General features: G+C 36.3%; 3 protein-coding genes and 2 long non-coding RNA genes across 28 annotated transcripts; all 5 read left to right on the forward strand.

Annotated features, from left to right (window-relative positions):
• The first annotated feature begins 1,212 nt into the window (after positions 1-1,212).
• LOC142179438 (uncharacterized) lies at positions 1,213-9,367 on the forward strand. 17 transcript variants are annotated; one of them, XM_075249449.1, is made up of 10 exons: positions 1,231-1,470; positions 2,142-2,200; positions 2,338-2,469; positions 3,076-3,133; positions 3,428-4,282; positions 4,382-4,513; positions 8,008-8,165; positions 8,268-8,391; positions 8,486-8,763; positions 8,832-9,367. In XM_075249449.1, exons 6-10 carry the CDS (start codon positions 4,499-4,501, stop codon positions 8,845-8,847), a joined length of 591 nt encoding a protein of 196 aa, XP_075105550.1. In that variant the 5' UTR covers positions 1,231-1,470; positions 2,142-2,200; positions 2,338-2,469; positions 3,076-3,133; positions 3,428-4,282; positions 4,382-4,498; the 3' UTR covers positions 8,848-9,367. The 17 variants fall into 17 exon arrangements, 16 of the variants coding, with proteins under 16 accessions (XP_075105549.1, XP_075105546.1, XP_075105545.1 ...); XM_075249436.1 differs by lacking the exon at positions 8,832-9,367 and having other exon boundaries at positions 1,232-1,470; positions 3,428-4,127; positions 4,204-4,282; positions 8,486-8,823; XM_075249450.1 differs by lacking the exon at positions 8,832-9,367 and having other exon boundaries at positions 1,232-1,470; positions 3,428-4,127; positions 4,204-4,282; positions 8,075-8,165; positions 8,486-8,823.
• A 2,053-nt stretch (positions 9,368-11,420) lies between these two features.
• Positions 11,421-15,784, forward strand: LOC142161788 (uncharacterized). 5 transcript variants are annotated; one of them, XR_012707557.1, is made up of 5 exons: positions 11,429-11,848; positions 13,182-13,298; positions 14,620-14,777; positions 14,880-15,003; positions 15,098-15,784. XR_012707557.1 is itself a non-coding variant. In XM_075249452.1 (4 exons), exons 1-4 carry the CDS (start codon positions 11,672-11,674, stop codon positions 15,257-15,259), a joined length of 621 nt encoding a protein of 206 aa, XP_075105553.1. In that variant the 5' UTR covers positions 11,438-11,671; the 3' UTR covers positions 15,260-15,784. The 5 variants fall into 5 exon arrangements, 1 of the variants encoding a protein (XP_075105553.1); XR_012707554.1 differs by lacking the exon at positions 13,182-13,298 and having other exon boundaries at positions 11,438-11,848; positions 15,098-15,378; positions 15,447-15,784; XR_012707556.1 differs by having other exon boundaries at positions 11,421-11,848; positions 13,182-14,777.
• Positions 15,785-17,992: 2,208 nt separating this feature from the next.
• On the forward strand, positions 17,993-21,999 carry LOC142179439 (cullin-1-like). 4 transcript variants are annotated; one of them, XR_012707558.1, is made up of 7 exons: positions 17,993-18,420; positions 20,463-20,565; positions 20,854-21,039; positions 21,146-21,193; positions 21,281-21,456; positions 21,546-21,623; positions 21,774-21,999. XR_012707558.1 is itself a non-coding variant. In XM_075249453.1 (6 exons), the coding sequence occupies exons 1-6, from the start codon at positions 18,278-18,280 to the stop codon at positions 21,852-21,854; spliced, it is 639 nt and encodes a 212-aa protein (XP_075105554.1). In that variant the 5' UTR covers positions 17,997-18,277; the 3' UTR covers positions 21,855-21,999. The 4 variants fall into 4 exon arrangements, 2 of the variants coding, with proteins under 2 accessions (XP_075105555.1, XP_075105554.1); XR_012707559.1 differs by lacking the exon at positions 20,463-20,565 and having other exon boundaries at positions 17,993-18,454; XM_075249453.1 differs by lacking the exon at positions 21,281-21,456 and having other exon boundaries at positions 17,997-18,420.
• Positions 22,000-27,773: 5,774 nt separating this feature from the next.
• LOC142174796 (uncharacterized) lies at positions 27,774-30,021 on the forward strand. Its single transcript, XR_012703860.1, has 3 exons — positions 27,774-27,891; positions 28,222-28,289; positions 29,204-30,021. It is a non-coding gene; the product is annotated as an uncharacterized LOC142174796 (long non-coding RNA).
• Positions 30,022-34,096: 4,075 nt separating this feature from the next.
• LOC142174797 (uncharacterized) lies at positions 34,097-36,664 on the forward strand. The gene is made up of 3 exons (XR_012703861.1): positions 34,097-35,091; positions 35,422-35,489; positions 36,405-36,664. It is a non-coding gene; the product is annotated as an uncharacterized LOC142174797 (long non-coding RNA).
• The last annotated feature ends 35,425 nt before the right edge of the window (positions 36,665-72,089 follow it).

Consider the following 72,089-nt stretch of genomic DNA (forward strand, 5'->3'; position numbering starts at 1 on the left):
GCCAACACAAAGACACTGGAATGGTATTAAACATATATTCAGATACCTCCAAGGGATCATTGATATGAGTTTATTTTATTCAAATGAATCCAAGCCATCATTGATTGGTTATGCAGATATGGGATATTTGTCTGATCCACACAAAGGTCGATCTCAGACAGACTATTTATTTACAAGTGGAGGTACAACCATATCATGGCGTTCAACAAAGCAAACTATGGTTGCTATTTTTTCAAATCATGTAGAGATAATAGCCATTTACGAAGCAAGTCGAGAATGTGTTTGGTTAAGATCTATAACTCAACACATTCAACAAACATGTGGTCTTTCTTCGAAAGAGAATATTCCAACAATATTATATGAAGACAATGCTGCATGCATAGCTTAATTGAAAGGAGGATATATCAAAGGAGATAGAACAAAACACATTTCATCGAAATTCTTTTTCACTCATGATCTTCAGAAGAATGGTGAAATAGATGTACAACAAGTTCGTTCAAGTGATAATTTGGCTGATCTGTTCACTAAGGCGTTACCAACCTCAATATTTGAAAAGCTGATATATAAGATTGGAATGCGTCCTCTTCGAGACATTAAGTGATTTTTCATCAGGGGGAGTAACTACACGCTGCACTCTTTTCCTTAACTAAGGTTTTGTCCCACTGGATTTTTCTGGTAAGGTTTTTAATGAGGCAGCAAGCAATGCATATTATAAATAACTATGTACATCCCAATATTTTTTTTGTAAGTTTTTAATGAGGCACATTATCTTACATGGACATCCAAGGGGGAGTGTTATGAATAGTTTGTACATTGGATACTACTTTGGATACTACATTGGATGCTACATTGAATGCCCATATTGTGAATAACTTAAAGATTAAATTTCCTACTTTATGTCCATCATCTTTACTCTTTATGCCTATTAAAGGCTATGTAATTGCAATAGAAAAATACACCAAAATGAAAGAAGAAAATACTTATCCCTTCTTTCTATCTCTTCTTATTTACATTTTACTGCATTACTTTTATTTTATAACAATCTCGAATTATTTATCATTTTAGAAGTTCAAGACAAAATTGATTAATTTTTTCTTTTTTTTACCCTTAGTAATTCACTACAAAAAAAAAGGAAATATTGTGGCGGTTTTGAAGTGGCGGTTCATAATATACCAAGTATTGGGGCAACTTTCGGTCTGTCATACCAAAAATTTAAAAGCCCGGCGTTTACTGTTGAATTACAGCGTGTTGCTTGCACTTTATTTTTAACATATTTTATTTATTTATCTCGAAAATGCTAAAACATCTACCGTCACAAATTAGAACCTCTCTCTGTATCCCTCCCCCAATAAACCCTAGTCATACTGCCGATCTCCCCCATCATGCTACCAAATCGTGATCGGCGTTTCACCAGATCGGCGGGGACTACTTCTCCTCCTATTCGCTCCTAATCTCTCCAGTTATTACCAGGTCTTTTATGATTTTGCTAACCACACCAAGTCTCTTTATTACCTTCTCCTTTTTGCTTGTGTATGTATAGGTATTTGTGTATCTACGGTGTTGTTGTTGGTTTTGCTATGCCCTGTAACTGTAGTTGTCAGATCTGTTCTTATAAGCTTGCATTTTTTCTATTAGATTTTATATCTGGTGTTGCAAGGAACGAATCCTTTTGTGATTGAAATTTTTCTAGAAGTCCTTTTTGTTTGGTTGGAACTTGTCTGTCAGTGTAGGGATGCGAGAACCTTAGTTGACGTTCAAAGATATATTAGCAAGGACAGAGTATTGTGTAGCGGCCGTAACTAGTTTAGGATTGAGTAAATTGAGAGCTCTGTGTGTGGAGTGGTGTTTTATAGTCATTTGCTGCTATATATCCTTATGCGAGTATGAAATTCTGCTGGTTGCAGAATTGAATTAGTGTACTTGAATTAATTGTAGTTATCATTTGGAATGCTCCTGTAGACTTTCTTTGCTTTTAGCCAAACATTGCAAAGTTGGATGCATGAATTGAGTTTGGTGTTTTTTGAACTTTATGCTTAATTGTGAATACTTGGATAAAATTACTTTTGCATACGCTAACTTTGCTAGCCATTTAAGTGGACTTTTTCTACTTAGGATAACTTTACTAGAGTATTCCCTAACAGGTCAACACATGGACTCATGGAGTAGTACAGGTTTACAAATTAATCGTGTCCTCTATCAGGTATTTGCAGTATATAATGTGCATGGTTAATGAAATAGCATTTTGTTTTTCATTTAGGTGAACATTTATAAAAATGGTTCAAGGTTGATATTATTTTGATAAGTTAATGTTTCTCTGCCTCATTTGTTCTCTTTCAGGTCATGGCTATATGGAGTATGTTCACAAATTATTACACAATGTTTCTTTGCGTGGTTTCTTTTTCACGCCATGGCTGTATTGAGTATGTGCACAAATTAAAACATAATGGGCTCGCTTCCATGGATATCTTGGTATAATTTCATTCCTGTGGCTATACATGCCTTATTAAAAGATTAAATAGATTACCTTCATTTTTATTTTTCTCTCAACTATTTTCTGCATTTTCTCTCTTACTTCTTTCTTTCATTAGAGTCTATTGCCTGGCGACAGAAATTCCTTTTGAAGTTTACTAATATTTGATTTCTGTGCTGTGCCACTATTTTGGAGTAGATGATCTTGATAGTATTTTACCAGAAGCCTTTTTAGTTTGGAGAAGAGATTGTGGATGATCTATTATTTCTTGAAGAGGTTGTCGGGTCAGTAATGTAAAGTTTTTAATAAGGGTTGTGAATACATAACCAACATGTTGAATAGAGATGAACAGGAAAATCAGTCCATTCAATTTTTTCTGCCATTATTAACTTAGACATGTCTTTGCACTCACTGCCTTTTTTAAGGGTAGCAACTTGCCTTTTTTCTTTTGAACTTACTGGGATTGCTCCTGCGTTGCACTATCACTAGATTAATATACAGAATGTAGCATGATGAATGAGTAGAGTTCATCAAGAATTTGAAACTGATGGTTTCTTGGTTATTTTTGTGTGGCAACATTCATAAAGTGTTGTCTGTTGTTTCAGAATATTTCTTGAGCTTTTGCAGTGAGTTATTCTGGTCCTCCTACTTGATGGCATTCAGGTATATATTTTCTTATTTTATATTTCCATTTAACTTCTTCTATGAGATTTCTATCTCATTATTGCTGATAAGTTATTCAGCTTTGAATTCATTCTCATTTCAAAGCACTTGTTATGTGTCACAATGTTTTATTCTATCACTCAAATCTTTCAAATAAGTTAAAATGATCCAAGGTATATTGGCCATCATTAACTGTGTTCTGCACAAAAGAAAAATCAATATAACTAGTTACTAGTGATTACGAGTTACTTTATTGGTTATTAATTCTATACGAATCTTGTTTCTTTTCTATAGGCATCAGATATTGGAAGGCGCACTCCATCAGTTCATAGCCAAGGAAATGTTCAGATGGAAGCAACAATATGTTAAATATTTGTAACTCTTTGTGTTGATACATTTAATGATGTAATTTTTGAGTACTTGTGCTTCTTCGATAATGAATATTCTGTCTTTTTAATTCTTCATATATGTGCCGGAATTGTTATTATGAATTACTCAAGTCTTGGATACAAAGGATGATAAACAGAATGTAAATGTGAATAATTAAATTGTGGCATTAAAGAAGTAAAAATATTTTAAATAGATCATGGAGGCCAAAACATTACTATTACTAATATATAGAAGAGCGGGAGAAGCAGGTCGAGGTCGTCATTTGTGCTTGCCTATAAAAGGGTATTCTGGTCATTTCAGCTTTAGTCTTTAATTTCTCTTAAAACACCTGTAGACGCTCTAACAATGATAGCAACAAAGTAGTTATGATGGGCGCTTGGGTTTCTATGTTGCTGGCACAACGCGTGGACTTCCATGTAATATCTGATCACTTCATATTATCAGTCATAACACTATCTCAAAGTTCCCATCTCTCTGAACACCTCCATGAAATCTCTGCTTCCTCTCGCTGCTATTGTTTGTCTATGCTGGTCCTCATCGAGACAACTACAAGAATATCCTATTATTCTCGCGAAGCGGATAGGTACCACAAAATATTAGGGTGGTAAGTTCATGCAGCTCCTGTTCCTACATATGGATTATTGTTTCGCGTTGGTTATTAACAAAATTTTCATGCACAGTTACCCGTTTCGCAACAAGATACAACTCAACAATCTTAATCAATCCCCTATATGTGCAAGCAACTGAATTACGGAATTGGTACAATACAAATTGTGCTTAAAATGTACCACATTATTATTTAGCTGTTATTTCTTCTGTGGAAAAATAATTGTCTGACATTTCCTGTGCGAATTACAGGATAAATGAGAACAAACAAATGCTAATCGAATACACAATGAAGAGTCAGCAGAGTCAGCTTCATCGCTTAATCTTGTAGCTGTTGACGATGAAATATTATCTGTTTCAGCTATTGCTATGCAAACCTCCACTGTGAGTTCACTAAATTACAAAATAAAATGCCGAGAACTGCCACACAATGTATCTTTTATACAATATGGATAACAGTTCAATAAATTTTATTATGAGGCTTCGTATATAAAAATTATTTTTAGTGTTCTTTGCTCTTACGACTCTGTGTTTTGAAGATTTTTTGGTATTTGCATCAAAGCAATGTGCTTCAATTTCTTTTTTTTTGGGCACAATCTTTTCAACTTTAGTGGTAATGCACCTCATTCAACAAACCTCTAAATCTAAGTTTTATATAATGAAGCTCTAGAATGCAGTCATTTTCAAGAATGATTGGGAAAATTGGCTTATTGTGATGAACACTTTTGTTAGTTATTGCACATTCACACACGTTAACATAATAGCAAATCTAATAGGGTTAGGACAAGAGTTGGCTTTCATTAAAAGAAATACATTTTGTTGTTACTGGTATTCCACAGGTGCCTTATTATCTTCTGATCTTCTTATTGACCTATTTTTCCCAAATAGTTTACATCATCATCGATTACGTTTTTCCTGTCTTTCCTTTGATGGACTGCTTGGTCAGTAAAGTAACAAACATTTAGCTATATACATGACCAATTTAGTCATTAGTGAACCCAAAGTCAACGAAGGTACTACTATGGAGAAATTGAAACTTTTGCTTCACATGAACGAGAAAATTAACCAAAGAATGAGACTTGTACGAGGAAGAACAACTTGCTCTATTCCCTGCTAATTCGTGACAAATTCAGCATTATGCTACGAAGGGATTAAGCTAATCCACTTGAACTTACTTAGGAATCTTGAAATGACTTAATTCGATAAAGAGATAGCTTCAAGAAATACTTGTTGTCCTTTGTCCTAATTTCAGGAAGCTCTCCGTGCTTACAATGTAAAGAATCATAACTCCAATTGCTGCAACAATAAGATTCTCTGTGAAAATATGAATTATGTTATCTCTGATGTCTAGATATGGTAGTTGACCATATCCCATTGTTATCTATTTTTGGATTACTGGTAGCACATTTTTCTCATTTATGAGTTATATTCTTTTGATGTATTTCTCTTCTTTCACTACTTTTACTATGGCATTCGCACCATTGCTGATTTTTCCTATGTTTCAGCCTTCCTTTGCGTACCTCACAATGGCATCTTGACCACTATTGGATCTTGTTATGCCTTTGATTACTAATTTTTCCTTTCTAAGTTTCTTCTTGGTAAAACACCAAAAGTTTACCCTGTTATCTGTTTCCTTAGGCAATCCTTATTTCAGTATTACATTTTTATGTTTTCATTATATCTTCATATGTCATCTGAGGCTTAGTGGTAATGCACAACATTTGTAGGTTATGCACTGATAAGTTTTTCACAATAAAACTCTAGAATGCATGTTATTCCAAGACCAAAAGGGAAAATTGAGTTACTGTAATTATTTTGTTAAAGTTGTGTATTATTAATAAAGTCATTGATTTATAGTTTGTCAATTTTTAGTTTTGATGGTATGGTTACTACTCTTTGCTAGAGCGGACTTTCACTGAATAACAATAAGGTCGCGTCTTTTATTACTGGAGTACTAGAGTTGCTCAGTAACTGTCTTTACCGTTCTTATGTGAGGACAGTTGACACACGAAAGTTAATAAATGGTTAACACTGGAAGATAAAACTAAACGCCACTCGAAATGGTTGGCATGTCTTGTATGAACCTCCAGATTGTATTGCTGAATTTCTCAGTTTTCTTATTTTCCTGGTTTTTGAAATAGCTGTTGCATACAAATTGTTTAAATTGGGTTGTCGCTATTTTATTACAGCTTAAAATTTTCATTTTCTACCAGAAATAATCTCTGGAGATAAATTTGGTATTCGAATGTTGTGTTTACTACCCATAGTTTAGCTAATAAGCTTCTTCATTATTGCTAATGGTTCAACAGCAATTTCTGCAATGCAGAGGATTGGATGGTGTTTGTTTCCAAAAGTGTTTCAATATTTAATTTTTTTTTGAAATTCTTTACTTTATTCAAAAGTTTTTAAATTTTTACAATGTTGAAATAAGATGCCATCTACCCCTCCCAACTCAAAACACTAATTTTGTGAATTCCTTTTCAAATAGTTTGAGAGTTTTTTCCCGTTGACAAAGGTTTAGAAAAAATATGGTGTTAGATAGTACAGTGAAAAATATGCTATAACTTATTAGGTTAAACTTACGGAGCTCTTACTCCCAATTAATTTGCCTGACCAAAAATTGCTTGAAATTATTTCCTTACTCTTTATGCCTCTCTTATAGTTATAAGATAGGTTTTGGTTTCTTCTTTTCGTAATTTTCAGAATTTCTGCTGACTAGAAATTGTTCAAATTGGATAAGTGTTTGGTTACAAATATTTGTGAAATTATATATAATTTTATCTTCACTGGCCTTCCTACGTAAGCTCTGTGACCTTTTATCCAAAAACTTCAGCAGAGAGAGCATCAAAGGAACTGAATATAGACATCATCATCTTTGATATTTTATTACTTCTAACTTGGAAAACAAATGGAGTTAAAAAAGACAAGAAACTAAAAGTATTGCTTTGTTGGTTTGTTTTTTATGTAAGAAGTGTACTTATAACTAGTACTTTAAACTTGTATGTGAAGAAAAGAAGATACGAAGGAGAAGTATATATAGGGGTTGGATTAAAGAATAGGAAATCTTTTACCAAATGAATTTTAGGTTGGAGCAGATGGTTAACTGACTATTCATATTAGTATTTACCTTTAAGTTTTTCCTTAGTTGTTACTGTAGAAAAAAGTTAAAGAACATCTGAAAATTGTCCTACAACTGCCTATCAATAAGCACAATTATATGTGACAAAAAGGATATTCATTTCGTAGTGGCTTCTCAATCATTTTTGGCTAATACTGTATCCACTCTAGCTGTTTTCGTTATATGTTTTCATTTCTGTATTTTCTGTCCTGATTGAGGTGAAAATTCTTTCTGTTAAGTCGATTCTTGCTTAACCCCATACTTAATACTATTACTGATTCCGCTGCTACTTCCGACATTATAGATTATTGAAAGTCTTATCTAAAGTTTCTCTCAATTACATAACTAAAGTTAAAATGAGTCTTAAGTAGAAATGATTGCCTCCGCAAAGTTAAAATAGGCTCTGAGCAAATTTATTCAGAGGTGGAACAAACTTTTTTCCCTTTCATGTTATTTGCAATATTTATTGATCTAATATTCTTCTTTCTGTTTAATGTGCAATAGGTGTTATTTATAGTTAGACAAAGATGAAATTGCTTTCTCATCTATAATATGGTTATGTAGGATAAACTATACGTAAATATGTATCATTATCTGTCACTTAACTCATGCTACTTACAACTACGGGTGCACAATTTATTTCAACATGCACATTGTTTCACATGCTTTTACCTGGATAAAAATAACAAAAAATCAAGTCATTTTGTCTCTTACCCACTAAGTTTTCCTTCTATTATTACTCTGTGTTAACACTTTGCAGGCGGAAAGTTTTTACGTCGAAGGAGAAATTTCACTACCTGAGCATTTCCAACGATTTTACCTGCTAGGTTGTTCTAAATGTAACCATCTTGTTCGGAGCAAAATAAAAAGGGAGATTCAATGCATAAACTGCAGGCTGCCACGAATGTTAATTCCAAGGTAACAACTACTACTAATAAGGTTATATCATTGACAATATTTGATATTGTATGCCATCTATTGTACCTCAACTAAAATAATTTATAATATACCACATCATAGGTGCCACTTTGAGGTAGAAATTACAGACAAAACTGGCACAATAACAACAACAATGTCTAAAGGCTTGGGCGAAAGAATATTATCAATGACAGCTGAACAGATATATGATATCACCGCTGTTAATGTACATACACATACAACATTGCAGGTAACATAGGTCAACAAACTTAATATAATACTCTGATATGATATCTATTATTTTTACTATCTGTTTACAGAATGAGTTATTCCCTGTTGCCCATATCAACCAACTACTTGCTGATAAACTATTCAGAATTCAGCTACAAATGTCATCATCCAGAACACCAGACAAAAATGCAGGTTCTCTGGTTCTTTTGTCATACACTGAAAAACTAACCATGTTTCTACCAGAAGAGTCAACATCTGCGAGTGGTGCCGACAGAATTATGGAAGAAGAGCCAATACTTGTGACTGATGCAAAAGCAACTAAGAAACGGAAAAGGGAATCAAGTACTCTACCAAAGCTACAGTCAAGGTTAGAAACTCAAATGCCATATTTTACGATGTACTAATGTTCTTAAAATGAATATATTCTTTGAACAGATTGTCGAACCAGTGATGTTCGCTCAGACAGTATGCGATGTACAAGCACATTTTGATAACATTTTGCCAGATCATATTGATCTTTTAACAAAGTTTAGATATTTGACCGCCTTAACAAACTGTTCCACATTTTTTGCGTAGATAGTTGTCAGTAGTATGTGCCTGTGTTTTTGAAGGTAATTGGTATTATTTTTGGATATTGGAGCGGCCTCTAGATGTTGTACATATCAGTCTGTTTATTGACATGAAGAAACTGAATGTAGTGTTGCTATATATCTTGTCTGTTTCACATTAATGTTACAAACATGCTGTTCTATGCAAAGATTCAGTAATGCTATGAAGAATGTATCTTCAGTGGATTGATTGAGGCTAGAACTGTACATCGATGAACTTTGCGATGTATAGTGCGTTCATACAAGTCACTTGCTTATAAATGAACTCTTTCCCAATGGCACTCTTTAGCTATAAGAAGTATATGGTTGAGTTTGATGAATTTGTGACGCTATTATACATTGTCTTTGACAGATATAATCTGACTTTCTCAATTGCTCACACTCTAATCCAAAGTGTTGGCCCGGGCAAGCCCGGGCTGATCCCATCTAGTGTAATAATAAAGCTGGAAAGCTCCATAATAGCAGAAGATATACAACAGTATTATGCAAAATATATTGTGACCAAAAATAAATTTGAATGGCATTATCTTTTCATGTAATGGCGGTTTCCGACCGCCAGATAATGTAAAACAAAAAGCGCCGTAATAAACCTTCTACAATTACGGCGGTTAAGCCAAAACCGCCATTTTACGTTTGTGGCGCACGAGATTCTGGCGGTTTTAAAAAACGCTTTAGAGCATATTGTGGCGGTTTGGAACCGCCGCTAAACGTCAAATAAACCGCGGCAATAACATTTTTTTGTAATGTAATAACTATCCTTCCAGACTACAAACACCTAAATTATGAATAATTTTGTTCAAATACCAATAAGTCAACTTTGTTTTCTTAAACACTTAAGGTTTGTATACACATTACCCTCCTCAGACTCCACTTTATGGGATTTTACTGGTTAGTTGTTGTTGTTGTTGTTGTTGTTGTTGTTTATTATGTTTTACACAAATACAATTCATAAACACCAAACAACTTCTATCATCTGCCACATAAATTGAGAAAATATTCAATGAAAAAATATTAAACATTAAGACATGAATAAGGGTAAAGTAGTCAAAATTACATCCTAACTAATTTTTCTTAAGAGGCGCGTACAAGAAAGTCATGACAGATAATATAAGACTGGAGGGAGAGTATGCAGTGGCATATCTATATTGTCTCTTGTGGGTGCTCAAGCACCCATTATATTTGATAAGTTTTAGTAAATTTGTATAGATAATTATAAAATTATTTAGATAAATATTGAGAGAATACCCACGATTAAATTTTTTTTTCTTTTTCTTTCGGAATTTTTATCGGCAAACACTCATAACTTTAAAATTCTAAATCTGCCACTGAGTATATAAATTGTTGGAAGAACTGAGTTTAAAAGAATTTATTGAAACAGTACGATGTAATGTGAAGAATGAATAAGTTGTAGTAACTTTTAAGAGGCCGTAATGGCGACTGTTAAGGAAATTAAGAGGCGACTGTATTAACTTTTTGAAATAGATGACTGTTCAATATTTTTTTAAAAGATATCTAAGAAAAAATGTGCAAAATTTTAAGAAAATAGATAAATAGAAAACTTGGGATAGGAGAGTGCCACATCAGCACTTATTGTTCATGTTATACATAGTTATATAGATTAAGATCATTAAATAATTGATATGTAAATGGAAAACTTATATGGATTTATGGATCGTATAATTTTTCAATTAATGAAATACTTAGGGTGTGTTTGGTATGAATGAAAATAATTTTTAATTTTTTCATGTTTGGTTAACGTAAATATTTTTCTCACAAACTCAGAGGAAAATGACTTTCCTATCATAATATTTTTTCAAAACTCCTTTTTAACCTTCCTCGTCCTATTCCTCGCCTCCACCCCCTCCACTCAGCCCCAACCCCTACTGCCTATCTTGTCCCCTGGACTCCGACCTACCACCCCTCCCCATCCTTACCCATTTCGTCTTCTTGGATAATCTTAAATATATATATATATATATATATATATATATATATATATATATATATATATATATATATATATATATATATATCTACTACTTAACCAAACACCAAAAAATAAGTAAGAAAATCACTTATTTTCAAAAATATATTTTCCAAGAAAAATATTGTCTCATACCAAACACCAGGGGCAAAGGTACATAGCCTTAAGAGTGGTCAACTGACCATCCTTCGTCGAAAAATTACATTATATATATAGGTAAAATATTAGATTTTAATGGTATATAACATATATTGAACACCCTTTAACGGATATGTTTTTACCTATTTCAAGTTTGAACACTTTAGATGAAATTTCAGGCTTCGCCACTGCCAAACACACGCTTAAAGTTTCTCTTTTTTCTTTTCTATATTAAGGGGCGAAATCTTGCAAGTTGACTTAGAACGATGAGTTCATGACAAGTTGTTCAAATATCATCCACTCTTTTTGGGCACGGTGGCTCCACCATCATCAACCTCTAAGTTCCAAAAATTATAATCTTGTAACTATCAAGAAATTTCAAATTTAGAATCTTCTCCGAACATGCCCAATTATTAATGAGAAGAAGAAAATTCAAAGTTCCCAATTTCTGTATAAATAACTATATATGAAGTATCACTACCTCACACTAGCACCCATCATCATCTCTCTATCAGAATCTTGGGGATTAATATATTGTTGTAAGCATGACCACTGGCAGCGCGAAACCGTTGAGTTTTGTAGAAGGATGGCCTATATTGCAAGAGGAAGCTATCGACAAGCTTATCCACCTTGTAGAAGGCAATAGTTCCAACCAATTCAATTCTGAAGAATACATGCGTATATATACGTATCCTTTTGCATCAAATTCTGGTCTTGTTCGGGTCAGTTTGTAACGCACCTCAAACTATTTTATTGGATATTTTTGAGGTTGAAATTAATTTGATCAAAATATCAAAGTTTTTTTGTCAACAAAAACAACAACAACCCGGTGGGATGTGGGGTCTGGGGGAGGGTAGGATGGTCAACTATTTTTGTCAACAACACATTATAGTTGTATTCATTGTAAAATAATTCTTGATAGCTGCTCAAGATGGAAGACCAATCTCACGTCATAGAATGAGTCATAGTTTCCAATTTCAACCTGTAGAAGAAAACTTTTTCTTGATGATGAATTACAAAAAGGAACTTGTTAACTCTTAATGAAGCAGTATTTGAGGTTATGTAGTTTGTATTCATAGTGCTGAACTATTTTGTATTATGTTGTCTCTGAACTAAAATAGAAATAATTATGTGGAGAAGCTCACCCCAAAAACTAAAGCTTGCTTGAACAACAAGGACTAATGTCTATTTCTGGAGTTACTTTCTTTTTCTCTTTTGTAATTCTTTCTATTTGATTTTTGATTGTACTTGTTCTATCAGTCAAATCGTCCATTCCTACGCGAACTAATTTTCGGTATAGCTTTTGCCATATTTTATCATCTCGTAAATATGAGTCAGAGATATATGGATATATCCATTTCATGTCAAAACAGATTCTTTATTTGTACATCGGCTCTTCTGGCAAATCTGATTATCCCTGTCTTTGTTTATGTCTGGGGTTGACACGAGGTCTGAATATTAAGTATGAATCATAGTTCCAATATTTCTTAATCTATTTCGTGTTCCAAATATTAGAATAAATATCTGACGAAGTAGAACCATCTATATCAAGATGACATACCCATTCTCTGTACTATCAATAGGTTCCATAGCTTTTGGTTTGCTCTGGGTGCCTAGGTATCCACCGTAAGCCTTTCCTCGTTTGAACCTCGCCCTTCACTTTTAAGGCTATGCCATCCTAAGGTGCTGCTAAATGGATGGATCTTATCAACGTCCATGAATGATAAATCATAGATCGAAACTAAATGTAGTGTTGCTATATATCTTGTCTGTTTCACATTAATGTTACAAACATGCTGTTCTATGCAAAGATTCAGTAATTGCTATGAAGAATGTATCTTCAGTGGATTGATTGAGGCTAGAACTGTACATCGATGAACTTTGCGATGTAGAGTGCGTTCATACAAGTCACTTGCTTATAAATGAACTCTTTCCCAATGGCACTCTTTAGCTATAAGAAGTATATGGTTGAGTTTGATGAATTTGTGACGCTATTATACATTGTCTTTGATAGATATGATCTGACTTTCTCAATTGCCCATCCATATTGAATAGGAAGGTGCAGAGAACTTCAATTAATGGATGATCTCCAGAATAGCAGCAAAGTGGCTACCAAAGCAATAAAGAGCCTAAACGTTAGATAGTCGAAGGAAATCCCAATTTCTTTTCTAGGTATTTTTGAATTTCACAAAACTAACATAAAATTACAATTTAATTTCGAGCAACAAATCAGCAAGAACCCAAAAATAAAACAATCATAGTCACATGTAATGGAAAAAAATAGATAGGTTTTGGTTTCTTCTTTTCCTAATTTTCAAAATTTCTGCTGACTAGAAATTGTTCAAATTGGATAAGTATTTGGTTACAAATGTTTGTGAAATTATATATAATTTTATCTTCACTGGCCTTCCTACGTAAGCTCTGTGACCTTTTATCCAAAAACTTCAGTAGAGAGAGCATCAAAGGAACTGAATATAGACATCATCATCTTTGATATTTTATTGCTTCTAACTTGGAAAACAAATGGAGTTAAAAAAGACAAGAAACTAAAAGTATTGCTTTGTTGGTTTAATTTGTATGTAAGAAGTGTACTTATAACCAGTACTTTAAACTTGTATGTGAAGAAAAGAAGATACAAAGGAGAAATATATATAGGGGTTGGATTAAAGAATAGGAAATCCTTTACCAAATGAATTTTAGGTTGGAGCAGATGGTTAACAGACTATTCATATTAGTATTTACCTTTAAGTTTTTCCTTAGTTTTTACTGTAGAAAAAAGTTAAAGAACATCTGAAAATTGTCCTACAACTGCCTATCAATGAGCACAATTATATGTGACAAAAAGGATATTCATTTCGTAGTGGCTTCTCAATCATTTTTGGCTAATACTGTATCCACTCTAGCTGTTTTCGTTATATGTTTTCATTTCTGTATTTTCTGTCCTGATTAAGGTGAAAATTCTTTCTGTTAAGTCGATTCTTGCTTAACCCCATATTTAATACTATTAACGATTCCGCTGCTACTTCCGACATTATAGATTATTGGAAGTCTTATCTAAAGTTTCTCTCAATTACATAACTAAAGTTAAAATGAGTCTTAAGTAGAAATGATTGCCTCCGCAAAGTTAAAATAGGCTCTAAGCAAATTTGTTCAGAGGTGGAACAAACTTTTTTCCCTTTCATGTTATTTGCAGTATTTATTGATCTAATATTCTTCTTTCTGTTTAATGTGCAATAGGTGTTATTTATAGTTAGACAAAGATGAAATTGCTTTCTCATCTATAATTTGGTTATGTAGGATAAACTATACGTAAATATGTATCATTATCTGTCACTTAACTCATGCTACTTACAACTACGGGTGCACAATTTATTTCAACATGCACATTGTTTCACATGCTTTTACCTGGATAAAAATAACAAAAAATCAAGTCAATTTGTCTCTTACCCACTAAGTTTTCCTTCTATTATTACTCTGTGTTAACACTTTGCAGGCGGAAAGTTTTTACGTCGAAGGAGAAATTTCACTACCTGAGCATTTCCAACGATTTTACCTGCTAGGTTGTTCTGAATGTAACCATCTTGTTCGGAGCAAAATAAGAAGGGAGATTCAATGCATAAACTGCAGGCTGCCACGAATGTTAATTCCAAGGTAACAACTACTACTAATAAGGTTATATCATTGACAATATTTGATATTGTATGCCATCTATTGTACCTCAACTAAAATAATTTACAATATACCACATCATAGGTGCCACTTTGAGGTAGAAATTACAGACGAAACTGGCACAATAACAACAACAATGTCTAAAGGCTTGGGCGAAAGAATATTATCAATGACAGCTGAACAGATATATGATATCACCGCTGTTAAGGTACATACACATACAACATTGCAGGTAACATAGGTCAACAAACTTAATATAATACTCTGATATGATATCTATTATTTTTACTATCTGTTTACAGAATGAGTTATTCCCTGTTGCCCATATCAACCAACTACTTGCTGATAAACTATTCAGAATTCAGCTACAAAGGTCATCATCCAGAACACCAGACAAAAATGCAGGTTCTCTGGTTCTTTTGTCATACACTGAAAAACTAACCATGTTTCTACCAGAAGAGTAGTCAACATCTGCGAGTGGTGCCGACAGAATTATAGAAGAAGAGCCAATACTTGTGACTGATGCAAAAGCAACTAAGAAACGGAAAAGGGAATCAAGTACTCTACCAAAGCTACAGTCAAGGTTAGAAACTCAAATGCCATATTTTACGATGTACTAATGTTCTTAAAATGAATATATTCTTTGTACAGATTGTCGAACCAGTGATGTTCGCTCAGACAGTATGCGATGTACAAGCACATTTTGATAACATTTTGCCAGATCATACCGATCTTTTAACAAAGTTTAGATATTTGGCCGCCTTAACAAATTGTTCCACATTTTTTGCGTAGATAGTTGTCAGTAGTATGTGCTTGTGTTTTTTAAGGCAATTGGTATTATTTTTGGATATTGGAGCGGCCTCTAGACGTTGTACATATCAGTTTGTTTATTGACATAAAGAAACTGAATGTAGTGTTGCTATATATCTTGTCTGTTTCACATTAATGTTACAAACATGCTGTTCTATGCAAAGATTCAGTAATTGCTATGAAGAATGTATCTTCAGTGGATTGATTGAGGCTAGAACTGTACATCGATGAACTTTGCGATGTATAGTGCGTTCATACAAGTCACTTGCTTATAAATGAACTCTTTCCCAATGGCACTCTTCAGCTATAAGAAGTATATGGTTGAGTTTGATGAATTTGTGACGCTATTATACATTGTCTTTGATAGATATGATCTGACTTTCTCAATTGCTCACACTCTAATCCAAAGTGTTGGCCCGGGCAAGCCCGGGCTGATCCCATCTAGTGTAATAATAAAGCTGGAAAGCTCCATAATAGCAGAAGATATACAACAGTATTATGCAAAATATATTGTGACCAAAAATAAATTTGAATGGCATTATCTTTTCATGTAATGGCGGTTTCCGACCGCCAGATAATGCAAAACAAAAAGCGCCGTAATAAACCTTCAACAATTACGGCGGTTAAGCCAAAACCGCCATTTTACGTTTGTGGCGCACGAGATTCTGGCGGTTTTAAAAAACGCGTTAGAGCATATTGTGGCGGTTTGGAACCGCCGCTAAACGTCAAATAAACCGCGGCAATAACATTTTTTTGTAATGTAATAACTATCCTTGCAGACTACAAACACCTAAATTATGAATAATTTTGTTCAAATACCAATAAGTCAACTTTGTTTTCTTAAACACTTAAGGTTTGTATACACATTACCCTCCCCAGACCCCACTTTATGGGATTTTACTGGGTAGTTGTTGTTGTTGTTGTTGTTGTTTATTATGTTTTACACAAATACAATTCATAAACACCAAACAACTTCTACCATCTGCCACATAAATTGAGAAAATATTCAATGAAAAAATATTAAACATTAAGACATGAATAAGGGTAAAGTAGTCAAAATTACATCCTAACTAATTTTTCTTAAGAGGCGCGTACAAGAAAGTCATGACAGATAATATAAGACTGGAGGGAGTATATGCAGTGGCATATCTATATTGTCTCTTGTGGGTGCTCAAGCACCCATTATATTTGATAAGTTTTAGTAAATTTGTATAGATAATTATAAAATTATTTAGATAAATATTGAGAGAGTACCCACGATTAAATTTTTTTTTCCTTTTCTTTCGGAATTTTTATCGGCAAACACTCATAACTTTAAAATTCTAAATCTGCTACTGAGTATATGGATTGTTGGAAGAACTGAGTTTAAAAGAATTTATTGAAACAGTACGATGTAATGTGAGGAATGAATAAGTTGTAGTAACTTTTAAGAGGCCGTAATGGCGACTGTTAAGGAAATTAAGAGGCGACTGTATTAACTTTTTGAAATAGATGACTGTTCAATATTTTTTTAAAAGATATCTAAGAAAAAATGTGCAAAATTTTAAGAAAATAGATAAATAGAAAACTTGGGATAGGAGAGTGCCACATCAGCACTTATTGTTCATGTTATACATAGTTATATAGATTAAGATGATTAAATAATTGATATGTAAATGGAAAACTTATATGGATTTATGGATCGTATAATTTTTCAATTAATGAAATACTTAGGGTGTGTTTGGTATGAATGAAAATAATTTTTAATTTTTTCATGTTTGGTTAACGTAAATATTTTGGGAAATATTTTTCTCACAAACTCCGAGGAAAATGACTTTCCTATCATAATATTTTTTCAAAACTCCTTTTTAACCTTCCTCGTCCTATTCCTCGCCTCCACCCCCTCCACTCAGCCCCAACCCCTACTGCCTATCTTGTCCCCTGGACTCCGACCTACCACCCCTCCCCATCCTTACCCATTTCGTCTTCTATAGTGTTTGCTTAAATAATATATATATATATATATATTCTACTACTTAACCAAACATATATATATATTCTACTACTTAACCAAACACCAAAAAATAAGTAAGAAAATCACTTATTTTCAAAAATATATTTTCCAAGAAAAATATTGTCTCATACCAAACACCAGGGGCAAAGGTACATAGCCTTAAGGGTGGTCAACTGACCATCCTTCGTCGAAAAATTACATTGTATATATAGGTAAAATATTAGATTTTAATGGTATATAACATATATTGAACACCCTTTAATGGATATGTTTTTACTTATTTCAAGTTTGAACACTATAGATGAAATTTCAGGCTTCGCCACTGCCAAACACACACTTAAAGTTTCTCTTTTTTCTTTTCTATATTAAGGGGCGAAATCTTGCAAGTGGACTTAGAACGATGAGTTCATGACAAGTTGTTCAAATATCATCCACTCTTTTCGGGCACGGTGGCTCCACCATCATCAACCTCTAAGTTCCAAAAATTATAATCTTGTAACTATCAAGAAATTTCAAATTTAGAATCTTCTCCGAACATGCCCAATTATTAATGAGAAGAAGAAAATTCAAAGTTCCCAATTTCTGTATAAATAACTATATATGAAGTATCACTACCTCACACTAGCACCCATCATCATCTCTCTATCAGAATCTTGGGGATTAATATATTGTTGTAAGCATGACCACTGGCAGCGCGAAACCGTTGAGTTTTGTAGAAGGATGGCCTATATTGCAAGAGGAAGCTATCGACAAGCTTATCCACCTTGTAGAAGGCAATAGTTCCAACCAATTCAATTCTGAAGAATACATGCGTATATATACGTATCCTTTTGCATCAAATTCTGGTCCTGTTCGGGTCAGTTACAAACGCACCTAAAACTATTTTATTGGATATTTTTGAGAAAATTTCAGTTTCCTTTCTAGTCATTTTCCCTTGCATTATTTATTGTTGCAAGAAATATATGCTAAGTGTCCACTTGGCCAAACTGCCAAAAACTATTTATTTTGATAAATATTTTTTTTTCAAAAGTGCTTTATCCAAAAGTATTTTTAAAAAAACAAAAAAAAATGTGTGTGTTTGGCCAATTTATTTAAGAAGTACTTTTTGCAACATTTGATATAAATAAATTATATTTGGTAGATCTTTCTAAAAAGTTTCTTTGAGTGTCAAGTAACCAAAAAGGATAGCACCAAGGTCTTATAATTATTTTAAAGAGAAAAATGAGCTTAAATATTTATCTTGAAACACTTTTATTATTTTTTATTTTATTTCATTAAAATATAAAATATAAGTAATTTTACGCTTGAACTAGAAATAATTTTAAATATATTGTAAGACACCAAATTCTTATAATTATTGTTTACATGATGATTTGAATAATAAAAATACATCATTCAGTATATATTAGAAATCTATTCTATAAATTACTACTCTATTAATAATCCATCATAAGTAAAGTCACTCACACATGATAATCTTTCCCAGTAATTTCAGCTCTAATTCTATCACACAATGCCTCCATATTAGTAGAAGACTTGCCTTGTATTTCTAAAAGAAAACCAAAGGTCCTTCTCCTTCCTCAATCTCTGCAGTAATGTCCTCATTAGCATAATAGTTGAATTCCTTATTGGTAGAAGAATATCGTCGGATGAAATTTTATATAGTTATGGTAGCTGTAACAAGATGTTATGAGAGTCAAACTTGAAAGACGTCATCGAGCGTAAAATAGAAATAATTTTAAATATATATAAAAAAAATATTGTTTTCGTAACAAAATACTTAAGAATGTTTAAATTCAAATTCAAAAAGAATAACTGATTATTAATAATACATAATGCATAACTTTTTTTAAAATTTCAATTAAAAAAACTAACTATTACCTAACCTAACTAACTTTGTCCTAAATTGCCAAGTGGCCTATTGTGAGGCTGCCACTTGGCTTAATGTGGAGGCTTTTTCTTCTTCTTTTCAATAATATATAGATTATGCGATGCAATTATATATTTAATGCTTATATTTGTAGGTAATTTTCACAAATTAGATTTGATAAGTGTTTTACAGATTCGGAAATTAATAGACCATAAGAGAAAAAATTATAAATAAATATTTGTAAGAAGAGAATTAATTATCCAAAAAAGGATGTAGATAATTTGCTTTAGTGTGAAAAAAAGAAGAAGATAATTTGAAAAGTTACAAGACATTACACAAAGAAAAAATCAAAAACATTAAAAGTCAATAAAGAATTTGGAAAGTTACAATATGATTCATGTATATGATATCTTTAAATTTAAAAGAATAGTAGAAACTGGACACAAAAATGAAAAGAAAAATTAAATCAGTAAGGAATAATTTAGAAAATATAAATTTATAGTGAGGATAGTTTTGTCCTAAATAAATTAATATTCTGCTTCTATTTCTGCTTCTTGGAAGAAGCTAGAATTTTCTGCTTCTTCCCAAAAGCAGAAAAACTGCTTCTGCTGCTGGCCCAAAAGTATTTCTCCCTCTTGGCCAAACAACTTAAATTTTAAAAAAGTACTTTTTGGAGGAAAAAGATACTTGTGGCCTCTAAGAAGCTTGGCCAAACAGGCTCTAAATCTTCCTCTTTATTGTGCATGTCCATTTACAAAAAAAAAAAATGCTATAAATTTATTGACGACTAAGTTTAATAAATGCAGCACTGATTGATCAATCACTCTGTCAACTTTCTTAAGTAACATTATTAGTATTGTTGTAGTTATACTTTATGGACTATTGTTATTAGTACTAATGTTTATTACTATAAATTTAGCACTTCTTGTCTTTGTAGTTTGCTGTTATTACTATTTCCAGTTTGGAATTTGTATATCCTGATTGTAATATCCAGAACAATATACAACATGTGTGACAAAAATAATCGAGCTGGTCCTGAAGCTCTGAAACTATACTCTCAGTATAAGAAAACAATCGAAGATTATGTCTCCTCCAAGGCAAGAATTCTTTTTGGATTTTTTACATGCTTGTTATTCGCTTGTTAGCGATCACTCTATTAGTACTTCTTTTCAGTTTTCTTGATATGATCTCTGTTCAGGGGCAGAGCTAGAAGCCGAAGTACGGGTTTGGCCATACCCAGTAGCTTTCGTACAAATTCTCTTTTTGTATTAAGAAATTCTAGAAAAAATTAAATTCAGAATCCAGTTACTAATATCTGATATTGCTACCTAAAAGTTAGAACTCATAAAGTTTAAATCCTGACTCCGCTTCTATCTCTGTTCCAGGTACTTCCATCGATCCAGGGAAAGGAAGACGCAATCTTGTTACAGGAACTACTTAAAAGGTGGAATAATCATAAAACCATGACTTGGTGGCTTTTAAGGTTCTTTTATTACCTTGAGAGATGCTTGATACCTAAAACGAGGCTCCCTACTATTCAGGAAACTAGCTATTTGGTTTTCTATGAATTGGTTAGTTACAGTTTTCAAATCATTGGATCAGTTAAATTCTTGTTGACGAATAACGACTGTTTTTTCCATGTAAAAAAGAATAATGACTGTTCCATATATGCTGTAGGTCTATGGCGAAATGAATGATCGAGTGAGAGATGCTGTGATATCTTTGGTAAGTTTACTAATAAGTCTAAAGGACCTTAAGCTGATCTCTGAATTTTTCATTAGTTTCTTTGATTTACTTGTGATCATGATATAGATTGATAAGGAACGCGAAGGAGAGCAAATAGATCAGGCCTTAGTGAAAAATGTTTTGAATATATATGTGGAGATGGATGAAGACTCTATGAAGTATTACGCGAAAGACTTTGAAGAATCGATGCTGAATGATACTACTATATTTTACGCAAATCTTATGAGGATTACATGTTGAAGGTTCCGATTAATAGCTTGCTTTGCATATTGCATATAGCATAAACTACATAGTACCATATATGTCAAATGTTGGTTTACACTTCATGCAGGTCGAGGAATGCTTAAAGAATGAGGAAGCGAGGAGTCAGAGTTATTTAAGATACGGAACCAAACATAAGCTATTGGGGGTTTGTTGGCTACATTGTTGTATTTTTTAAATTCTGATGCCTATTGCAGAATTAGTAGATGTTGTCTTTTGTATGAAGGGGTTCTTGTGATTGATCATGATCAGATTTTATATATTTTGTTGATAACTTGTGTACTGACTCTAAATGCAGGTTGTAGAATATGAGTTACTTACTGTACATGCAAGCAAACTGGAAGAAAAGAAACAAATCAATCTTGCAGCTGATGCTTAGAAAATGAACACATTTGAGAACATTGTGCAAGTTTGTCCCTTCTTGTATTACTAATTGGGACGTGCCTTTATGTGATTTGAGTGCGAGTACTATTTGATCAAAGTTTTAATTGTTGATTTTCATCAAATAAAACCATATATTGTACTTATTTGCTTTTCTTGTTACTTGTATGCTTTGGAGAGTGAACGTATTTGTATAAAGAAAGCAAATCATCGACAACGTCACCCTTTTCATATGCATAATCGTAGGTTTTAGGTAGCAAACACTACTAGAAATCTGGTAAAAAGCGACCACAAAAAGCGACCAAAGTTGGTCGCTTATAGGCCTAAAAGCGACCAAAAAGCGATCAAACATGCCTGGTCGCAATATTGTTGGTCCCTAATTAGCGACCAACTTTGGTCTCTAAGGTAAAAGGACCAAATATTCCGGGTAAAGACTATAGCGACCAACTTTGGTTGCTTTATTATTTTAATAATATAATTTTGGCGACCAAAGTTGGTCTCTAAATGTAAAATACGTTATTTATTTATTTATTATTAATCATAAAAAAAAGCGATCAACTTTGGTCTCTAATCCAAATATTATATTTTAAAATCTAAAAAATAGAGACCAAGATTGGTCGCTTTTTTATTAATTTTTTTATTTTTTTTAAAAAAGAAGCGACCATAGTTGGTCGCTAACTTCAAGAAATAATTTTTTTTAATTATAAGGGACCAACTTTGGTCGCTATATTTCAAGAAATTATTATTTTTTAAATAGAATAGCGACCAAAGTTGGTCGCTTTTGAGAAATCTGGGTTAAATAGCGACCAAGGTTGGTCGCTATTGCCCAGAAAATTGTTTTTTAAGGGAAAAGCGACCAATTAGCGACCAAAGTTGGTCGCTTTTCTTGGTAAATTTTTGCCAGAAAATGCCTGTTTTGGCAGCTACACCACCTGCCAGCTTACCAAAAATCCTAAACATGCATTTTATGCCAACAACAACAACAACAACAATAAACAACAACAACAACAACAACAACAATAAAAACAACAAAGTATAAAGTTCAATAGAACTAACACATTAAGCTAACAAAACTAAGTTAACACTTATTACAAGCCCATTCGAATACTGGTTCTATTGTCTAGTTCAAAGTATATAAAGTACTCAAGGAGTGTTCTTTCAGCATCCTCATCCAAAAGTTGGATTGCCTCGCCCCACTCATTAGGTGGCTGACTGCGTATGAACTCCCCCACATCAGCTATGAAGCGAACCTATAAGAAAAATTATATTGAATTAGTATTTCAAAATTTATATAAAAGTAAATCAAAATACTTAATGAAAAGTAAAAAACTTACATGTATAGTCGAGGCTCGACCCTCGACCCACCTTTCTGGATCAGTCTCTTTCTTCTTCTTTACAATACGAGTCTCATTGAATAACTCATCTTACTTCATTGGCATCATAAAGTTGTCTGGTGGCTTTGGTGATTATCCTCGTGGTACTATTACTCGGGATGAACTTAGATACAGAGAGTAACTTGGATATAGTACCCGACATGGTGTGTCTTTGATCAATTGTTATTCTCATTAGCGACAACGATGATGAGAAGGCAATGACATGTGTTTCAAACAGTGATGGTGTAGGTAAGAATTTAACATTTCCTAAGCAGATAAAAGAAGAGGTTATAGAGGAATTTTCTACTTCCTCTTGGAAAATGATGTAGAGAATTCCTCTATAACCTTTTCTTTTATCAATTTAGGAAATGTTAAATTCTTACCTACACCATCACTGTTTGAAACACATGCCATTGCCTTCTCATCATCATTGTCGCTAATGAGAACAACAATTAAAGGCACACTATGCCAGGTGATCACGCCCAACTATGCCTTATAAAAAGGACAATGCGGACGTTGCAAATATAACCTGAGTATTCCGCCCAGGGTCGAATCCACAGAGAATTAACCTATCAATCACAATCTTTAGAACTACTAAACTCTTGAGAACCAACTTCCCCAGACGTTTGAATCACCGTTGATGGTTTCTTTACTAACTAAGATTGCAAGTAAATAACGAGCTGTAAACTAAAATGCTAAGGTTGTAAACAATAATGAGAAAATGCTAAGGTAATGACTTCCCCTATCGATGGAATCCCTTCTGTTTATGCTTGATACAAATTGACCAACACACCTCTATCAATCATGAACACTTTTCTTACCGTAAAACTCTCCCGAGTAATCACAGTAATATACTATTGCACTCTCCCGAGATATACTAGCTAGCTTTAATTAATACAGTTCACTTAAGATTGCACTCAAGGCTTCGTTATCCCTAATCCCGCCTTTAAACCTGCAGTTATAGATCCCTCTTATACTTTGGGAGTAGTGTTGTTAAACAATAACCTAAATATGCACTCTCTCCCGAGTTATGCACACTAAATAGGCACAGCTAATTGAGGATCCTGTCAATTAACTACAACAAGAACATAGTTGAACAAATAAAGATTGAAACTAGCAATTTGTATTCACATAAACAAGAAGTTCATCCCCAATAGGTTCCATCAAAACCTTAGACAAAGGATTTAGCTACTCATAACTATGGGTAAACAAACTAAGATAAGATTCATCATAAACTAGCAATAAAAATCAAAAAAAAAAAGAAAGATGTTTTGGGTGATCTCTCACAATTGTTCTTCTTTCCAAAAATACTCTCCAAAACAATACATGCCTCTCTTGGGTGGAGTCTAGTATTTAAAATAGGGTTTTGGGCTAAAAATCCCGCGTTTTGCACTTTAGTCCCTGAACTTCCTCGCGCCTGCCGCGGTTCTGCCGCGGTCGCGGTGGAACCGCGACCAAACATCTCCTCTGAATCTCCTTCTGTCCGCGAACAGTCTTCACCGCGGTTCTGCCGTGGTCGCGGTGGAACCGCGGCAGAATCATTTCTCTGATTCTTCAGCCTGTTTTGCGTGGTTCACTTGGGATATTTCACGAATGGCCTCTCTTTCTTCAATTTTTGACTCCAAAAGTACTCCCTAGCCTTCCCTAGTCATATATAACCTGCAAGTCATGAAAAGCACTAATAAGAGCATTTTGTTATCACTTTTATTATCAAAACTATGCAAGAAGGCGGTTATTTAGGGTCTGAATATAGTTAAATTCACCTATTATCACCAGGTACTGTGTCTAAGTTATTCTTTGTGGAAGTTGCATTGCATGTCTAATAAAGTCATCAACCCCTTCTACAAAATCCTCCGGCAATCCTAAATTTCAATTCATATCCACAAAAGTTCAATTCATATTCTAAAGGCTCAATTCATATCCTAAAAGTTCAATTCATACACAAAAATTTCAATTCATATCCTAAAAGTTCAATTCATACACAAAAATTTCAATTCATATCCTAAAGGTTCAACTCATATCCACAAAAGTTCAAGTCATATCCTAAAATTTTAATTTATAAACTAAAATTCCAATACATAAACTAAAAGTCCAATTCATATCCTAAAGATTCAATTCATATCCTAAAGATTCAACTCATATCCACAAAATTTCAAGTCATATCCTAAAATTTTAATTTATAAACTAAAATTCCAATACATAAACTAATATCCTAAAGGTTCAATTCATATCCTAAAGGTTCAACTCATATCCACAAAATTTCAAGTCATATCCTAAAATTTCAATTTATAAACTAAAATTCCAATACATAAACTAATATCCTAAAGGTTCAATTTCATATCCTAAAGGTTCAACTCATATCCACAAAAGTTCAAGTCATATCCTAAAATTTCAATTTATAAACTAAAATTCCAATACATAAACTAATATCCTAAAGGTTCAACTCATATCCACAAAAGTTCAAGTCATATCCTAAAATTTTAATTTATAAACTAAAATTCCCATATATAAACTAAAAGTCCAATTCATATCCTAAAGGTTCAATTCATATCCTAAAGGTTCAACTCATATCCACAAAAGTTCAAGTCATATCCTAAAATTTCAATTTATAAACTAAAATTCCAATACATAAACTAAAAGTCCAATTCATATCCTAAATGTTCAATTCATATCCTAAAGGTTCAACTTATATCTACAAAAGTTCAAGTCATATCCTAAAATTTCAATTTATAAACTAAAATTCCAATACATAAACTAATATCCTAAAGGTTCAATTTCATATCCTAAAGGTTCAACTCATATCCACAAATGTTCAAGTCATATCCTAAAATTTCAATTTATAAACTAAAATTCCAATACATAAACTAATATCCTAAAGGTTCAATTCATATCCTAAATGTTCAACTCATATCCACAAAAATTCAAGTCATATTCTAAATTTTTAATTTATTGTAACGACCCGATCGGTTGTTTTGAGCTCCGGCGCGTCATTCAGCAGTTTGAGGCCATGAGCAGCTTCATCTCAGGTATATTGACTTGAGTGTATGGTCAAAATTAAAATTCAGGAAGTTTGGAGTCAAATCTAAATGGAAATTCTCATTTTGAAAGCTTAAAATTGAAGAAATGAACTAGGATTGGAATTTTGAGTAAAAGACCTCGGAATTGGGATCCGAAGGTTCCAACAGGTTTGTATGATGATTTCGGACTTGGGCGTATGCCCGGATCGGGTTTTGGATAACCCGGGAGCGTTTTGGCGCCTATTGTGGAAGATAGCATTTTAGAAGAAATTGCATCAGTTTGGCTTAAAATGCATTTCAGTGTTATTGATGTCCGTTTGGAATTTCGAGACTAGGAGTAGCTCCGTATGGTGATTCTGGATTTGGGAACGCGATCGGAAGTGAATTCGGATGTCCGTAGGTCATTTTGGAGCCGTTTGGCTAAATATAGAAATTTGAAGGTTTTTGAGAAAATTCGATCGGAAGTGGAAATTTTGATATCGGGGTCGGAATGCGATTCCGAAAGTTGGGGCAAGTCCATAATGTCGAATGTGACTTGTGTGCAAAATTTGAAGTCATTCCTGAATGATTTTGGTAAGGTTTGAGACACTTAGTCTCTTTTAAGGAAGCTTAAGTTGGAAAAGTCAACCGGATATTGACTTATGTGTTAGAGCGCTCGAAATGTGAATTTTATGGTTTGGATAGCTTTGTTAGGTGATTTGGGACTTAGGAGTGTGTCCGGAATATTTTTGTGATGACCGGTGTAGAATTAAGCTTGAATAGGCAATTAGTATTTTGGCGAATTTCGGTTGATAGGTAAGATTTTGATCCGAGGCTCGGAATGGAATTCCGAGAGTTGCTGTAGCTTTGTTATGTCATTTTGGACTTGTCTGCAAAATTTGAGATCATTCGGACTAGTTTTGACGTGTTTCGACATCGGATGTGAAAATTTGAAGTTTCAAAGTTCATAGGCTTGAATCCGAGGTGAATTTAATATTTTTGCGTTGTTTTTGGTGATTCGAAGGAACAACTAAGTTTGTGTCATATTATTGGACTTGTTAGTATACTTTGTTGGGATCCCATGAGGCTCGGACAAATTTTGGAAGAGTTTTTGGAAGATTTTTGCCGTTTTGAGCATAAATGTAATGATCTAAAGGTTTATTTTTAGTTCTAGAGATCCAAATTTGATTCCGAGACTTCCTGAATTTTGATAATGAATTATAGGACTGATCTGAAAATTTTGGTCTAATTTCATCAAGTCGCGATTGGGTTTTTGACGCGAATTATGAGTAATTGTTTAACGAGCGAAATGGATATCGCACTGGGCAAATGAGCTCCGAATTGAGTTTCGATTGAAAGGTTGTGTTAGTATTATTATTTGTGACTCATAGGAACAAGAATTTTCTAATTCCGAGTTCGTATGATGGAGTTAGAGCCATTTTAGTGAAAAATGGCTGTGCTGCAATTTAAATTGGCTGCTGGTGTATTTTTTTAGCAGCAGTGAACAGTAACCCGCGCGTGAACAGTACCGCGCGGGTGAACAGTAATTCCGAAAATCTGGGCAGTGAGTTTATATCCGATTTTGGGTCATTTTTCCACCATTTTCAGTCATTTTGAGAGCTTTTGGACGGGGATTGAAGGGAGTTTCAACTGAGATCGATTGGAGGTAAGTTTTATGAGTTAAATACATGATTTTATTGAAGAATCATCCTTGAAATCCATGAAAACATAGCCAAATTATAAGAAATTAGGGCTTGAGATTGAAATTCTAAAATGAAGATTTGAGGGTTCATTTGAACTCCGATTTTGGTAAATTTTATATGTACGGACTCGTGGCAAGACAAGGAATCCGGTGATGTGACTTTCGTAATTTTTCGAGAAGTGGGCCCGGGGCTCGGGTTTTGCAAATTTCGTAATTTTCGATATTTTTCGAGTCTTTTCGATTGGGTTATATTCCCTTAGCCTGTTGTAATATATTCCTTGTGGTTTTGGCAAGATTCGACGCGCGAGGAGGTCGAATCGAAAGGAAAGGGCATCGCGGAGTAGACTTTTGGCCGTCTTGAGGTGAGTAATAGATGTAAATGCTGTTCTGAGGGTTTGAAACCCCGGACTTTCACATTGTAACGCTATATTGAGGCGTGACACGCACTCCATGGCGAGTGCGGGGTCGGATACTATTGGGGATTGTGACTTGGTCCTTCCCGTGTGATATTTATACTATACTGGTGATTGATACACATACTTCATTGATATTACTGGGCTTGATGCCATGTTTGGGGCCTTGTGCCGATTTGTAAAATCCTTCGAGGATTGATATTACTGCTTAGCATGATTTGCATATCATTTAATTTCAGTCCAAGGTTTTAAATGCTGTTTTGCAAACTCAGCCATAATTCTAAGTGTTGAAACTTAAATGATATTTTTAAATGCATTCCGGGCTGGAACTTCTGTTTTGTAAATGCCCAAGGGGCTTATTATATTATTTCTTGGACTGATTATAAAGTGACTTGAAACAGTGGTAACAATGACGCTGTGTGATATACTTGAAACAGTGGTAACAATGACACAAGATGATATACTTGAACAGTGGTAACAATGGCACTGTATGATATAAATTGGTCAGGTAACAATGGCTGACCGGTCAGGTAACAATGACTGACCAAGATATTGCGCTTGGGCTGTAGGAGCCCCTCCGGAGTCTATACACACCCCCAGTGAGCGCCGTCGACGATAAATAAATATGGATGGCTCGGGCTGCACGCCACAGTGGGTACTGGAATGTACCATCATATGCATTGCATTGCATTCATGTATTTCTATTTATACCCTTATTTAGCTGCTCAGTTCCACATGTTGCTGTATATTTGAATTTTAGCTTACTTTGTGTATTTACTGGATTTTCTTATCTTCGGACTGTAGTTACTTTTATTACTCACTGGGTCGGAGTACTCACTTTACTCTCTGCACCTTGTGTGCAGATCCAAAGCAGTCTCAGGATCAGTAGATCCAGTTGATCAGCAGATCCAGCTTCTGGGAGTATCGAGGTAGCACGGCGTTCGCATCCATTGATCTTCTCCCTCCTATCCTATCTCTTTATTTCCGCATTATCAGACTTTGGATATACCATGTATTAGGATGATATTCTGTATTCTAGAGGCTCAGATTCGTGACACCGGGTCCTAGTGAGATTATATTATGTATTTTGTTAAATTCTTTATTACTTTAATCTTGCTTAATTGATATTTCTTTCCGCTATTTTTGATAAATTGGGTTAAGTGTTGAATAATGGTCGGGCTTGCCTAGTAGTGTGCTGGGCGCCATCACGACCCGGATTTGGGTCGTGACAAAGTTGGTATCAGAGCCTAGGTTACTTGGTCTCACGAGTCATGAGCCGGTTTAGTAGAGTCTCGCGGATCGGTACGGAGACGTCTGTACTTATCCTCGGGAGGCTGCAAAACCTTTAGGAAAACTTCACCCTCTTGAATTCTTATCGTGCGTCCTTGATTCAGCTTGAAAAGAAACTTTTGAAATTCCTTCTGCGTGATCGTATGCACCAACGGGCGCTCAGTATCAGATGTGTCTCGATGGCTTTGATTCCCCGATCGAGGGGCGAGGTGTAATCTCTGTGAGTTTGAAGTTAGACTAGTCTGGAGGACTTGAGGCCAAATCTTTGCCAATGGCTTGAGCACCGAGGTGCTGATTTTGTGAGCAAGTGTTTTGAACTCATATGTTCATTATTGTCCTTGTTAGCCGGAATGGCGGTTGGATATCCACATAATGAGTATGTTAGTGTTGCGAGGTGTATTTGTACGACTTAGTAGTGGCGAAGAAGCCTACTGGATAGTAGATAAACTGTTAAGTGATTCGTTTCTTATTGTGATATGTTGAGTAGCCCGAGTTATGGGCGCGTGAAGAATATTTTTCGTGTCTCCTAGTTAGATAAGTCTGGGAGCTGAGATCGCTTCCGTAAATGTATTATGACGAAATCGTTGAGTCAAGGAAACCACCTTGAAGGTCGAAAATGTTAAAGAAAGAATATGTTCCTACTTGGTTGAATAGCCCAATAATGGAGAGTTGAAGGGTATTTTCTATGTGTTATGATTCAAATAGGTGCAACGCGTGTCCATGTATCAATTTAGATTTATGTAATTGATATGCATTGTGATGCTTTGTCAAGTTGTGGATGTGTTGTTAGGATGGTTTTGGTGATTCTCTGGCAGGTGGATAGGACCAATTACAAAGGAGGCTCTGCCGAAGTTTTTGAAAAATTTAGGACTTAGTAAAAAAAAAAAATTGGTCGCCTAGAGAGTGGGCTTAACTGTTGTGTGAGTAAATGCAAGAATTGCAGAAGAGTTAAAATTCCAGATGATTCGTGTTTCCACGAGCTTATGATGGGGTGAGTTTAATCTCACCATGATATTACGACATCAATAGAGTATATGTGTTGTGATCTATGGCTTCGAGCCAAGTTGGGGAGCTTGCTGTTGATTAGCTGATTTCACGGTTTATTACCTGCGTGAATTCTAGTTATTGGCGTATTGGTGGGTTATTGTAGCTACAGCAAAGGACCATGAGTGGTAATTTGAGTAAATGAATTGTTGGATGCATGCTATGGTTAGCCTTATTGGCTCATATTTAGACTTGAGGAAAGATTCATGATTTATGCCTCGTATAGGTGCAGGCTTCGAGGGAAGTGATTCCGTTGGGTGCTTTATCGAGATGGTATTCATATGTTATAAAATTCAGTAGAGTTGGTTGCATTCGGGGCCAAGTCAGAGCTGGGTGGCTCTCAATAGCGGTCCTAGTGAATTCAAGAGGCAAAGTGTGGTGCCTGATGATTCTGAGTCTATAAGTACAGTTAAGAGTCAAGCTTTTGAAGCAGCTTATGAAGAAAGACACAGAATGTTCTATGATGTTTTGACTTGCGGTGTAGCATTGAGAGACATGAAATGGTCATGGTTTTTGAGACAGCATGGTCTCATGATTTAAGGTCACTCGAGGTGAGTGCGGTTGGAATAAGTTAGTTGTTGAAGGGAGATATTATTATTTCTAAGGCAATCAAGGATAAACTGGAAGGAAGTAGATTGATTATCCATAGTTGAGTTGGCATATTGGTGTCAGTGATCGGTTCATTCAGCGTGATCGAGTTATGCATGTGATTTGTGGCGGTGCGTGTGAGGCTTGTCGGCCGTAGTGATTGATGTTATTCTGAATCATTCTTCTGTTAGGTCCTGTTATGAGTAGGCGGATCCCGAAAAGGGTTATGGCGGCTTGGACCACTACTTAGAGATTGGCATATTCGACGGTTATGAGAATTCGCCTGTATGTTGCTATAGTTCTCCTGAAGTGAGTTAAATAGAAGGTCTTATGTGATGAAGTATTAGCCTATCGTCGGTTCCAGAGTTGTGATGGAGAACGTGTCTATTGTATATCGGCACATGAGGTGCAGTGAGTGGTATGGAATTTGAAGTAAGGACCAAGGTCGCAGTTTGGTCAATGAATGTGATGTCAAGAGCTCGGATGAGCAGGAAAGGAGTTTCAGTATTTTGAGTAAGATGGGTATTGGCTTCAGTATCACCTGAGATCGGTGTTCTGTGAGAAAGGCCTTGCATCCTGTTAGGGATTCCTGATCGCTTTTTAGTGTTAGTGCACCCGGTGGTTTGAATGTGTGAACCCGTTAATTATTTCGGAAGATGGTGGGAGCTTGTCCCACAAGAAGATTGTATAAGTGTGACATGTAGTCACTTGATTAATTAGAAATTTAAACCAAGTATGAGGATTTTTGGTAATATCATCCATTTGAGAATTTATGCCTGGAGGGCACTCTGCTTATTGGGTTATAGACCTGTGAAATATTATTGGCCTAGCTTGGCACGATCAGGATCGACTTGAGGTCGGGGGATAGATTTAAATGTGGAAGTGAGCCTTACGTCAGGCTAGTTGTGTTTATTTCAGCAATGCGCTCTTTATGGAAGGATAGTCACAGTCTTATTTCGTGGTCAGATAATTCATGTAAAGATATATTGCGATGTATGAGTTGTGAGACGGCTTGGTAAATTCCTTATGTGTTGAGGTTCCGCTCAACGGTGATGTTATATGAGCAGGATGGCTCTTGAGACTTAGATCATGTATCGCACCTCAGTTGTGCTTGAGTTGTAGCCTATAACGCTATATGTTTCCTTGGAAATGGTATTATGCACCTTAGTGTGTTTATGATCGATATTCGGTATTTGGATGTGGTGAGCTATTCAGCTCGACGTGTATCTCCTTATGTGAGTCCTATATGTGGATCGGGTGGCACGCCGCCATGGGTATGTTGTTTGGATCGGGTTGCGCGCCGCAACAGTGTGATGTTCAGTTCATTGCCCATATTTGCTTGTATGTGTTCTGTTTCCCTGTTTTCTGAGGAAGTCCATGTTAGTGTGCGAGTTGAGTAGTTCCTCCCAGAGTTCGCCTTCCTTTTGTATTGCGTTCGAATTGGTAGCCCACTGGCACATTGTGGCGTCTTGTGGGATTTTTGATTATGTCTGAGGTGACTTATTGCCTGAGGAGTTCGTACTAGGTGAGATGAGGTTACTAGATTTGGGGTCAGTGCGAACTGATTATATGAAGTATATTATAGAGCAAAGATCATTCTTTGGTTTGAGACAAGGTAATGGAACTTGTCAGGAGTATAGATCCAATGTATTGTTGATTTAACAGTTGATTATGAATTTCGGCACATCTCTTCAGTCGTATCGGTGTTGTAAAAACTAGAGCAAGACCTATGTAGGTCATGAGATGCAATGGAAGCATCAGATTTGTGGAATTTCGACTATTATATTTAAATAATGTTATTGTGGTCCTATAAGTAAAGTGATGCAAAGTGTGAATTCAGCAAAGTTATGCAGCCATGTTGGGTACAGCGTGTGGAGATTGATATGGTGGTCGTATGATGGAAACAGGCTTGGCAGGAAATTCAGGATGTTGGAATTGGACCTAATGGCTTATTTGCTTGAATAAATAAGTATATCTACAGAATTATCGAGCTAATGTTCTCAACGGAGTAGTGGTAGCATGGGAAGGTGCATGATGTGTTAAACAAGTGATTTCAGACTACTTTAGTGTAGTTCTCAGCACGTTCGAGGACGAACGTATGTTTAAGTGGGGGAGATTGTAACGACCCGATCGGTCGTTTTGAGCTCCGGTGCGTCATTCAGTAGTTTGAAGCCATGAGCAGCTTCATCTCAGGTATATTGACTTAAGTGTATGGTCAGAATTAAAATTCAGGAAGTTTGGAGTCAAATCTAAATGGAAATTCTCATTTTGAAAGCTTAAAATTGAAGAAATGAACTAGAATTGGAATTTTGAGTAAAAGACCTCGGAATTGGGATCCGAAGGTTCCAACAGGTTCGTATGATGATTTCGGACTTGGGCGTATGCCCGGATCGGGTTTTGGATAACCCGGGAGCGTTTTGGCGCCTATTGTGGAAGATAGCATTTTAGAAGAAATTGCATCAGTTTGGCTTAAAATGCATTTCAGTGTTATTGATGTCCGTTTGGAATTTCGAGACTAGGAGTAGCTCTGTATGGTGATTCTGGATTTGGGAACGCGATCGGAAGTGAATTCGGATGTCCGTAGGTCATTTTGGAGCCGTTTGGCTAAATATAGAAATTTGAAGGTTTTTGAGAAAATTCGATCGGAAGTGGAAATTTTGATATCGGGGTCGGAATGCGATTCCGAAAGTTGGGGCAAGTCCATAATGTCGAATGTGACTTGTGTGCAAAATTTGAAGTCATTCCTGAATGATTTTGGTAAGGTTCGAGACACTTAGTCTCTTTTAAGGAAGCTTAAGTTGGAAAAGTCAACCGGATATTGACTTATGTGTTAGAGCGCTCGAAATGTGAATTTTATGGTTCGGATAGCTTTGTTAGGTGATTTGGGACTTAGGAGTGTGTCCGGAATATTTTTGTGATGACCGGTGTAGAATTAAGCTTGAATAGGCAATTAGTATTTTGGCGAATTCCGGTTGATAGGTAAGATTTTGATCCGAGGCTCGGAATGGAATTCCGAGAGTTGCTGTAGCTTCGTTATTTAATTTTGGACTTGTCTGCAAAATTTGAGATCATTCGGACTAGTTTTGACGTGTTTCGACATCGGATGTGAAAATTTGAAGTTTCAAAGTTCATAGACTTGAATCCGAGGTGAATTTAATATTTTTGCGTTGTTTTTGGTGATTCGAAGGAACAACTAAGTTTGTGTCATATTATTGGACTTGTTAGTATACTTTGTTGGGATCCCATGAGGCTCGGACAAATTTTGGAAGAGTTTTTGGAAGATTTTTGCCGTTTTGAGCATAAATGTAATGATCTAAAGGTTCATTTTTAGTTCTAGAGATCCAAATTTGATTCCGAGACTTCCTGAATTTTGATAATGAATTATAGGACTGATCTGGAAATTTTGGTCTAATTTCATCAAGTCGCGATTAGGTTTTTGACGCGAAACATGAGTAATTGTTTAACGAGCGAAATGGATATCGCACTGGGCAAATGAGCTCCGAATTGAGTTTCGATTGAAAGGTTGTGTTAGTATTATTATTTGTGACTCACAGGAACAAGAATTTTCTAATTCCAAGTTCGTATGATGGAGTTAGAGCCATTTTAGTGAAAAATGGCTGTGCTGCAATTTAAATTGGCTGCTGGTGTATTTTTTTAGCAGCAGTGAACAGTAACCCGCGCGTGAACAGTACCGCGCGGGTGAACAGTAATTCCGAAAATCTGGGCAGTGAGTTTATATCCGATTTTGGGTCATTTTCCCACCATTTTCAGTCATTTTGAGAGCTTTTGGACGGGGATTGAAGGGAGTTTCAACTGAGATCGATTGGAGGTAAGTTTTATGAGTTAAATACATGATTTTATTGAAGAATCATCCTTGAAATCCATGAAAACATAGCCAAATTATAAGAAATTAGGGCTTGAGATTGAAATTCTAAAATGAAGATTTGAGGGGTCATTTGAACTCCGATTTTGGTAAATTTTATATGTACAGACTCGTGGCAAGACAAGGAATCCGGTGATGTGACATTCGTAATTTTTCGAGAAGTGGGCCCGGGGCTCGGGTTTTGCAAATTTCGTAATTTTCGATATTTTTCGAGTCTTTTCGATTGGGTTATATTCCCTTAGCCTGTTGTAATATATTCCTTGTGGTTTTGGCAAGATTCGACGCGCGAGGAGGTTGAATCGAAAGGAAAGGGCATCGCGGAGTAGACTTTTGGCCGTCTTGAGGTGAGTAATAGATGTAAATGCTATTCTGAGGGTTTGAAACCCCGGACTTTCACATTGTAACGCTATATTGAGGCGTGACACTTACTCCATGGCGAGTGCGGGGTCGGATACTATTGGGGATTGTGACTTGGTCCTTCCCGTGTGATGTTTATACTATACTGGTGATTGATACACATACTTCATTGATATTACTGGGCTTGATGCCATGTTTGGGGCCTTGTGCCGATTTGTAAAATCCTTCGAGGATTGATATTACTGCTTAGCATGATTTGCATATCATTTAATTTCAGTCCAAGGTTTTAAATGCTGTTTTGCAAACTCAGCCATAATTCTAAGTGTTGAAAACTTAAATGATATTTTTAAATGCATTCCGGGCTGGAACTTCTGTTTTGTAAATGCCCAAGGGGCTTATTATATTATTTCCTGGACTGATTATAAAGTGACTTGAAACAGTGGTAACAATGACGCTGTGTGATATACTTGAAACAGTGGTAACAATGACACAAGATGATATACTTGAACAGTGGTAACAATGGCACTGTATGATATAAATTGGTCAGGTAACAATGGCTGACCGGTCAGGTAACAATGACTGACCAAGATATTGCGCTTGGGCTGTAGGAGCCCCTACGTAGTCTGTACACACCCCCAGTGAGCGCCGTCGACGATAAATAAATATGGATGGCTCGGGCTGCACGCCGCAGTGGGTACTGGAATGTACCATCATATGCATTGCATTGCATTCATGTATTTCTATTTATACCCTTATTTAGCTGCTCAGTTCCACATGTTGCTGTATATTTGGATTTTAGCTTACTTTGTGTATTTACTGGATTTTCTTATCTTCGGACTGTAGTTACTTTTATTACTCACTGGGTCGGAGTACTCACTTTACTCTCTGCACCTTGTGTGCAGATCCAGGGCAGTCTCAGGCTCAGTAGATCCAGTTGATCAGCAGATCCAGCTTCTGGGAGTATCGAGGTAGCACGGCGTTCGCATCCATTGATATTCTCCCTCCTATCCTATCTCTTTATTTCCGCATTATCAGACTTTTGATATACCGTGTATTAGGATGATATTCTGTATTCTAGAGGCTCAGATTCGTGACACCGGGTCCTAGTAAGATTATATTGTGTATTTTGTTAAATTCTTCAGTACTTTAATCTTGCTTAATTGATATTTCTTTCCGCTATTTTTGATAAATTGGGTTAAGTGTTGAATAATGGTCGGGCTTGCCTAGTAGTGTGTTGGGCACCATCACGACCGGAATTTGGGTCGTGACATTTATAAACTAAAATTCCAATACATAAACTAATATCCTAAAGGTTCAACTCATATCCACAAAAGTTCAAGTCATATCCTAAACTTTCAATTTATAAACTAAATTTCCAATACATAAACTAAAAATCCAATTCATATCCTAATTGTTCAATTCATATCCTAAAGGTTTAACTCATATCCACAAAAGTTCAAGTCATATCCTAAAATTTCAATTTATAAACTAAAATTCCAATACATAAACTAATATCCTAAAGGTTCAATTTCATATCCTAAAGGTTCAACTCATATCCACAAAATTTCAATTTATAAACCAAAATTCCAATACATAAACTAATATCCTAAAGGTTCAATTCATATCCTAAAGGTTCAACTCATATCCACAAAAGTTCAAGTCATATCCTAAAATTTTAATTTATAAACTAAAATTCTAATACATAAACTAATATCCTAAAGGTTCAATTCATATCCTAAAGGTTCAACTCATATCCACAAAAGTTCAAGTCATATCCTAAAATTTCAATTTATAAACTAAAATTCCAATACATAAACTAATATCCTAAAGGTTCAATTCATATCCTAAAGGTTCAACTCATATCCACAAAAGTTCAAGTCATATCATAAAATTTCAATTTATAAACTAAAATTTCAATACATAAACTAAAAGTCCAACTCATATCCTAAAGGTTCAATTCATATCCACAAGGTTCAATTCATATTCTAAAATTTTAATTTATAAACTAAACTTCCAATCCATAAACCAAAAATTTCAATTCATATCTTAAAGGTTTAATTCATATCCTAAAGGTTCAACTCATACCCACAAAAGTTCAAGTCATATCCTAAAATTTTAATTTATAAACTAAAATTCCAATACATAATCCTAAAGGTGCAACTCTTAGGGTTTCTTCTCTTCAAACAATTTCTTCCCCAAATTAGTAGGTAAAACTAAATATTTTGGATTAAATGTATTAATAAGAACCTTAAAAAATGCAAATAATATATAACTTTGAACCCTAATATGACCGAGCTAACTTTGAACCCTAACATGGAGAAATTAAACCCTAATATGGAGAAATTAACTTTGAACTCTAATATGGTTGAACAAATAATATATAACTTTGAACCCTAACATGGATAAATTAAACAAAATCACTGTATTTCGAAAAAAACAAAGAAAGGAGAAAGATACCTACCTTGGGAATGGAGGTCGCCGGCGGTGGAGCTGCTACCGTCGGCGGTCGTCGGTGGCGTGGGTGGCGCCGCTGCTGCTGGGAGTCGGAGGGGGGGGGGGTTTGAGTGTGAGAGAGAAAAGAGAGATTTTGGGGAATTTTTTTGAAAGAATGGGAGGGGAAACCCGATTTTGACACTGGAATTAAAAATAGCGACCAACTTTGGTCGCTATTTTGGTAGCAAAATAAGTTTTGACTTTTTGACCAAAATAGCGACCAAAGTTGGTCGCTATTTCTAAAAAAATTAAATTACTTTTAATTCAATTTAAAATTATGTACATATGTAATATAAATTTATATATATATATATATATATATATATATATATATATATATATATATATATATATATATATATATATATATATATATATATATATATATATATATATATATATATATATATATATATATATATATATATATATATATATATATATATATATATATATATATATATATATATATATATATATATATATATATATATATATATATATATATATATATATATATATATATATATATATATATATATATATATATATATATATATATATATATATATATATATATATATATATATATATATATATATATATATATATATAGTATATATACTATATTATGCACTAAGTATTAGTGCATTAGCTAATATTATATCGAATATAGCTTATATATATATACACTATACTATATATATAGTATAGTGTATTATATAATACACTATACTATACACTTAGTATATATAATACACTTAGTATATATATACTATACTATACTATGCACTAAGTATTAGTGCATTAGCTAATATTATATCGAATATAAATTTTATATATATAGCTTATATACTATATACTATATATATCGAATATACCTTGATATATAATACACTTAGTATATATACTATACTATACTATACTATGCACTAAGTATTAGTGCATTAGCTAATATTATATCGAATATAGCTTATATATATATATATAATATTATATCGAATATAGCTTATATATATATACACTATACTATATATATAGTATAGTGTATTATATAATACACTATACTATACACTTAGTATATATAATACACTTAGTATATATATACTATACTATACTATACTATACTATGCACTAAGTATTAGTGCATTAGCTAATATTATATCGAATATAGCTTATATATATATATATATATATATATATATATATATATATATATATATGAGTAGGTTATAAGTCAATGAATCAATTTATAAGTGTATCAATACCTAAAAGAACCCGTCCCTGTGTTCCGAGCTCTTCATGTTCTTATATATATATATATATATATATATACACTATATTATACTATATATATCGAATATACCTTGATATTGTAACGACCCGACCGGTCATTTTGAGCTCTAGCGCGTCGTTCAGTAGTTGGAAGTCATGAACAGTTTCATTTCAGGTATATTGACTTGTACGTATGGTCAGAGTTGAATTTCGGGAAATTCGGAGTCAAATTGGAAAGAAACTTTTCATTGCGGCAACCTTAAGTTGAAGAAAATGGCTAAGATTGGAATTTTGAGTAAACGACCTTGGAATTGGGATATGAAAGTTCCAGCATGTTCGTATGATGATTTCAGACTTGGGCGTATGTCCGGATTTGGTTTTGGATAACCCGTGAGCATTTCGGCGTATATTGTGGAAGTTAGTATTTTAGAAGAATTGCATAAATTTGGGTTGGAAGGCATTTCAGTGTTATAGATATCCGTTTGCGATTCTGAGTCTGGGAATAGCTCCATATGGTGATTCTGGAGTTGGGAGCGCGATCGGAAGTGAATTCGGATGTCCGGAGGTCATTTTGAAGTCATTTGGCTAAATATAGAAATTTGAAGGTTTTTGAGAAAATACGACCGGAAGTGAAAATTTTGATATCGGGGTTGGAATGCGGTTCCGAAAGATGGGGCAAGTCCGTAATGTCGAATGTGACTTGTGTGCAAAATTTGAAGTCATTCGGACTAGTTTTGACGTGTTTCGGCATCGGATGTTAAAGTTAGAAGTTTCAAAGTTCATAGGCTTGAATCCGATTTGAATTTAGTATTTTTGCGTTGTTTTTGGTGATTCGAAGGAACAACTAAGTTTGTGTCATATTATGGGACTTGTTAGTATACTTTGTTGGGATCCCATGAGGCTCGGATAAGTTTTGGAAGAGTTTTTGGAAGATTTTTACCGTTTTAAGCATAAGCATGTAATGATCTAAAGGTTCATTTTTAGTTCTAGAGATCCAAATTTAATTTCGAGACTTTCGGAATTTTGATAATGAATTATAGGACTGATCTGGAAATTTTGGTCTAATTTCATCAAGTCGCGATTGGGTTTTTGACGCGAAACATGAGTTAATTGTTTAACTAGCGAAATGGGTATTGAACTGGGCAAACGAGCTTCGAATTGAGTTTCGATTGATGGACTATGTTCGTATTATTATTTGTGACTCATAGGAATAAGAATCATCAAATTCCGAGTTCGTATGATGGAGTTAGAGCCATTTTAATTAAAAATAAAAGTGCTGCAATTTTCCGTGGCTGCTGCTGTATTTTTTTTAGCAGCGTGAACCGTAACCCCGCGCATGAATAGTAACTGCGCGGGTGAACAGTGACCACGTCTGTGAACAGTACCGCGCGGGTGAACAGTAATTCCAAAAAATCTGGGCAGTGAGTGTCGCGCCTCCTTTTTTCCGCCCCGCGAGGGCGACTAGGTAGTTTTCTCCAATTAAAGGACAGTCGAAACGAGATTTGTTTATTTGTTTCAGAGTCGCCACCTGGGAATTTATGGCGTCCCAAGTCACCGGTTTTAATCCCGAATCGAGGAGAATATGACTCTGTTTGTCATTCTGCGAACCAGAAATCCTGAGTAAAGAATTCTGTTAATTCGGGAGAATGTGTTAGGCATTCCCGAATTCCGTGGTTCTAGCACGGTCGCTTAACCATTTTTATACTTGGCTTAATTATCTTGATTTACTAAATACATTTTTCTTGTTGCTCGATTTTATTACCGCCTTTGTTTAGATTGTTTACAATTATATAAACGAATCACGCGTACGTATATTCGTATTATATACCTTTTATAATTGTAGAGAATCGTGCCACGCATACGTGTACACAAAAAGGTTGATAATAATTTTTATATTTTTATTATAAAAATACCATACGTTCAAAATTAAAAATAAAATTAAGAACATCGTCGCCCTTTTATGATTAAACAATGAACTGCACATCTCGAGTTTTTAGGAAATTAATTTGCTATTCTCCGAAAAATCCCTTTTATTAAATATTCGCTCGAAGTTGCGCGAACGCATAATCCGAATTGTTTTTTGAAATATAATCAGGTTACGCGAACGTATCCCTAATCACAAAAATATTCTTGATGGTAGTATAAATTTGTTTACAAATTGTTTATTACATCCATATTATTTTTATGTGAAAATCATGAGAAATCCCCATTTGAGATGCCCTTAAATTCTTTGAAAAGAATTCACAATTTATTAAACGTTGACCGTTGATTATATTTTTACGTGTGAATTATATTCTTCCGAGCCATTCAAATTTTAGGAGTAAAAATAAACAAAGTGTGATTAATACTACCATTTTTCTCGTAAATACAATATATGTATACCCAAAAAAGTGAATTGCGTATGAAACTAAAAAATTGATTTATGAAAGGAAGAGATGTTTTCGAAGAATTTTCATTATTTTATTTGTAACGAATGCTATATTACATTCTTAAAATTGTTACAATTTATAAGCCTAATCTCCTTCCACATCACTTGTTCTTAATCCGATATGCATGATTATTTTAGTTAATTCTGCTTATGATTGAGTTTGGGATGTACATAATCGAAACGATTTTTATTCTCAACCTATGCAAACTATTAGCAAACACTAACTTTACACGTAAAAAAAAATTGTTGACTTATTGTTTACATTATTTTTTAAAGAAATGAGGTGATTGCATTCAAATAACTAGGCCATTTGTTATTAAGAAAAGAACTAATCTACCTGTTGTCTTTAATAAGACGATATCATATATAACATGAATATACCCCTACACCATTCACCATATTCCAACATTGTGAACCTAACAGATTTTATCAAAGCATCTTTCGACTATTGATTATAAACATAGCCATTATTACGCCATATATGAACAAAATGCAACTAACATCATCTAGCCTTAAACCACAACCAAATAATTAACAAAATATGCTAACAATGTATTTTCTTGACATTTCCATACTATTCTGTACCTAACTAACAATGTCACAAGACTTAATTAATGGCCAACTTTATGCCATGTTCCCTATCTTGACAATTCAGATATAACTATACTAATGAGATTTCAAAATGGATAACATTATTACAAAGCTTTTATACGAATTTCAAAATAAGATAATTAACTTATAGCCATCATATCGAACTCACTATTAGTTAACCAACATGAAACAAAGCTGAAATTTAAACTAACGAACTAAAATGTATAGAAGACAAAATTACAATTCGAGCTTCATTTATTTGTCATGTTGAAAGCTTTGCATGACATGAGTTTACAGATATGTACCTAGAAATGAAGGTAGAAGAAGTAAATTTCAGCAGTGACAGTAGTAACAAAATCAGCAGAAAATGCCAGTATTTCCACAGATTTGAGCAACAATACAGAACCCGAGAACCCAGACACAACATAGAATGACTCTTTAAGAAATTTCAGACTTTAAACTCAACAATGGGATTTGAACAAATCCAGACAGATAAAACACAGTATTTCTGATTTTTCAAGACTTAGGAGAAGGCAAACTGACAATTTCAATCTCAGAAATTCAACCTTAACACTAGCTTCTATTGTAGAAATCTGTTTTTTCCTGCTTCTGATTTTTCTTTCTTTATTTCTGTTTTTTTTTCTTTTTCTTGAATCAGATTTCTATTTCTGCTTCTGTGTGTTTTTTCCTCTCTTAATTTCTGTCCAGATTTTCTCTCTGTCTCTCTCTGTGTATATGTATTTCTGTGTGTATTAAAATCTCAGTCCTTTTTTCAGTCCCAATCCCCTCTATCTTATACAGGTCTGCCCCTTTTCTTTTCAGTGCTGCCTGGACCCCCTTCTTCTTTTAAAAATCAGAAAATCCCATTAAAATCTGCTTTTACTACTTTAAATCCCATTAAGTGATCTTTTCCTGATTTTCAGCATTCCCATTACCCTTTGTTTCCCATTATCCTATTAGATTATAGCCATTAACAATCCACCAACAGCATACTAACATTATCATATGACTTTCACTGTTTTATTCCCAAAACACCCCTGAAATCCTACTGTTATTACTGCCCTTAATACAAAAATCAGAATCTAGTACAAAATAGATTTAAAAATCTGTTCAAACTTAATTATCAACCTGATTTAAAACAGCTATAACCAATTCTCTTAAGTTCTGGACTGAATCTTAACTGAGAATGCAATTTTCTAACACAATTGTATCTAATCAACATTTGTGAAATTGAATTTAAACCTAACATCACAACAACATCACACAGAATTCAACAGAACAATTTACACTGAATTTGAAATATGTATGAATGCAGGGGCATTGTCAGTATATTGACACTGCCTGAAACCAACTGCTCAGAAATTAATACACAAATGTTTGATAAACTTTCTGACTTATTAAACAAGAACCAACTAATTAGCAAGAACTAATTAACTGATTACAACAACATGATAATAGTCAATCAAAACAGGTGAGCAGGTTATTACAATGCATTATCATAAACGGGAATTCATAATGTAACTAATCGACGAACTTAATCGAGTCGATTACACACATTGTAAACAAACATAACCAACAGAAACAATTCACTTATTTGATCAAATATACGGGTATGAGACAGAATCACAGAATTTAAATAAACAAAAATGTGAAAAATAAATTACACAAGCTACTGAAACAGGCAACAATATACACATAGGATACAAAAAAGAAATAAGAAAAATACCTCTGAATCTTTAAATTTACATGGACTCAAGCTTGACTTTGAATTCGGACCTTTTTGAGGCTGAACAGACTTTATTCGAAGTATTCTCAATTGAGAATACCTCGATTAAAGTCTCTTAGACCTCAATCCCTTATTTAATTCGGGCAAATTCCATGTTTTGAAATTTTTAGGGTTTCTGATTCTTGGAGCTTAAATTCGAACACTTCTGGGCAGATTCGAAGGGAACCAAAGATGACACAAGGGTGAGGGAGGCCTAGGGTTCATTTGGTGTTAGTTTGGAACGAATATGAGTGAGTTCATGTTTGGTTCGAACCTTCAAAAGAAGATTCGAAGAACTCTGAGGTGATTCGAGCCAAACAAACACCAGATCCATAGCTAGGGTAGTTAGGGGAAGCTACGGTATTAATTTGGAAGTCATCGGAAAGGGTCGAGTTTTTAGACCAACCTTCGATTTAAGATTCAAAGAGTTGGGGCCTGATTCGAAGGAAACTAATACTAGATCTGTGAAGAGGGGGTTGTGAAGAGTCGAGGGTGTTCAGGTGGTGACCGGCGGCGTTGTTGCCGCCGGGTTTCAGGCGATGGAGAGTTAAGGCGGCTAGGGTTAGGGGTGTGATTCGGAGAGGATGATGAACAGTGGAGAGGGGGGTGTTTAGTTAGGGGGCCGAGGTAGGGATTTGGATTTATATAGGGATGGGGTGGATTGATACTGACCGTTAGATCAGGCAGAATGGATGGCCAGGATCTATCTACTTACATGAATGGCGTCGTTTTGGTTTAGTTGGGGAATGGGTCGGCCCGGGTAATGGATCGGGTAGGGATTACGGGTAAGGGATGTGGGATCTCAGCCGTTGGATGGATTTGATCCAACGGTCCTTGATGAAATGTGACCAAACGTCGTCGTTTGGATTTATTCCTGAGTTGGACCGACCTGGGTTGTTTGGATTGGGCTGTGGGGGGGGGGGTAAATTTGTTTGGGCCTGGATTTCAGTGCAGGTCCGATATTTTTTAGTTTGTTTTTTTAAAACTTATTTTACATTTCCTAATATTAATCCTAAGTATAAAAATCCTAATAAGAAAAAATTATAAAACAATTTTAACCTTACAAAAATATTAATTACTTTTTTAACAACTATTTAACACATAGACAAAGCGTTAATCACACATTGAAACATTAAAACTAGAAAAAATGCATATTTTTGTGATTTTATTTCAATTATCTTTTAAATGCATAATTAAATCCTAGATATGCATGCAACATGTATTTTTATTTTAGTTTCGTTTAATTATAACAAAGCAAACATTTACGGACAAACACAAACAATTAATAAACGCCACATAAATTCTAATAATTGCATACTAAGAGAATTTTGTTTTATTTTTTGATTTATTTTAGAGTATTTTTCGTGAGGCAAAAATCACGTGCTCACATCTGCCCCTATTTGTGCGGAAACTCGAAGAGTTTGCGTGCAAAGATAAAGTGAGCGGATACGAGCGATTTTTGCCTGTTCGAATACTCTATAAGAAGCATTTTTTGAAAGATTTGACCGAACCTCTGCTTCAAAGGTTTCCTACATATCCTTGGCTATAAAGGAATCAGGTCAATGTAGTTCGGGAAGTTTTGGGTAGCTGGGACTACCATGGGACTGTGATGCTACTGCTGTTTCGTGCTGTTTTTACTGCTTGTTGACCTCCTTATTACGCCTTGCTTCAAAGGTAAAACAAAAGCTAAACTAGACTATGGTATATGAATTACAGAATCTTATCTAGATCATGCCCTTGCGTTTCTTGTTGTCTTGACAAGGAGATTGACTTTTGGGCATCTTTTGCTTCTGATTTGTTCTGCATTTCCTTTCATTGTGCCTCGTATTTCCTTTATTTGTTTGGGACTCTTGTTGTTTCTTGCTGGGGATTTGGTTGGACTCCTCTGCTTTATTAACTTTACGTGTGCTCCTTTCTCACATGGGCGGGCTTTTGACTTCACCCGTAATGTCAAACTACATTGCCATTCTGTTCTTCAGGTGGGCGCCTGACTGCTGATCCTTCAATTGTATTCCCTTATTCTCCAGGTGGACGCCTGATTGCCTTTTCGATTCTTCATCCTCATTCTCCAGGTGGACGCCTGACTTCTTCTTAAATTCTTCATCCTCATTCTCCAGGTGGACGCCTGATTTCTTCTTAAATTCTTCATCCTCATTCTCCAGGTGGACGCCTGACTTCTTCTTCAATTCTTCATCCTCATTCTCCAGGTGGACGCCTGACTTCTTCTTCAATTCTTCATCCTTATTCTCCAGTTGGACGCCTGACTTCTTCTTAATTTTTTCATCCTCATTCTCCAGGTGGACGCCTGATTTCTTCTTTAATTCTTCATCCTCATTCTCCAGGTGGACGCCTGATTTCTTCTTTAATTCTTCATCCTCATTCTCCAGGTGGACGCCTGATTTCTTCTTTAATTCTTCATCCTCATTCTCCAGGTGGACGCCTGATTTCTTCTTTAATTCTTCATCCTCATTCTCCAGGTGGACGCCTGATTTCTTCTTTAATTCTTCATCCTCATTCTCCAGGTGGACGCCTGACTTCTTCTTAAATTCTTCATCCTCATTCTCCAGGTGGACGCCTGACTTCTTCTTAAATTTTTCATCCTCATTCTCCAGGTGGACGCCTGACTTTTTCTTCAATTCTTTCATCCTCATTCTCCAGGTGGACGCCTGATTTCTTCTTTAATTCTTCACCCTCATTCTTCAGGTGGACGCCTGACTTCTTCTTAAATTCTTCATCCTCATTCTCCAGGTGAACGCCTGACTTCTTCTTAAATTTTTCATCCTCATTCTCCAGGTGGACGCCTGACTTCTTCTTAAATTCTTCATCCTCATTCTCCAGGTGGACGCCTGACTTCTTCTTAAATTTTTCATCCTCATTCTCCAGGTGGACGCCTGACTTCTTTTTCAATTCTTTCATCCTCATTCTTCAGGTGGACGCCTGACTTCTTTTTCAATTCTTTCATCCTCATTCTCCAGGTGGACGCCTGATTTCTTCTTTAATTCTTCATCCTCATTCTTCAGGTGGACGCCTGACTTCTTCTTAAATTCTTCATCCTCATTCTCCAGGTGGACGCCTGACTTCTTCTTAAATTTTTCATCCTTATTCTCTAGGTGGACGCCTGACTTCTTCTTAAATTCTTTACCGGGTGTTTCCTGACACAAATGTTGTTTTTGCCCCTGTTTTAAATCAAAGAAAACTTTGTTAGTTTAAATCAAGGTGGTTAACTGGGGCATTCTTGCCGACGGTGGGGCATCTCTTCGTCTTGTTTTATTGCCTTGGAATGGTTGTAAAGACTATTTTGTCCTTGTAATTGATCCTTAACTATAGGATCCCCAACTGTATGTTTTCACTTCAAACCATTTTAACCGTAATCATATGTCTCTCTTGACATTGCTGATCCACTTTTGATTCCACTTTTCTTACACCCATGTCTTATTTTTATCCTATTACCTCCTGCCCATCATGGCCGTATTTTTGTCCTATGCAACCTTGAATCTTGGTAGTATACCTTGACATTCCTTCTTATTTGTTTGGAACAAAACTCATCTCAAAAGCTTTAGAAGAGTAAGATTATTAGTGACGAAAACATGACGATTTCGACAATCTAGAATGAAAAGAAAAATCCAAATTTGGATGATTGTTGGAGAAGGAATAAAGGACTTATCTGATTGGAGTCACTGGCGCCAATGATCATGGTATGCATTTTGGATTAATCAACCCAGTCTTTTAATCAATCTCCTTTCAATTGTCTCATTTTGTTTTCCCAAAATTTCCATAACCCAACTTCATTTTTTCATTTTACAGACCTGTTTGACTTGCAATATCTTAAAGAGTTTTTCACCGACAAACCTTCCTCATTTGTTCATTTCTTAATTCCTTTTCGCCTTATGGTGCCTGCGAAGGTTTTCACCAATAAGACTCTCTCATTTTAGTTTCTCTCAACTTCCGTCGTCTTATGGTGCCCGTGTGGGTTTTCACCTATAAGACTCTCTCATTTTACTTTCTCTCAACTTCCGTCGTCTTATGGTGCCCGTGTGGGTTTTCACCTATAAGACTCTCTCATTTTTACTTTCTTTTCTTGTTTGGACCAGAGTGTTATGAACCATCTTCATTTGCTTGACAAAACATTTTTCTAAGATTGATCTAAAGGTCTTTTTGGTATGTGGTTGGAATGGAAAGGTATCAAAAAGTTAAACAGTTTTGATATGGGTTTAAAAATTACAACTCTTGGAATCTTTTTCTTATTTCCAATACAATTCCTGCCCCAGTTTCTTGATTGGGGTCTCTTGATGTTTCTTTTTGTGCACATTATGCATATCGTGCACCCTATGACCGAGCCGTGAGGCGCCTACGTATCCTTCTTTGAGGAATCAGGTCAAACGTAGTTCACTACAATAATAGTGATTTTTTATTCTTATTTATTTATTTATTTATTTATTTATTTATTTAAATATATAGACTCTTTTTTTTATTTGACTTTTATTGATTCCAAGAGAGGGTAAGATAGAAATGAATGTGGCTCAAAGGGGAAACAAAAGGTATAGTGTTTGGATAGCAGAATAAATTGCCTTTGTCATTCCAATCTTTGAAATAATGCCGAATACAAACCTTTAATAACTATGCCAAAGAAAAATCATGCATAATATCTCTTTACCGCGTCAGAATTGATAGCCATGTCTATGCATTTTCCTTCGATATCTGTTAAACATAGTGCACCATTTGATAATACTCTGGTCACAATGAATGGTCCTTGCCAATTCGGGGCAAATTTGCCTTTTGCCTCAACTTGATGTGGAAGAATACGTTTCAGCACATGTTGACCCACTTCAAACTTCCGGGGACGCACCTTTTTGTTGTATTCTCTTGCTATTCTTCTTTGATACAATTGGCCATGACACACTGCGGACAATCATTTTTCATCAATCCAGTCTAACTGTTCCAGACGGGTTTTGACCCATTCATCATCATCAATCTTTGCTTCGGCGATGATCCGAAGGGAAGGAATTTCAACTTCTGCAGGAATTACTACCTTAGTGCCATATACCAACAAATAAGGAGTTGCTCCTACTGAAGTGCGAACAGTAGTGCGATATCCCAATAACGCAAATGGTAGTTTTTCGTGCCATTGTCTTGAACCTTCTACCATTTTCCGAAGTATCTTCTTTATGTTTTTGTTGGCTGCCTCGACTGCTCCATTCGCCTTGGGCCGATATGGGGTAGAGTTGCGATGTGTAATCTTAAACTGTTGACATACTTCCTTCATTAAGTTACTGTTAAGATTAGCACCGTTATCTGTGATGATAACCTTTGGGATTCCGAATCGACATATGATATTTGAGTGGACAAAATCGACCACAGCTTTCTTGGTCACTGATTTGAATGTTTTGGCCTCAACCCATTTGGTAAAATAATCAATGGCTACCAGAATGAACCTGTGCCCATTGGATGTTGTCGGCTCAATTGGTCCAATCACATCCATGCCCCAGGCGACGAAAGGCCACGGTGCCGACATTGTGTGCAACTCGGATGGTGGAGAATGAATCAAATCCCCGTGTATCTGGCATTGATGACACTTGCGCACAAAACTGATACAATCTCGCTCCATGGTAAGCCAATAGTAACCGGCTCGGAGGATTTTCTTTGCCAACACATATCCACTCATGTGGGGTCCGCAAACTCCTGAATGTACTTCAGACATAACAGCTGTAGCTTGTCTGGCATCTATGCATCTTAATAATCCAAGGTCTGGTGTTCTTTTATACAAAACTCCTCCGCTTAAGAAGAATCCATTTGCCAATCGCCTAATGGTCCTTTTTTGATCTCCTGTGGCTTGTGTTGGATATATCCCCATCCTGATATACTCCTTGATGTCGTGGAACCATGGTTCACCATCAAATTCTTCTTCAACCATATTGCAATAAGCGTGCTGATCGTGGACTCGAATATGTAGTGGATCCACATAAGCTTTGTCTGGATGGTGCAACATTGATGCCAGAGTAGCCAATGCATCGGCAACCTCATTATGGATCCTTGGAATATGCCGGAACTCCACTGATTGAAAACGCTGACAAAAATCATGTAGACATTGTCGGTATGGTATGAGCTTCAAGTCTCGGGTTTCCCATTCTCCTTGAATTTGATGTACCAGAAGATCTGAATCTCCCATGACTAATATTTCCTGGATACCCATGTCTGCGGCTAGCCTTAACCCCAAAATACAAGCTTCATATTCAGCCATATTATTGGTGCAATAAAATCGTAGTTGAGCCGTAACAGGATAGTGATGCCCTGTTTCAGAAATGATTACAGCTCCTATCCCGACTCATTTCATGTTGGCAGCCCCATCAAAGAAAAGTTTCCAGCCAGGTTTTTTAATTTGCTCCATCTCATCGATATGCATTATTTCTTCATCAGGAAAGTAGGTTTTCAACGGCTCGTACTCCTTGTCGACCGGGTTTTCAGCTAAATGATCAGCCAGTGCTTGGGCTTTCATTGCAGTTCGAGTCACATAGATGATGTCAAATTCTGTGAGCAGTATTTGCCACTTTGTAAGTCTTCCCGTTGGCATAGGCTTTTGAAAAATATATTTCAACGGATCCAGACGAGAAATGAGGTAAGTAGTGTAGGACGACAAATAGTGTTTCAATTTTTGAGCTACCCAAGTCAGGGCGCAACATGTCTTCTCCAGATGAGTATACTTAACCTCATAAGCTGTGAATTTCTTGCTAAGGTAGTAGATGGCCTGTTCTTTTCTGCCGGTGAGGTCATGTTTCCCCAATACACAACCAAATGAATTTTCCAAAACCGTTAAGTAAAGAATCAAAGGTCTTCCTGGCTCTGGCGGGACCAACACAGGTGGGTTTGACTGGTATCCTTTTATCTTATCAAACGCCTCCTGACACTCATCGGTCCATTTGACCACAACATCTTTTTTCAACAATTTGAAAATAGGCTCACAGGTTGTTGTGAGCTGAGAAATAAACCTGCTGATGTAATTCAACCTCCCCAACAAACTCATTACTTCAGTTTTGTTCCTTGGAGGTGGCAATTCTTGGATGACTTTGATTTTTGATGGGTCTAACTCGATGCCTCGCTGACTGACTATGAATCCCAGCAACTTTCCAGATGGAACTCCAAATGCGCATTTGGCAGGGTTAAACTTGAGGTTGTACCTGCGAAGTCTTAAGAAGAATTTCCTCAAATCCCCAACGTGGTTGTCCTGATGCTTTGATTTTATGATCACATCATCCACGTATACCTCAATCTCCTTGTGTATCATATCATGAAACACTGTGGTCATTGCTCTCATGTAAGTTGCTCCGGCGTTCTTCAAACCGAATGGCATTACCCGGTAGCAATAAGTTCCCCATGGTGTGATGAATGCCGTCTTTTCTACATCTTCTTCATCCATTAGAATTTGATGATACCCGGCATAACAATCCACGAAAGATCCTATCTCATGCTTGGCACAATTATCGATCAAAATATGGATATTGGGTAATAGGAAATTATCCTTCGGACTTGCTTTGTTGAGATTGCGGTAGTCGACGCATACTCTAATTTTGCCATCTTTCTTTGGTACAGGAACGATATTAGCTAACCAAACAGGATATCGAGTGACTCGAATGACCTTTGCTTCCAACTGTTTGGTGATTTCTTTCTTAATTCTCACACTCATATCAGGCTTGAATTTTCTCAGCCTCTGCTTGACAGGAGGCACCGTTGGATCGGTAGGCAACTTGTGAACCACTAAATCAGTGCTCAAGTCCGGCATGTCGTCATATAACCATGCAAAAACATCTTTGAATTCTATGAGTGCTTTAATTAACTCTTCTCGGATCCTTGGTTCGAGATGGACACTTATTTTAGTTTCCCGGATATTACTCGTGTCCCCTATATTGATGTCCTTGGTATCACTCAGGTTAGGTTTGGTTTTTTCCTCAAAGTGAATTAACTCTTTACTAATCTCTTCAAAAACCTCATCTTCATCATATTCTGATTCATAATCACAATATATTTCTTGAATTATTATTTCGGAACCTGATTGATTTTTAAGACTGGGCTGAGGATTCCTCATGCATGCCATATCACTAGAGCCAGCGTAAAAAGAACTGTACAAAAAAAGAAAAGGAAAAGAAAACTATCAGGAATGATAATGAAAAAGGAAACTGTATTTTATTGGATGATGAAAGATAACATGGTTTGCACACTTCAAACAAACTGTAAGATAAGCATTGGGATTACAACCCTGAGGTGACCCCAAACAAACTGAAGGAAAATCAAAAATAAACTACCAAGACTCCTTTCGAATGGGGAGAGGAGTGGCTTTCCAATTATTAAGCTTTGTTTCTGGCCCAACGAACTGAACTTCTGTGTTGCTACAACCTTCTCCGCTTTCCACCATATTCACATCGTCGACCAATTTCTCGAATCTTTCCATTAATTCCTCCTCAGGATTGACCAGGGATTTAGGAATTATTGTTATCGAGCGATTTTTAGCACCGGTCTTGACAAAAGACTTTGATAGATGTGGGACTGGTTTTGGAAGAACCCATGCCTTTTGTTTCAGCTTTCTGGCCTTTCTCACGTTGGTGACAGTGGGTATGAATCCCAAACTAAATGTTCCCCAGTTCTCGGGGAGAGATACTGGTTGTATAATTCCTTGCAAAGATGAGCCCAGACCTTTGCCGGGTATAAAACCATTTTTTAACATTTCATAGGCTACCATGACTGATGCAGAGGTTATCTTTGGATTCGGAAGGTACTTCCCCTCTGGAATTTTCTCTACCGACACTGTATCAGACACTTGGTATACCCATGGTCCCTGGTCATTTTCTATTCCCTCAACTAGTACAATGGCACTGCTGTGAGCATTTAAACTTTCTTCCCCATGCACAACTATTTCTTGATGATCCCATTCAAACTTGACCGCCTTTTGTAATGTTGACGGGACTGCTTTAGCAGCATGGATCCATGGTCGACCCAACAACAAATTATAAGAAACAGTTATGTCCAGTACTTGAAACTCTATCGTGAATTCAACTGACCCTATTGTCAGTTCCAACATTATGTCGCCAAATGAATCTCTGCTTCCACCGTCAAACCCCCGTACGCAAATGATATTCTTCTGGATCCTCTCCTCTTTGATTTTCAATTTGCTTAAAGTGGAGAGAGGGCAGATGTTTGCACTTGACCCGTTTTCAACCAATACCCGGGTTACTACGGAGTTTTCACATTTCACGGTGAGGTAAAGAGCTCTGTTGTGCTCAGTACCTTCCACAGACAATTCATCATCAGAAAATGTAATTCTGTTTGCCTCAAAGATTCTGTTGGCTATTCTTCCCAAATGATTTACAGAGATTTTATCGGGAACGTGAGCCTCATTCAGGATTTTCATCAAAGCCAGACGGTGCTCCTCTGAATGGATCAGTAATGACAATAATGAAATTTGAGAGGGCGTCCTCTTTAATTGATCTACAACCAAATAGTCATGGAGCTTCATTTTTCTTAAAAACTCTTCCGCTTCTTCTTCCGTCACAGCTCTCTTTATTGGTATTGGATTATTTTTAGTTTTCATTAACTCTTCGGGAGTAAAACATCTTCCCGAACGAGTCAAGCCTTGCACCTCACAGACTTCTTCCTTGACTTCTTTTCCCTTGTACATTACAGTCACCCGTTCATAGTTCCATGGAATGGCCTTGTTGTTGTTCACTGGTAGCTGGGTTACAGGTTTGATAATAACCCGATCTATACGGGCTCCTTCCACGAATATAATAGGTTTGCTGGAAACCCCTGGTACTATCACTTTCGGCCTTTCTTGCTTTGTGGCAACTTTGCTCGAAGATCCCTTCTCGACTACCACAGATGGTTCATCACCATTTCTGTTCTGCTTAGGTACCGGCTTCTCCTCTGTTAATTGCTTATCTGGCTTGGCTTCATGAGACCTGATCATCATGACAGTTTGTGACGGCTTCTTTGTCTCCCCATCAGCTTATACGATTTCTATCATATTGGCCTCCTGATGGGCTGGCATTGGATTTCTGTTGATATTGGGAGCTTCGGGGGTTTGAACCTCGATTTTATTAGTATCAATCAGCTCTTGTATTGCATTTTTTAAATGCCAACATTTTTCCGTATCATGGCCTGGTGTACCGGAACAATACTCACAGCTAATGGTGTAGTCCAGATTCTTTGGAGGAGGATTGGGTAGCTTGGATTGTATTGGTCTTAGCATGTCCAGCTGTCTCAGCCTGTGGAACAGACTAGTGTAAGACTCTCCCAATGGAGTGTAGGTTTTCTTTTTCTGTTCCCTTTCTCCCCTGAATGCTGGCCTAGTCCTGAAACCTGGTCCGGGATAGGCTCGTGGGTAAGTACCTGGTATGGCAGGAGCACGCCAATTAGCATGAACAGGTGGCTGATTGTATGCTTGTGCATTGTTAATGGAAAAATGAGGTTCCGAAGGGTGATAGTAGTGTTGGGATGAATTGTGGTGGTGAGTTGATTGGTGAGGTCGATGTTGATTATAGTAAGGAGGTGAACCTCTGGATCCCGACCAAGTTCCTGAATCAACTACCGCTGCTTCCTCCCTCTTCTTTCTTCCGATTCCTCCTACCCCGCCTTGAATAGCTTGAGTAGTCGCCTTAATAGCCGAATAGCTCATGATTTTATTTGTCTTGAGGCCTTCTTCCACAATACCTCCCATCTTCACTACTTCGTTGAATGATTTTCCTACCGCTGAAACCAAATGGGCATAGTAAGTTGGTTCCAAGGCTTGGAGGAAGTAGTCTACCATTTCACTCTCCTTCATAGGAGGATCCACTCTTGCTGCCTGTTCTCTCCACCGGAAGCCATACTCTCTGAAACTTTCATTGTGTTTTTTCTCAAATTTTGTCAACGATAGTCGAACTGGGATGATTTCCAGATTGTATTGGAAATGGTATGCAAATGCCTGTGCCAGGTCATCCCAGGTGTACCATCTCCCATGGTCCTGGCGTGTATACCACTCCAAAGCTGATCCGCTTAAACTTTGACTGAAGTAAGCCATCAATAATTCGTCCTTTCCCCCAGCTCCTCGCATCTTGCTGCAGAAACCCCTTAAGTGGGCTACTGGGTCGCCGTGCCCATTGTATAGGTCAAATTTAGGCATCTTGAAGCCAACTAGTAATTGTACATTCGGGAACAAGCACAAATCCTTGTATGCTACACTGACTTGCCCACCTAACCCTCGCATGTCTCGGAACGATTGTTCTAGGCTTTTGACCTTCCTGAACATCTCTTCTTGTTCAGCATTTTTGGCTGGCTTGTCAATTTCGGTTGGGAGGTCAAAACGAGGAGTAGTTGAATGGATTTCGGAGGCTTTGAGGGTGGGCTCCGGTGGGTAATATTGGTTGTCCTGGGCCTGGAATGTAGGCTCACTAGGAGATTTGTGGAGTGTAGCTGTGGGAGGTGTCACAAAGACAGGAGTTACAGGCGGAGGAAAGTATAGAACTGGTTTAGGAGGGGGAGACTGCGGTGTCTGAGAGGTGGTGCCTCGGTAGTGTTGGTAGATGGGGAAATTTGGGGATAATTCAGTGGTAAGATTATCCTGAGTTTGGGCCATTGATGGAGCAGGGTTAGTTGGGTAAGATGGGGGTAACTACCCTGTAGACCAGGCCTAGTACATCTCAGCCATTTGCTGCTTGAGTTTAAACATCTCTTCTTTCATTTTCCCGACATCCATCTCCTCTAGCTCAATACCTGTGTCAACATCTGGGATAGACATACTTTCGGGTATTGGTCCTTTTGATCTCGTGTGATAATGATAATATGCCAGTATACTCTTTAGAGAAACTAACTGCTTGAATTCTGGAAATGAGCAAACTTGTTAGTTTTGAGAGTTTAACACATATATAATTACACGTTAAGATGCAATGCTCCTAGACGAATAACCCATTTCTATTATGCATTTGCTTAGCTGCTTGTATCATCCCAGCTTTTCTTGGTCTTTTATTGTTGTTCACTCTTATTTTATTTTATTTTCTTATATATATATTTTTTATTTTTATTGCGGTCGAATCTTATAGAGATTGCCTACGTATCATGCCCTCGCATGAATCAGACCTTGCGTAGTTCGGACATAAGGCAAACACTTTATTTATTCTTGAAAATAATACCAAGATGGAACCGACATTACATTTGAAAACCTTATAAGAAAATGGTTTGAAACACACACACCCAAATCAAAATAAAAGACACAACTCTTAACATCTCTTATCATGCTCCCCTTTCCACTTTTGTTGTCAATTATTGGATTATCTGCTCAATGTGGGGCTTGACCTGGATGACCTCCCAGCGTACGATACATCCTTTCTAACTCCATTGCCAGATGACGGGCAAAAATAGGTGCATGCTCTGTAAACCTTTCATAATCCATTCCTTGGCAGTTTACATAACTTTGAGAGGTGTAGACCGCCAGGTCGTGGATTTGTGCCCTGAAATCTTGGAGACGTTGGTCTTGGTTCTGCAATTGCTGCTGGTGAGTGGTGGCTATATCTCTAATACGGTCCTCACGATCTAAAGCTGACTCTAACTGAGCTCGTAGCCTGGCCAGATCGAGTCTTGCCTGTGCCCTTTCTCTGTCGATGTCCACATGTTGATGTTCTCTGTTGTATCTTCTCGCCTCTTCCAGTTGTGCACGAAGTTGGTCTTCTGAACGTATCCAATGGTCTTTTTCCTTCTTGAATTGTGCCCTGTCTTCTTCGGATTGCCTTACTTGGCGTTCCTTATTAGATCTGGCTTCTTCGTTTAATTGTTGGATTCTTTCTTTAGCTTTGCTCAACGCCATTTCGTTTTTTGCAAGAATTGAATCATAATCTTGCATTCTTTCAAAAAGATTGGCGATGGTTTTTTGATCCTTCCAACTCCTCATTGGTGTTTCAGAAGCTTTTTTCATTTTTTGAAATCGAGCGTGAAGATTTTCTTTCTCACAAGCTAAACTCTTCTTCTCGCCTTCGGCTTCTTGTGCTTGCAAATCTTTCTCCAGACTGAGGCTCCTCAGATTTTCCTTTAAGGCATGGATAGTTGCTTTGTACCCTTTTTCCTTTTCTCCCCAAATCAACCGCTCTTGGATTTTATCATTAAAGGTTTGAACATGGGGTCTTTTTGTTGGCCTTCTTAGCTCGGGTTCTGGTACATCATCCATGCGAGACCGTTTCTCAAACCACCTTGCATATCCTGGATTTATCTCGCCCCTTGTGGTGTCTGGGACTTGAGTATCACTTTTCAAGTATCGACATCCATTCCACATCTGCTGAATTAGAGCCTCGGGAATAGCGGCTTCAGGGTGTAATTCGATTACTTGCATACTCAAATCTTCATCATCGGGAACTACTTGGTATCTCCCTAGTTGTCTTAGAACTCTTAGTGGCTCATATGGCTGGATGCTTCTCAATCCCAATAGTAGCAAATAACTATTTGAGGTTGACATGTGTATCACTTCCCTCATCGGGAGCCATCCCAAAGTCCACTCAATTTGATTTGTCGTTAAAGCCCTTAGATGAGATACCCATGCTTCTATCCCTTCTGGGGACTTATAATCTTTTATTCTTTCCTCATAATTCTTGATGAAATTATCATTGCTTGGCCCATACTGTATGATCTTGGGCTGATGTTGGAGATGTTCAATCACCCACATTTGCAACAAAATTTTGCATCCTTCGAAGACTTTTGCTCCTGATTTACATAAAGTCAACGCCCGATAAATGTCTGAGAGAATGATTGGGACAAGGGTGTGATTTTCCTTGGTGGTGAGGACCTGCACAACTTTCGCGGTGCGAATATCAATTGTTCGCTCTTTGTTTGGGAAGACCATGATTCCTAGAAAAGCCACTATGAAGGTGAAGCGACGGTGAATCTGCCAGGTGTCTTTGTTTTGCTTGTTAGTAAGGCCTTTCTCATGAATTTCAAATCCATCTGGCTTTCCGAACCTTGAATACAAGAAGTTGAAAGAACAACATCCGTTGATGACATTGCTTTTCCTGATTTGATTACTGATGTTCAGAAGACCGAAGAATCGATGTACCGAGGGAGCCTTTGTGAATATCAGGTTTTGATTTCTTAGACTTCCGTCAAAACCAGCATATCCAGCTATCTCCTCTAATGTAGGAGTAAGCTCGAAATCAGAGAAACGAAAGACATTGTGAACAGGGTCCTAAAAAGTTACTAACGCCGCAATCAGATCATCACGTGGTTTAACTTTCATAATATCCGTGAGATTTCCCAAATGCTTGACGACCCATTTTTGACCATCTTCGCCTAACTCATACCACCACATTTGAAGCTGAAATAGAAACTCGTCTGTATTTGTGGATGGAGGATTTTGTGTGGTGCTCATTTTGTATCTGAAATTTAATTTTTATAAAATTAAGACTCATTTTGAAAATATACACTAAAAAAAATCATTTTAAATTTTTTATTTATTAAACACTTTTTATTTCAAGATTTAAAACTATCTTTGGGAATTTCTTAAAACAACCCATTTTATTCCTCGGCCCTCACAATGATTTCGATTAAGCTGGTCAACAAGCAAATCTGAGGCAAATGAATGCACAGGTAGCAAGTAGGATGCATCAGGATGGTCTTTTTATTTCGGGTTCACCTGTCCTAGACAGACCCAACCCCTGTGTTGAGTCTCCAAGGCCAAATGTACATGATGCAAATAGACGTTCCTACTAGGGATCTGGTACATGGCTGAGTTATTCTAGGTGAAAAACCTGAGGCATATTGTTCTAAACCTGGCTCACCCAAATGGACAGTTTGAGCCGAAGTGGGGGCAACGTACCGGGAGCACGAAAGTCTACCCGGCCTAGTTACTTGTCCCAACTTCGTCTTATTTGGTGTGACTTTAACAGAAAGGTGGGCCACGCGCACGTGTGCACCATAAATTCAGAAGACTCAGAAAGAAGGGGGTTTCGTAGCGGTTGTATATATTCATAATTCAAATAATATTAAAGCGGTAAAAAGCAACATTTAGCATATTAAGCATAAACATGTAAAAATTATATAATAAATAAATCCAACTATAACAGTTATTTTAAGCTCGAATTCTTTAAACCCTGAACCAGTGGTTCTGGGTTACAGTTTTCCCGAGAAGAAAAACTTCAATTCCCCAGCAGAGTCGCCAGAGCTGTCGCACCTCCTTTTTTCCGCCCCGCGAGGGCGCGTAGGTAGTTTTCTTCAATTAAAGGACAGTCGAAACGGGATTTGTTTATTTGTTTCAGAGTCGCCACCTGGGAATTTTATGGCGTCCCAAGTCACCGGTTTTAATCCCGAATCGAGGAGAATATGACTCTGTTTGTCATTCTGCGAACCAGAAATCCTGAGTAAGGAATTCTGTTAATTCGGGAGAAGGTATTAGGCATTCCCGAATTCCGTGGTTCTAGCACGGTCGCTTAACCATTTTTATACTTGGCTTAATTATCTTGATTTACTAAATACATTTTTCTTGTTGCTCGATTTTATTACCGCCTTTGTTTAGATTGTTTACAATTATATAAACGAATCACGCGTACGTATATTCGTATTATATACCTTTTATAATTGTAGAGAATCGTGCCACGCATACGTGTACACAAAAAAGTTGATAATAATTTTTATATTTTTATTATAAAAATACCATACGTTCAAAATTAAAAATAAAATTAAGAACATCGTCGCCCTTGTATGATTAAACAATGAACTGCACATCTCGAGTTTTTAGGAAATTAATTTGCTATTCTCCGAAAAATCCCTTTTATTAAATATTCGCTCGAAGTTGCGCGAACGCATAATCCGAATTGTTTTTAGAAATATAATCAGGTTACGCGAATGTATCCCTAATCACAAAAATATTCTTGATGGTAGTATAAATTTGTTTACAAATTGTTTATTACATCCATATTATTTTTATGTGAAAATCATGAGAAATCCCCATTTGAGATGCCCTTAAATTCTTTGAAAAGAATTCACAATTTATTAAACGTTGACCGCTGATTATAATTTTACGTGTGAATTATATTCTTCCGAGCCATTCAAATTTTAGGAGTAAAAATAAACAAAGTGTGATTAATACTACCATTTTTCTCGTAAATACAATATATGTATACCCAAAAAAGTGAATTGCGTATGAAACTAAAAAATTGATTTATGAAAGGAAGAGATGTTTTCGAAGAATTTTCATTATTTTATTTGTAACGAATGCTATATTACATTCTTAAAATTGTTACAATTTATAAGCCTAATCTCCTTCCACATCACTTGTTCTTAATCCGATATGCATGATTATTTTAGTTAATTCTGCTTATGATTGAGTTTGAGATGTACATAATCGAAACGATTTTTATTCTCAACCTATGCGAACTATTAGCAAACACTTACTTTACACATAAAAAGAAATTGTTGACTTATTGTTTACATTATTTTTTAAAGAAATGAGGTGATTGCATTCAAATAACTAGGCCATTTGTTATTAAGAAAAGAACTAATCTACCTGTTGTCTTTAATAAGACGATATCATATATAACATGAATATACCCCTACACCATTCACCATATTCCAACATTGTGAACCTAACGGATTTTATCAATGCATCTTTCGACTATTGATTATAAACATAGCCATTATTACGCCATATATGAAAAAAATGCATCCAACATCATCTAGCCTTAAACCACAACCAAATAATTAACAAAATATGCTAACAATGTATTTTCTTGACATTTCCATACTATTCTGTACCTAACTAACAATGTCACAAGACTTAATTAATGGCCAACTTTATGCCATGTTCCCTATCTTGACAATTCATCTATAACTATACTAATGAGATTTCGAAATGGATAACATTATTACAAAGCTTTTATACGAATTTCAAAATAAGATAATTAACTTATAGCCATCGTATCGAACTCACTATTAGTTAACTAACATGAAACAAAGCTGAAATTTAAACTAACGAACTAAAATGTATAGAAGACAGAATTACAATTCGAGCTTCATTTATTTGTCATGTTGAAACCTTTGCATGACATGAGTTTACAGATATGTACCTGGAAATGAAGGTAGAAGAAGTAAATTTCAGCAGTGACAGCAGTAACAAAATCAGCAGAAAATGCCAGTATTTCCATAGATTTGAGCAACAATACAGAACCCGAGAACCCAGACACAACGTAGAATGACTCTTTAAGAAATTTCAGACTTTAAACTCAACAATGGGATTTGAACAAATCCAGACAGATAAAACACAGTATTTCTGATTTTTCAAGACTTAGGAGAAGGCAAACTGACAATTTCAATCTCAGAAATTCAACCTTAACACTAGCTTCTATTGTAGAAATCTGTTTTTTCCTGCTTCTGATTTTTCTTTCTTTATTTCTGTTTTTTTTCTTTTTCTTGAATCAGATTTCTATTTCTGCTTCTGTGTGTTTTTTCCTCTCTTAATTTCTGTCCAGATTTTCTCTCTGTCTCTCTCTGTGTATATGTATTTCTGTGTGTATTAAAATCTCAGTCCTTTTTTCAGTCCCAATCCCCTCTATCTTATACAGGTCTGCCCCTTTTCTTTTCAGTGCTGCCTGGACCCCCTTCTTCTTTTAAAAATCAGAAAATCCCATTAAAATCTGCTTTTACTACTTTAAATCCCATTAAGTGATCTTTTCCTGATTTTCAGCATTCCCATTAACCTTTGTTTCCCATTATCCTATTAGATTATAGCCATTAACAATCCACCAACAACATACTAACATTATCATATGACTTTCACTATTTTATTCCCAAAACACCCCTGAAATCCTACTGTTATTACTGCCCTTAATACAAAAATCAGAATCTAGTACAAAATAGATTTAAAAATCTGTTCAAACTTAATTATCAACCTGATTTAAAACAGCTATAACCAATTCTCTTAAGTTCTGGACTGAATCTTAACTGAGATACAATTTTTTAACACAATTGTATCTAATCAACATTTGTGCAATTGAATTTAAACCTAACATCACAACAACATCACACAGAATTCAACAGAACAATTTACACTGAATTTGAAATATGTATGAATGCAGGGGCATTGTCAGTATATTGACACTGCCTGAAACCAACTGCTCAGAAATTAATACACAAATGTTTGATAAACTTTCTGACTTATTAAACAAGAACCAACTAATTAGCAAGAACTAATTAACTGATTACAACAACATGATAATAGTCAATCAAAACAGGTGAGCAGGTTATTACAATGCAATATCATAAACGGGAATTCATAATGTAACTAATCGACGAACTTAATCGAGTCGATTACAAACATTGTAAACAAACATAACCAATAGAAACAATTCACTTATTTGATCAAATATACGGGTATGAGACAGAATCACAGAATTTAAATAAACAAAAATGTGAAAAATAAATTACACAAGCTACTGAAACAGGCAACAATATACACATAGGATACAAAAAAGAAATAAGAAAAATACCTCTGAATCTTTAAATTTACATGGACTCAAGCTTGACTTTGAATTCGGACCTTTTTGAGGCTGAACAGACTTTATTCGAAGTATTCTCAATTGAGAATGCCTCGATTAAAGTCTCTTAGACCTCAATCCCTTATTTAATTCGGGCAAATTCCATGTTTTGAAATTTTTAGGGTTTCTGATTCTTGGATCTTAAATTCGAACACTTCTGGGCAGATTTGAAGTGAACCAAAGATGACACAAGGGTGAGGGAGGCCTAGGGGTCATTTGGTGTTAGTTTGGAACGAATCTGAGTGAGTTCATGTTTGGTTCAAACCTTTAAAAGAAGATTCGGAGAACTCTGAGGTGATTCGATCCAAACAAACACCAGATCTATAGCTAGGGTAGTTAGGGGAAGCTACGGTGTTAATTTGGAAGTCATCGGAAAGGGTCGAGTTTTCAGACCAATCTTCGATTTAAGATTCGAAGAGTTGGGGCCTGATTCGAAGGAAACTAATACTAGATCTGTGAAGAGGGGGTTGTGAAGAGTCGAGGGTGTTCAGGTTGTGACCGGCGGCGTTGTTGCCACCGGGTTTCAGGCGATGGAGAGTTAAGGCGGCTAGGGTTAGGGGTGTGATTCGGAGAGGATGATGAACAGTGGAGAGGGGGGGGTGTTTAGTTAGGGGGCTGGGGTAGGGATTTGGATTTATATAGGGATGGGGTGGATTGATACTGACCGTTAGATCAGGCAGAATGGATGGCCAGGATCTATCTACTTACATGAACGGTGTCGTTTTGGTTTAGTTGGGGAATGGGTCGGCCCGGGTAATGGATCGGGTAGGGATTACGGGTAAGGGATGTGGGATCTCAGCCGTTGGATGGATTTGATCCAACGGTCCTTGATGAAATGTGACCAAACGTCGTCGTTTGGATTTATTCCTGAGTTGGACCGACCTGGGTTGTTTGGATTGGGCTGTGGGGGGGGGGGGGTAAATTTGTTTGGGCCTGAATTTCAGTCCAGGTCTGATTTTTTTTTAGTTTTTTTTTAAAACTTATTTTACATTTCCTAATTTTAATCCTAAGTATAAAAATCCTAATAAAAAAAAATTATAAAACAATTTTAACCTTACAAAAATATTAATTACTTTTTTAACAACTATTTAACACATTGACAAAGCGTTAATCACACATTGAAACATTAAAACTAGAACAAATGCATATTTTTGTGATTTTATTTCAATTATCTTTTAAATGCATAATTAAATCCTAGATATGCATGCAACATGTATTTTTATTTTAGTTTCGTTTAATTATAACAAAGCAAACATTTACGGACAAACACAAACAATTAATAAACGCCACATAAATTCTAAAAATTGCATACTAAGAGAATTTTATTTTATTTTTTGATTTATTTTAGAGTATTTTTTGTGAGGCAAAAATCACGTGCTCACAGCGAGTTTGTATCCGCGATTTTTGGGTCATTTTCCTCTATTTTTCAGCATCTTGAGAGCTTTTTGGGAGAAAATGAAGAGGGTTTCGAAGAGGATTGATTGGAGGTAAGCTCTTTGGACTTAAAACTCGATTATATTGTGAAATTGGTCTAGAAATTCATGGAAATTAAGCCTAAAATTGATGAACTAGGGCTTGAGTTTTTGATATTTCAAATTGATATTTGATAGGTCATTTGAGCTCGGATTTGGGAGTTTTTGGTATGTATGGACTCGTGGCGAGACGAGGAATCCGGTAATGTGAGTTTTGTAATTTTTCGCGAAACGGGCCCGGGGCTCGGGTTTTGCTAGTTTCGAGATTTTTTGCTATTTCTCGATTGTTTTCGATTGGGTATTGTTCCCTTATCATATTGTGATGTATTCACTCTAATTTTGGATAGATTCGACGCGCGTGGAGGCCGATTTGAAGAGAAAAGGCGTCACGGGCTAGAGATTTCACCGGTTCGAGGTGAGTAATGCTTGTAAATAATATCCTGAGGGTTTGAAACCCCGGAATTTCACATTGTAATGCTATATTGAGGTGACTTGCACGCCGGATAACGGGCGTGGGGTAGAGCACCATTGGGGATTGTGACTTAGTCCGTCCCGAGAGATATTTTTACCGTGTTTTCTACTTGAACTAAATTGAAAATCATCCTTACTTGGATTTAGTTGTTACATTTGGGCTTCTTGCCAATTATTTGAATCCTTCAGGGATTGACATCACTATTTTTGCATACATGCATATCATTTGATCTCAGTCCAAGGTTTTAAATACTGTTTTTCAAACTCAGCCATCTTTCTAAGATTTGAAAACTTAAATGATATTTCTAAATGATATTTCGGGCTGAGAACTACTATTTTACAAATGCCCAAGGGGCTTATTATGATTTCTGGACTGAGCATGGATCGGGCTGCACGCCGCAACAGTTATTTGAAACAGTGGTAACAATGACACTGTATGATGTGACTTGAAACAGTGGTAACAATGGCACTGTATGATATAAATTGGTCAGGTAACAATGACTGACCATGACTTGATTGATGCCACGAGATGGCTTCTTATTGCGCTTGGGCTGTAGGAGCCCCTCCGGAGTCTGTACACACCCCAGTGAGCACCGTCGACGATAAATAAATATGGATGGCTCGGGCTGCACGCCGCAGTGGGTACTAGAGGGTACCGTCATATGCATTGCATTGCACTCATGCATTTATTCCTCATCTGCATTATCCACCATAATAATTATGTGCTCTTATTTCATTGACTGGTTGCTTCATACTGTTCTGAGCCTGAGGGGCTGATACTGTTATGAGATACTGAGCCCGAGGGGCTGATACTTTTGTGAGATACTGAGCCCGAGGGGCTGATACTTTTCTGAGATACTGAGCCCGAAAGGCTGATACTATTCTGAGATACTGAGCTCGAGGGGCAGATTTATACTTATTATTTTGATACTGAGCCCGAGGGTCAGATTTCTACTTATTATTTTGATACTGAGCCCGAGGGGCAGATTTCTACTTGTTGTTTTGATATTGAGCCCGAGAGGCAGATTTCTACTCGTCATTTTACTGCCAAATTACTTGTTTTTACTGGTTTAAAAGAAATTTCACATGATGTTTCACTGAATTGTTATTTTAAATGATTTTACTGCTTCTGTAGAGTGTTGTGTGCCTTAACGTATTTTCTTACCTTCAGTTATTATTTATATTTATTACTCACTGGGTCGGAGTACTCACATTACTCCCTGCACCATGTGTGCAGGTACAGGTATTCCTGAGGCATAGAGCGAGTTTTCTGCTGTTTAGTTTTCATCGGAGTTATCGAGGTAGCTACATGGCGTTTGCAGACCCGTTTTCTCCCTTATCTTCTGTATTTATGATATCTTCAGATGTCGTCCCTAATTCCATACTTTGTAGAATTTTAGTAAACTCTGTAGTAGATCATGACTTGTGACACCCCGGTTAGGGCTGAGTTAGGTTGGATTTTCGTATTTTATCTATACTTTCCGCTATTGGATATTATTAAACCATGTTTATAATATAATTGTGTTAATTAATTGTCTTAAAAGGATGAATTGGGTTGAATGACTGGCCTTGTCTTCATGAGAGGTGCCATCACGACCAGGTTCGGGAATTGGGTCGTGACAAGTTGGTATCAGAGCTTAGGTTACATAGGTCTCACGAGTCATGAGCAGGTTTAGTCTCGCGGATCAGTACGGAGACGTTTGTATTTATCTTCGAGAGGCTGCAGAACCTTTAGGAAAACTTCACATTCTTGAATTCTTATCGTGCGTTCTTGATTCAGCTTTAAATGTAACTCTTGAAATTCCTTTGATGCGTTCACATGCGCGCATGATCGCTCAGTATCAGATGTGCCTTGATAGCTTGTGATTTCCTGATTGAGGGGTGAGACGTGATATCTATGAGTTGATGTTGGGCCAGTCTGAAGGACTTGAGGCCGGATCTTTTCCTATGGCTTGAGCACCGAGATGCTGATTGTGTGAGTAAGTGTTTTAAACTTATATGTCCGGTATTGCCCCTATTAGTGGGAATGACGGCTGGGTAGCAATGTGATGGGTATGTTAGTACTGCGAGATGTTTCTATATGACTTGGAAGTGTCGAGGAAGATCTGCTGGATGATAGGTGAACTATTAAGTGTATGATTTCCATTGTGATTAGAGGTGTAGCTCCGAGTTATGGGTGTGAAGAATCTTTTCAAGTCTCCTGTTTGGAGTGAAGTAAATTTCATGTTATAGTATGAGTTTAGACCCAGGAAGACTAAGTGATTGTGTAATGTGTACGACGGTGGAAGGTATATAAAAATGTTAATTGGAGGCAAAGTAGGTGGGTTATCTCATGCGGAATAATCTACGTAGGTGTGTTCCTTATAATGTTGAGTAGAGAGTTTCTTTTCTACTAATAGGGTGTATGTTGAGATTTGAATTTGACTCTAATTGAGAAATTTGAGTTGATTGTCACGAGAATAAAGGTGATCTTAGTACTGGAATTGAGGTATTTTACGGTTTGTGTTACCTAAGCTTGTGAAGAATTTTTGTTGAACTAGCTGCAGTAATATGGCAATATTTCTGAGTTTGATGACCTGCGTGGCCTGGTTGAATTAGAGGAATTTAGTTCTGATAGCTTGATTAGGAGAAAATGGATTTCCAAGTGTTCTTGATGGTTTCTGCCATGGTTTAAAATAGATACTTTCTACAAGTATGGGGAACGTGTTGTGTATTGTGAGTTCTTGTATATTTCTTCATTATTGATGGGGTACGAAGGTTTTGGAGCGAGGCTCTGTTTAATGTGGGGTTTCCTACTGGTACTTGGTTGGTTTGAGTGGTTATGGTGATCGAGAATGGTGTTGCGAGTATATGAGTTGTGTAGTATGTTATGCGATTATATCTAGGGTTATTGTTATGGCTTGACACAGTTTGTTTGGACTTATGCAGTGTGTATATGTGAGATTCGGGTCTTGAAAAGAATTCTGGATGTTAGAAATTGGGCTCCAAGGATTCAGGGTAAGGTTAAAGTAATGTTTATTATTCACTACAATGGGTTTAATGTGTTTCGGAATAATTGGTTCCAACTTTTTTTATGAATTATATGCCCTACAGGTATGAGGGTTCGTTATGTGCTATGGAAAAAAAATGTTTACGAAATTTATAGAGAAGAAGAAAGAAAGGAAATTGAAAACTGCAGTTGGCACTATGTGAAATATTTAAACCGGGCTGCAAGCCACAGTGGAGGTTATGTAAGGACAAGGTCCTTGTGGTAAATAATTATGAGTTTAAAGTTTTCCTTTGTAAAGTTTAATTCGTATGATAATATTAAAGGGAGTCATGCCAGTTAGGTTGATTTGATAATTCTTGTATATTTTATGTTCATATTCAGCCATTTTCGTACTGTAAACATTGAGTTTTAGCTTATGAGATGAGTTCCCAGGTGGCGTTAAATGTGACTCATTAATCCGAGTAAGTAATAATGAGGTCTTCATGCCTCACATTCTGTTGTCAGTATTGTAAAAATTTGAAATGAGGTGGTGGTTAATATGAGATTTATTGATAATGATGGAGTTATTTATGAACAACTATTAAGACCAGAAATGTGGTTATGATCATACAAATGAAGCGTTTCATGTCAAAATATCATTGTAATAATGTTGAGCTTGTAATGCAGAGATTAGTGTTATTGATATACTTGTGGTAGTTGTTGGGTTGTGGACATGCTATTAGGAGTTGTTTTGGTGTTACTCTGATAGGTGGATAGGCCCAATTACAAGGGAGACTCTGCCGAAATATTTGAAAAATCTGGGAGTTAGTCAAATTTTGGGGACTTAAGAAAGTTGAAATGTTGGAAGAATATCTAAGATCTATATGAAGTCGTTCGGTTCATTTGGTTGTGGATTGTGGGGTGTTGTCCCGGCTATGGTGGTAGTTCTTTCATGTTATGAGAAGAAATGACTTATTACGGGCCCAGGAAAGGCTATCAGCCTAGTTCAGTGCGAGCAGAATCGACCTGAAGTGGGTAAATAGATTTAAATAGGATTATGGGCTTCATGTGAGTCAGATGTGTTCATTTTAGTATAGTGCTCCTCAAGGAGGGGTTTTGGAATATCATATGTTGTTCCGTGTTCGTCAACTCATGTAATATTGTGATTGTGCCATGTGTGCTGTGAAACGGCTTGATAAATTCCTATTCTCTGGGGAAAAGTCCATATTAGTTGTGTGAGTTGAGCAGTCCATTCCTGGATCATTTCCTTATGTATCTTGTTCGCTATTGGCGCATTTTTGCATCATGTGAGACCGTTGGTCATTGTCTGTGGTGATTGGTTGTCTGAGCAGCTCGTACTAGGTGAGGCGAGACTATTGGTATCGGGGACCATTGAAGTGGGATTATGTGAGGTATATTACAGGGCAGTTACCAGTATTTGGGTAGTAATGAGGTGATGATTTTAGTCAAAAGGAGAGAACTAATGTTTGGTTAACTTTGCAATTGGTTAGAAATTTCTGCACATCTCCTCCGTTGTGGTTGTATTGTCAGCATTATAACAGAATGTATAGGTATATCATCATATGCATTGGGAGCATCAGAGTCGTAGAATTTTGGCTATTAAGGTTCATGGAGTGTCATTGTGGTTAGATAGTGAATTATGCGATGCATGGTGCTAATTCAACAAAGGTACGCAGTCGTGTTCTGGTACCTTGTGTGGTAGTTGATACAGTGTTTATATACAGGGAACAGGTCTGGCAGAGAATATCAGGTGTTGGAATTGGGTTCTGAGCTTATTGTATGGATAAAAGAGGATATCTACAGATTTGATCAAACTAATGTGTCCATATAAGTTGTGGTAGCACGGGCAGGTGCACGAGGTGTTAAACAATGATTTCAGATAACTTAAGAGCAGTTTTTGGAACGTTTGAGGACAAACGTCTATTTAAGTGGGGGAGAATGTAACGACCCGACCGACTATTTTGAGCTCTAGCACGTCGTTCAGCAGTTGGAAGTCATGAACAGTTTCATTTCAGGTATATTGACTTGTACGTATGGTCAGAGTTGAATTTCGGGAAATTCGGAGTCAAATTGGAAAGAAACTTTTCATTGCGGCAACCTTAAGTTGAAGAAAATGGCTAAGATTGGAATTTTGAGTAAACGACCTCGGAATTGCAATCTGAAAGTTCCAGCATGTTCGTATGATGATTTCAGACTTGGGCGTATGTCCATATTTGGTTTTGGATAATCCGTGAGCATTTCAGCGTATATTGTGGAAGTTAGTATTTTAGAAGAATTGCATAAATTTGGGTTGGAAGGCATTTCAGTGTTATAGATATCCGTTTCGGATTCCGAGTCTGGGAATAGCTCCGTATGGTGATTCTGGAGTTGGGAGAGCGATCGGAAGTGAATTCGGATGTCCGAAGGTCATTTTGAAGTCATTTGGCTAAATATAGAAATTTGAAGGTTTTTGAGAAAATACGGCCAAAAGTGAAAATTTTGATATCGTGGTCGGAATGCGGTTCCGAAAGATGGGGCAAGTCCATAATGTCGAATGTGACTTGTGTGCAAAATTTGAAGTCATTCGGACTAGTTTTGACGTGTTTCGGCATCGGATGTTAAAGTTAGAAGTTTCAAAGTTCACAGGCTTGAATCCGAGGAGAATTTAGTATTTTTCATTGTTTTTGGTGATTCGAAGTAACAACTAAGTTTGTGTCATATTATGGGACTTGTTAGTATACTTTGTTGGGATCCCATGAGGCTCGGATAAGTTTTGGAAGAGTTTTTGGAAGATTTTTACCGTTTTAAGCATAAGCATGTAATGATCTAAAGGTTTATTTTTAGTTTTAGAGATCCAAATTTAATTTCGAGACTTCCAGAATTTTGATAATGAATTATAGGACTGATCTGGAAATTTTGGTCTAATATCATCAAGTCGCGTTTGGGTTTTTGACGCGAAACACGAGTTAATTGTTTAACAAGCGAAATGGGTATTGAACTGAGCAAACGAGCTTCAAATTGAGTTTTGATTGAAGGACTACGTTTGTATTATTATTTGTGACTCATAGGAACAAGAATCATCAAATTCCGAGTTCGTATGATGGAGTTAGAGCCATTTTAATGAAAAATAAAAGTGCTACAATTTTCCGTGGCTGCTGCTGTATTATTTTAGCAGCGTGAACAGTAACCCCGCGCGTGAACAATAACTGCGCGGGTGAACAGTGACCACGTGCGTAAACAGTACCGCGCGGGTGAACAGTAATTCCGAAAAATCTGGGCAGTGAGTTTATATCCGCGATTTTTGAGTCATTTTCCTCCATTTTTGAGCATCTTGAGAGCTTTTTGGGAGCAAATGAAGAGGGTTTCGAAGAGGATTGATTGGAGGTAAGATCTTTGAACTTAAAACTCGATTATATTGTGAAATTGGTCTAGAAATTCATGGGAATTAAGCCTAAAATTGTTGAACTAGGGCTTGAGTTTTTGATATTTCAAATTGGTATTTGATAGGTCATTTGAGCTCGGATTTGGGAGTTCTTGGTATGTATGGACTCGTGGCGAGACGAGGAATCCGGTAATGTGAGTTTTGTAATTTTTTGCGAAGCGGGCCCGGGGCTCAGGTTTTGCTAGTTTCGAGATTTTTTGCTATTTCTCGATTGTTTTCGATTGGGTATTGTTCCCTTATCATATTGTGATGTATTCGCTCTAATTTTGGATAGATTCGACGCGCGTGGAGGCCGATTTGAAGAGCAAAGGCGTCGTGGGCTAGAGATTTCACCGGTTCGAGGTGAGTAATGCTTGTAAATGATATCCTGAGGGTTTGAAACCCCGAAATTTCACATCGTAACGCTATATTGAGGTGACTTGCATGCCGGATAACGGGCGTGGGGTAGAGCACCATTGGGGATTGTGACTTAGTCCGTCCCGAGAGATGTTTTTACCGTGTTTTCTACTTGAACTAAATTGAAAATCATCCTTACTTGGATTTAATTGTTACATTTGGACTTCTTGCCAATTATTTGAATCCTTCAGGGATTGACATCATTGTTTTTGCATACATGCATATCATTTGATCTCAGTCCAAGGTTTTAAATACTGTTTTGCAAACTCAGCCATCTTTCTAAGATTTGAAAACTTAAATGATATTTCTAAATGATACTTCCGGCTGAGAACTACTGTTTTACAAATGCCCAAGGGGATTATTATGATTTCTGGACTGAGCATGGATCGGGCTGCACGCCGCAGCAGTGATTTGAAATAGTGGTAACAATGACATTGTATGATGTGACTTGAAATAGTGGTAAGAATGACACTGTGTGATATAAATTGGTCAGGTAACAATGACTGACCAGGACTTGATTGATGCCACGAGATGGCTTATTATTACGCTTGGGCTGTAGGAGCCCCTCCGGAGTCTGTACACACCCCCAGTGAGCGCCGTCGACGATAAATAAATATGGATGGCTCGGGCTGCACGCCGCAGTGGGTACCAGAGGGTACCGTCATATGCATTGCATTACACTCATGCATTTATTCCTCATCTGCATTATCCGCCATAATAACTATGTGCTCTTATTTCATTGACTGGTTGCTTCAT

This window comes from Nicotiana tabacum, chromosome 3 (assembly GCF_000715075.1).
Source record: "Nicotiana tabacum cultivar K326 chromosome 3, ASM71507v2, whole genome shotgun sequence".
NCBI lineage: Eukaryota > Viridiplantae > Streptophyta > Magnoliopsida > Solanales > Solanaceae > Nicotiana > Nicotiana tabacum.

Coding starts and splice junctions, on each gene's coding strand:
- LOC142179438 (XM_075249448.1), top strand. Junction 8,166..8,267: donor CCACGAATGTTAATTCCAAG/GTAACAACTACT, acceptor ACCACATCATAG/GTGCCACTTTGAGGTAGAAA. Junction 8,392..8,485: donor ATGATATCACCGCTGTTAAT/GTACATACACAT, acceptor ATCTGTTTACAG/AATGAGTTATTCCCTGTTGC.
- LOC142161788 (XM_075249452.1), top strand. CDS start 11,672: ATGACCACTGGCAGCGCGAAACCGTTGAGTTTTGTAGAAGGATGGCCT. Junction 11,849..14,619: donor CAAATTCTGGTCTTGTTCGG/GTCAGTTTGTAA, acceptor AACACTTTGCAG/GCGGAAAGTTTTTACGTCGA. Junction 14,778..14,879: donor CCACGAATGTTAATTCCAAG/GTAACAACTACT, acceptor ACCACATCATAG/GTGCCACTTTGAGGTAGAAA.
- LOC142179439 (XM_075249453.1), top strand. CDS start 18,278: ATGACCACTGGCAGCGCGAAACCGTTGAGTTTTGTAGAAGGATGGCCT. Junction 18,421..20,462: donor GAATACATGCGTATATATAC/GTATCCTTTTGC, acceptor TGTAATATCCAG/AACAATATACAACATGTGTG. Junction 21,194..21,545: donor GAGATGCTGTGATATCTTTG/GTAAGTTTACTA, acceptor CACTTCATGCAG/GTCGAGGAATGCTTAAAGAA.